The following is a 72089-nucleotide window of genomic DNA, read 5'->3' on the forward strand; positions in this document are numbered from 1 at the left end:
AGGCCCTTTGCCCGAACGGCGACTTCGTCGCCATGGAATCCAGTTGGCAAAGGGTCTGAAAACCAGACTATACCAAATTGCGTTTGTTTACAAGCAGAGCGCCACTACATCAAAATATTGAAAGGTTTGAATTAAAATTGTGAATTTTGAATTTTTAAAAGTTTGAATTTTAATTGAAACTCAGACCATACATATCAAGCTCTACGTTGTTCACCATTTATAATTCCCATTATCCTGCCTTATTTCTTACTGCAATATCGTCTGGGCTTGTCAGAAGACTAAACTCAACTCACTGCTTCTCCTTCAGAAAAAAGCTGTTCGTATTTGCACGAACTTGGATTACAGGTCTCATGCAAACCCGTTGTTTTTTCAAATGCCTACACTCTCCATTTACGACATTCATTACCTCCAAAGTGCTGTCTTTATGTATAAATTCCATTCCCAAAAACTCCCCACCAACCTGTAAACATGTTTTGTTTTAATTCGGCTATTCATAGTTAATCAACCAGAGCCTCGATAAATGTGCACCTAGAAAATCCAAAAACTGCCCTTGCCCATCGATCCATACGACATGCCGGTCCTGACATCTGGAATTCTCTTTCTCATGAAGTGCGATGGTGCCAATTATAAAATGGGTTCAAGAATGTAGCCAATTGGAAGCACTGAAATGAGTCACATGTGCGTGCATTAATTTCTCACTAACATGCATGGCCTGACGTCATAATGTTTACACTAGCAGCGTGCACTCAATCAGTTGTTACAAGTGCGTCGCGCGCTACTATACGCACTGTCAATCCTGTAAACCACTTCTAGTTCGGGCTGCCGGCAGGCCTTTCTTGTGTGCATAACATGTGTGGTGTACGTATACTCTTATACGTACAGTATGTGCGGGATTTCCGAGTGCGACGTGCGTAAATTTTTGGGACGAACATCTTCGGACATCTTGACTCTTGAGCGAGTGCTACATGTAGCTGACTGGTATTGACCCACAAAGATACGTGAAAAATGCTGTTAGTTTTCGACCCATTTTATAAAACAAATGATGCACAGGATTATTTCGTGGCGTTAGTGGAGATGCCTCCACTAACGCACTCTATCCTGTGCATCATTTGTATATCAAAGCATACTTTTAGAAGACTAGTAAAGAATACCCTTCTTTGCAAATATGTTTAAACTATACCATTTGCATGGTTCTTGCCTGCTGTCTTGCCCCAGGTTCACAGGTTTATTTTGTCATAAAAATGTACACTACGTACATAATAGCAGCGAGTCTTTCTATGTTAGTTGTTACCAGAATTGTCAATCTTGTATACCTTTAACTACCATGATGTAGAGTATCCCTCTCCTTATCTCTTCCTCTCACTTTTCTTTTTCTCTCCTTATCTCTCATCTTTATCTATGAACAAATTGAACGCGCATATTACATTTTTTAAAATGATGTTTATGTACATAATATGTGTACGTTATCCATACTGGACGTCCCAGTCAAGCTTTTCAAAGCTTATGACGATCCAGACAAAATGTGTAATATGTTTCATGTACAAACTATGTGCATATTTGTGAATAATGTACAGTGTATGTATATATGCATTTTGTGAATAAATCAAATCAAATCAAATCAAAATCAAATCAAAAGCGCGACCAAGCCCAGCAGTGTAAACTAACAAAATTGCGCGGCTCGGCCGTGGCTCGGCCTAGCCCCGTGCTGTAAACGGGGTCCTAGTGTTCGCCTCTTGGGCTGTGTGACTTTTGGGTGCTGGTCTCATAGGATGACCCCAGATCCACTGGTTCTCCTTTTCTGCATACCATTTTTTGATTACCTAATTTGGAAGACAGTTTTACATTGATTTTATGAAGTTATGTGTGTACTTTTTTTGTTCATTTGTTTTAAAATATGCTCTACATAGCATTCTACAGTGATGGAAAGTGTGAACCACAATACAGCGACTAACGGCAGCCGGCAGAAAGTTGGCGTCGCTCTCTTTGGCATCGGCCGAGCGGGCCTCATTCACGCCAGGAATCTGGTAAGAAATCCCAGGGTGGAGCTCAGGTGGATTGTGGAGGAGAACGTGGACCTCGCGAATGGCTACATCGAGGAGCTGTATCTCTCTGACACCCGCGTCGCGACCAGCAGTGGGGTCGAGGCGGTTTGGAATGATGAGAAGTGAGTTTGATTGGAGTGATGTGGTGTCAAATCCGATGTGTTTTCATCCAATCAGTCCGAGAACCCTCAAACTGAAGACTGTTTTAATTTTTACAACACCAAAAATGATGCTAGATAAACTGCTAGGTATTTATGAGCAATGCTGCACGCTTGCACTGATCCGGCGGTCTAGACCAGTGAAATTCACCATCAGACCAGTTACTTTTCCAAGAATGGATAAGTAAAAAAAAAAAAATAGAAAAAGTGGGTACCTGGTACTGGTCTGACAAATAGGTCAGAACAGTGGAAAAAATGGGTTGTAATGAGCATCTCTGTTATAAGTATATAAAGTACATTTGTGAATGCACTGTCAAATTTGTTCATGTCAGATGAGGGGATGCTCTCCTGTTGTGACCTAATTCGCAGGGTGGGGTGGGGGGGGGGGAGGGTTGGGGGACCAGAGTGAGAGCCACTTTTTTACATTTTCCTCTTCTTCAAAAGGCAATGGCCTCGAGGTCCCTAGGGAATCCAGAGCTCCAAAGGTGTGGAGAATTTTTCATAAAACTTTTCCTCCCAAATCAGAAATGCATTGATTATTACATGCATCTATGCACTGTTGGAGGGAGTGTACTTTCAAGTTTGTTTTGGGCAGATCTGGCCCCCGCGGGGCTGGGACCTAACACTCTGGAGTTTGCCTGGAACGATACAGTGATAAAATTGCTGCAAAATCACCCGGGAATTTACTGGGGAGTTTGCCCACATAGCTGAGTGGTTTTTGTCGAGCCCACCGGTGGTGCAGGGAGACTATGGGATCGCCTGTGGTGTCTGTCCGTCCGTCGTCCGTCTGTAATGCTACAAAAACTTGAATAACTCTCTAAGAGAACTTCAATTTCAATCAAGCTTGGAGGGAAGAGTGGTTATACAAAGTTACACATTTTACTAAACATGAAGTACACCTCCTGGTCAAAGGTCACAGGCAGAGTCAATGAATTTTAGGGCCCAATGTTAAGATTTTACGGTGCATTTCGATTATGGCTCTTAACTTTTGATGTATACAGTGTATATGTCTATTTGTGACCAAACTTGGATGGTAGAAGGTCACCATAATGTCAAAGGTCACTGGCAGGGGTCAACAAACTTTTAGGGCTCAATGGTTAAGATTTTACGGCGTGTTTCAATTATGGCTCATAACTGTTGATCCCTATGTCTGTTTGTGACCAAACTTGGCTGGTAAATGTCCCTTGGGAAGTTGAAGGTCACCACAAGGTCAGAGGTCATAGGTGGGGTCAATGAACTTCTTGGAGTTAGAAAATATTAATTTCTTGAACGCGAATGGGCGAGACGCATTTTGGCACTTGATTTGTTCATACTGCATACTACTGCGGGATACAGCGGTACAAAATTTGCTATAAAAGCATGAAAGGGGTATTAGGTTTGATATAGTTCCAAATTCAGTGGGTTTGTGGGTCTCTATGACCTGTGATTGGTGATTAAATATCAAAACCATTTCTTGTCCCATATTATGTATGACATAGTGCTTGAGTAATACTGATTTTGCTTACTTGTAAAGTGTAATTATTTGATGTATCATACCCATACCCTTGCTGGACATAGGGGCCTACATAAAATGGAGGTCCCGTGTATGAGAGAGTGACAACTTATGCACGTAAAAGATCCCGCTTCATTCATTCATCGCAAAGAGCAGGGTGTTTAACCCGGTGAAGTGGTCCCACCTCACATTCAACTAACCCCATGGAAGACCAGCTTTTAATAACATAGCTTGATATGGGCTATCCAGCCATCTTCTTAGATGGAAATGAACAAACAAACAAGCAAACAAACCTGTATATCATAGAAGTTTTGACAAACTATAATTCTATATCTCCCTCTATAATTCTCACTCCAGTTTCAGATCGGGGGGGGGGGGGGGGGGGGATGGTTTAAGGTGGTTTTTTATTTTTGTTTTTGTTTTTGTTTTTGTTTTGTTTTTGTTTTTTTGCTTGTGAGCAGATTTGGGGAGAGAAAGGGCAGCCAAAAATTGGAAGACTTTTCTTGTTTTGTTTTGTTTTTTGCTTGTCATGACCCATCATCATTTTGTCAACCCCACCCCACTTTAAGCCAAAAAGCTAGATATGCCCCACCCCTTGCCTGCATTCATGGGGGCATTTCATGAAGGAACTTGTCGGATAAAATGTCCGACAAGTCAATTATATGCGACAAGTTCAGAGAAATCAGCCAATCAGACTAAAGAATTTCTCAAAACTTGTCGGATAAAAGAGACTTGTCAGATATTTTATCCGACAAGTTCCTTCGTGAAATGCCCCCCATGTCTCTGTCTGTCTTATCATCTTCTCACAAGGACTGCAGCCATTGTAGTGTGCGTCCCAACGTTTCTCCACGAGAGTCTGATTCTTGCTGGACTCAAGGCGGGTGAGTTGTCATGCTTCCTCTCCCCTTTATATGTACCATACTATACAGAAAACAATCAGATCAAGGACCAAAAACAAATAAGGGGCTGGTGCAGACGGGCCCCCGGTGAAGCCCTACTTTACAGTGCTCAATCAATGGTGTTGTGCAGTCTGCTTGGCAGTAGACACGTATACATGACTACACGACAGCTAGTGTGGAGATTCATTAATTTGTTGTAAGACATGCTTGTCATTGAAGCGTTGCAGTGATTGCACATGTTGTTCTCTGTTTGCTTCTGTGTGTGGATATGTGCATCTTTTTTCTTTTTCTTCTTCTTCTTTGGGGGGGGGGTGGGGGTAGACATCAACAATAACAACTACAGAGCTCTGTATGATGATTAGGGGGCAAGATAAAGCTCACTCAGATTTAAACGGAAAAATGCAGTTTGAATAATGACTTCACATAATTGTCAAGTGTCACAAGGGTGGAGCTGATGGATATTTTTAGCAGTTTTATTACAGTGTTTTGTGTATTTATTGGCTTGCTTCTTTTTCCTAACCCATTGAGGACGAGCACCGAGTATACTCGGGCAAGTGTCTAAGGGAAATGCTTTTGGTAGCATTTAAGCAGTCCATTCTCAAAGGGTTAAATTATCATTTGATATTCTGATAGCCTCATAACCACGAGCTGTCCCACTCAGCCCAGCATGTGGATTTACATGTCTATTACAATTTGTTCCCATGTAGGTAAGGCAGTTTTCTGTGAGAAGCCAATCTCTTCCTCACTCACTCAGACCAAGCAATGCTACCTCAAGGCCAAGGAAGTCGGGAAACCTTTGTATTGCGCCCTCAACAGGTAATTTGTAATCAGTGTACGACCAGTCCTACAAATCCTCTCATTAATGTAATGAAGATGGTAATGGAGGTTTCAGGAAATGTTACTTACAAAAGTAATAAATGTTTCTTTTAAAGGGGCATAGTCCCGGTAGTGTAGAGGGCGCTGTTGATGATACTGCCGATCAGCGTTAGCATTGATACGAAGATTACTGAAGTTGAGCTGTCATCAAGAGTAAAGTGAGTCGGTGTTCCTAAGTAACGTTGCCTTCGTTGTCTTCTCTGTGCATCGCGCAGTCTGTAGTAATGCCAGGGTGCGTGCATATGTGCTTGTTATTATGACATCACAAAAGAAGTTTGCTAAAGCTGTCATCCCCCTCAGCCGAATCATGAGCCGAACTGTGATCCGACCACTGACTACAGTAAATCGGACTTCTTAGGACTCGGGGAAGTGGGCCAAAGTGTGAGCGCCAAAGAGGAGTCGATAGCGTAGGTCTCATTAGGAAACTTGCGCCGTGCGCCCACGTACGCATTTGACTAAAACACGAGGACCATGCACCTTTAATAGAATTTATATCTGTTTGCTTTGATTGTAAATAAGTGACAAATTGTCCCAGCGTAAACCTCCCCCCCCCAAAAAAAAAAAAAAAAAAAAAACCCACAGTGATTATGCGCAATTTGTCAGTAAGTTGCAATAAAAGACCCCCCCAAACCCCCCCCAAAAAAACAAACAAACAAACAAACAAACAAACAAACAAACAAACAAACAAACAAGCAAACAAACAGTGCCAGCACCATTTTTTTTTTTTTGGGGGGGGGGGGGGGGGGGGCTCATGCAGGCTCATATAAGTATGTATGCAGTGGTGCATTATAATCACTAGTTATATTGAAGGACTTTTGCAAGAGTTCCAGTAACAAAGTAAGTTGTTGCTCTTCCCCTCCCTCATATTTCAGAGGTCAGAGGTTTGTAGGTCTACCTGTATTAAAGTCTGGCTCATATCAGGGGCTACAAGTTAGGGGCCGTACTGAAAAAAACAAAATGAGATCCATCCCCTACCCACATCCTTCTTAGGTGTATGTATGCATACAAAACACACACAAACTCACTGGCATTCACACATTTTCAGACGCACATTCCTACAATCGTACACACACACACACAGACTTGAAGATGTGTTGGGCTAATCCCTACGAAAACGAGAGTGGAAAGTGGGCTGGGCTGAGTGCATTCTTTAAACCCTTTTGTCAAAGAACCAACAAAGAATAATGTAACACACAGAAGAGAGAGAGAAAGAGAGAGGCACACACACTATAATACACTGAGGTGTGCGCACACATACACACAGAGTAGTGTAGAGCAAGTCCAAGTGTTAACTTACATCTCTACCTCACAAACACAGTTTGTGCTGCCCCAGATCTACAATGTATTTACCTCTTCCCAGGAAGGTGTATCCTTGCTCTTTCCCTTTTTGTATATCTGTCAATGCGTACACAGGAAGATTACATAATAGCAATATTTCCTTACATCGTTTCACGCGTGCCACTTTACCCTGTGCCATGATTGAATTATTCCTTTTAAGATCTGAGTTAATCACTGACCTGATAATATGAGTCTTTTCTATTGCTACCCTTTTGAACACCCATATATTGTTAGTGGGGTTACAATACCTTGTATCGTGACCTTGTATCTACAAAGTGTCAAATGTTCAGGGGAGCAAAAAACATGGCAGCCAAAGCACTATATCAAATGGGATAGCCTTTCCTTTGGCATGCCATAGCGGCTTCATTTTTAGGGTAAGACAGCTTGGATTTGGAAAGGACATCACTAAACTGATTATCTGATCATTCATCCGACAAAGTCATTTTCACTAAAATTTAAGATACAAGGTCTTGTCAGCCCAGCGATGACATGCTCTCTCTATATCTCTCTATATATCACTATATCTCTCTCATTCTCTTTTTGTCTTCTGCCCCATCCCTCGATGTCATGGCAACACTCTCCCCCCCCCCCCCAAGCCCCATCCTCCCTGTCTATCCCGTATCGATTGTCTCCCAGTAAAATCATTTACTCTCCGTCCATCCATATGTCTATTTAAACTGCCCGTCTGTCTCCTTCCGCTGCGACCACAGGCGATTTGACCCGGCCATCCGGAAGCTGAGGAGCCGAGTCCTGAAGGGTGAACTGGGGCAGGTGCAGTGCATCAAGACCACCTCCAGAGACGCCCCCTTCCCACCCGCCCAATACCTCAAAATTTCAGGTTTGCACCCTTTTTTCCGTCCAATACCTCAAAATTTCAGGTTTGCATCCTTTTTTTACAGCCTCATTGCGCCTTCTGGCAGTGTTGAACAAGATTGCGTTTTTCCATTTTGTGTACAAAAGTAGGTATTACTGTAAAACCAGAAGTGTTCCCATGCAAGTCAATCTAGCGAGAACCAAGATTTGTGAAATGCATGCAAAAGTTTTTGTCAGCACTGTATACATTGAATGTAAGTGGCAATTCGTAAAAAATTAATGCCACGATAAAGGCTGTCTGCTCCAATTAGCAAAATTTTCATGTAGCAAATATTTGTGGTTTTATAGTAATCTGTCTGATTCGTGCTCATCGAAGTACTTTACGCCCCTGCCATGAAGTTCAATTTGGTGGATGGTGTATTAATAAGAATCCTTTGAGTTTCCAAATGAAACTTGGCACATAATGTATGTGTGAGTAGATGGAGCAGTGTCTACTAGCTTTTCCTATCCTATCAATCTTGCAAACATGTCATTTCAATTTCTTGCCAATCATGTGACACTTCTGTGTCACATTGTAAAGATGTAGTATAGACCTATTGACAAGAAAAATGTAAGAAAACAGAGACATACCATGCAGCATTTCTACTTCTTTTTTAATGATTTCTACTTATTATATAATTTTCTAGTTATTCTTCAATAATTTTCATCTATCAATATTTCATGCGCAAAAACCAAACGAGGAATACTCTACAGGATATGGGAAAGTTAAGGATCTTAAATCTTCGTTCGCAAAGCAAAGCCATACTACTATACTATGGGAAAGTTACATGACAAAAATGAAGTTGGATATTTTTTTTTCCATTTCCTAGCCAAAACTGACTGTCAAATCTGTAGTAAAATATGGCTGTGATCCTGCCGATAGCAATCAGGGGACCGTTTCATGAAACTTTTTGTCAGTGATTTACACTGACAACTGTTTAAAGCTACTGAAATCCTTGCGTCTGATTGGCTGATAGCAAATTTGTCGGTGAAAACCTCCGACGAACTCGTTGATGAAACGCCCCCCAGGTTTGTGGTGGGTGTGAAGAAGATTGATGTAATGGGGTGCTCCACAGACCTCTGTCTGTTCTCTTGTTTTCTTTGATATGACCGTCTTCATGCTTTCGTGCGCTCACTTTGATACGACCGTAGGCGGTTTCTTCCACGACTGCGCCGTGCACGACATCGACCTCATCTGTTGGATTGTAGGGGAGCGCCCCGACACCGTCTTCGCGCAGGGCCACGCCTTCCACGACTGCATCCGGGAGATGGACGATGTGGACCAGGCCAACATCACGCTGAAATTCCCGAGCGGTATCATGGCAACCATCGACATCAACAGGGAAGCGGTGTACGGCTATGACCAGAGACTGGAGGTGAGACGGTGTCCAGATTTGCAAACAAATTTTTGTGATACTGTAAAACCAGATGTATTCACGGCACTTTTTTTTTTTTTTAACAGTTTCAGCATTTAAAAATATTTTCCTTAGACAGTAATGTTGGTCACAATCATATCATGGTATGTAAATTGATATGGTATGATGTCATTTGCTAACAAGTCCCCTCAGATAAATAGCTGTGCTCTGATTAACAATATTAACATAATTGCATTAACATTTCATGATTACCACCTTCAGCATAGACTTGTTCTGACCCTTACACTGTCCAATCATGCAAAATATACACAATTTTGTATTTCATAATAATCATTCTATTCTTATAAAACTTTCTCGATTCTATTCAGTGCATTAACTCATGTTAATAACATTTCATGAGTGATGTTTATTTGACATTAATCTGGAATTACCATTATAAGATTCAAATTTCCCCAAATGACTAAAAAAGAAAAAAAAAAAGAAAGAGGAGGAGATTTTGTTCCAAGGTCAGGGAAATAAATTTATCGATAAAATAAAGAAATCTTTCTCCAATTTATATCTGTTTTATTCTTGTCTACATTGTCTTGACCATTCCTGTTTACTTTGCTACTCTTTATCACACGTACACTGTATGTTTAATGTTTTGGGCATATTGTTTTTTTCTTCTTCTTCTTTTCATTTAAAATGCCAAATGATTAGAGCCAGGTAAACCTATATTTACCACTGACACATCATTCTGCTCAACAATTCTATCCACTGTACATAGGTCATTTAGGCACGCTATTCCTCACTTTAAAGCGTGGAAGTTGAGCCCAACATTCATGCATTCCTGAGAGAAGAAGGTAAGGAGTGTTTCTCTCTTAAGGAAAAACAAAACAAAAACAAAACCAACAACAGCAACCTCCCACACCCACCCACCCCCCCAAAAAAAACAAACAAACACACAAACAAATAAAAAAACAGAAACAATTCCAAAGTCCCCCAAACATAGGTAGTGTCATTCGCTGGTTGTCTCCCCAGCAGGTGTGCGGTCGGGTACATCTGCATCTGCAAAGACCTCACCGTTTGTGTCATTTGTTTGTTTGTTTGTTTGTTTTGAGAGATGGTCACTGCATTGCTGCACACTCCATCCATTTGAAACGTGCTAATGTGTGAATGTTCAGCATTTAGTGTTTTGTTTTGTTTTGTTTTCAGACAAGGATACTCCCAACTTGACTCTTTTTCTTCATGATTGACTCTTTCAAGTATCTCATTGTCAATGTAGTATACATCAGAATTCTGAATATTGAAAAATCACCTTAAAATTGTGCAGTGGGAAATTTTCACAACATGACAATTAGCAGAAAAATCTAAAAATCACACATTCATAAATCAAATATTTCTTTTATATCACAGAATTCTATCAATTGGTACAAACTTGACACTGATGCATGCTGGCAGTATGAACTTTGAACAAAGTTTGGTCTAACCATCTCCTATGTACCCTTCATGTGCCTACTGTAAAATGAGGAATGTTCGCATGCATTTTAATTTCGCGAATTTCACGAGCGCCAAGATTCGCGAAATTAAGATGCATGTGAAAGTTTTTGTCTGCACTGTGCATTCAATGCCAATGACAATTTGCGAAAATTTCACGCCACGGAAGAAGGCCATCAGCTCTGATTCGCGAAATTTTCATGCCACGAATATGTTATGTTTTACAGTAATGTGGAGGTACGGTATAACTACCACTTATTAACTCTTAATGTGCCAGGCCCAAAACCCCTAACGTGCCAGAGGTTTTTACCTAACGCCAGAACGTTTCGATGCTGCACTGACAATGAAATTTAAAACCGCCATATCTCTGAAACTATTGACTGTTTTGAATTGAGTTCTACACAACATATATCAAGAAATGTTTGTTCTTTCATGTCATGTAGTCATTTTGGCATAATATCTATCTGAACCTGAAATATTGCAGAAATAATTGATACATCAGAAAAATTATTAGCAATTTCTGTGTAGTATGGAAAAAAAAAGAGTCAGTCATGTTTTTTCTTCAATAGAACGCTCCCTTGACTCTGTGAGAAAGTTTTAGAGCAACATCTCCTCTTTCAAATGATAACAAAATTGCGTTCTAGAATTGTATGGTTCCAAAGATACTAGCTGTTTATTTTGTCTCAGCAATTTCTCTTTCTGCCTCAGTAATTCATTCCCAAATTTGAGTCCTTTAGTCCCAGATCCTGTATTTGAAACTAAAGTGATTGTCCCGGGCCCTGGAAGAGTGTCTTTTGTCCACTTGAGAAGGAAGAGCCTACTAATCCTTCTTTTGTCTAAGCGGACCACGGGCGCCGGTACTCTATTGAAATTAGCAGGTCTTTGTCCGCGCGCAATTCCTATGCTAGCGTGGGGACGATTAGTGACGTTCACCAAAACAAAAGGATGAGAGACTTGACCGACGACCCTCTTTGAGGGACAAAATCAAAAGAGCTTCCCGCAGGACAGCATCCAAGCGGAACAATGCGACTGGAACCGCATAGACAATACACGCAGAATCAATAGCATACACACGTGTGGTTTACCAATGAGACTTTTGATCCATACACATCTCGCAGAGGGTGCGCTCGCTGCGGATTTTCCCGACACGAAAAAAATACATCTAGCTGAAAAATCGTGTAATTACTCAAAATTTTCTAATGTAAGCATGCTCACATTTTTAGTGGAAACGATGGCTATGCTAATCAGCTACCACTACATATCATTGGCAGTTTCTTGGTGTAACACATTACGGTACCAGAAGAACTTAAATGATCAATGTTTTTCTCGCTCTTCTTAGTCGCCGATCGGCGACCATGGCACGTCAGGACTAAGGTCGCCGTTCGGCGACCATGGCACGTTAAGAGTTAAACTATTCTTAGTGGCATTCAAGTAATTCTACCCCTAACCAAGAGATTAAACTAACCCAAAGCGATAAATCCTAACAGATGAAGGTCTCAGTGTTTAGATGCAGACAGCCTACTGTACAGTATGGCCCCCCCCCCCCTCAAAAAAAAATTACAATCGGATTTTCGCACCGATAACTTCCGATGTGATTTAACGAAACCATCTTAATGCTACTTCAGAGTCTGAAAATACAACATCTTAGCTGTATTATGCAGAAAACCCCATTCAATTTGGTTGAGTGGTCACAGAGATGTCTATCATTGTAATGCATGTCATCTTCCAAGTTAGGCACTTGGATGCTCTTGGAGCTGCATAATGTGTGAATACAGTAGACAGAATTTGGAGGGAAGGGATTCCCGACATACTCTACAAAACTCCTCATTTCTCTTTGACCACTGGAGCAAATCGGATGGGGTTTACTGTAGGGTGTGGGTAATAAGTTATAGTTTCAAACCCTGAAATTGTACTTGGATTGATTCACTATTTTTAAAGTTATCATTGCGGAGGGTCCCGTTGTAATCTTTTTTTGACATATGGTAGTGTACCAATGGAACAGTCCCCTGTGAAAACTGCAGACAGGCTATTATAGTGTAGCAATGGAACAGTCCCCTGTAAAAACTGCAGACAGCCTACTATACAATAGTAGTTAAGCAATGGAACAGTCCCCTGTGAAAACTGCAGACAGCCTACTATAGTTTAGCAATGGAACAGTCCCCTGTGAAAACTGCAGTGATGCAATAAGGATTAATAGGATGACATCTTCAATATTTACAGTATACAGATAAAGGACCGCTTTTTGGGGGCATTGTTGATATTATTGGCCCACCTTATAGGGATCTCAACTCCATGCTACGACCTTAGGAGCTTGCTGCGGGGGTCACAGCATGGAGTTAAAATCCCAAGGAGCAATGATATTGACAATTCCCCAAATAAAAGCAGTCTAAATCTGTTTTATGATATACTGAATATATTGTACATAGCCAATCATGGTTGTGCTAGCCAGTTCACTCATCAGGCAGTGCCATAGACAAGGGTCGCGTTGTGCGCTATGGAAGTCGAGCGTTTTCAGTACATGTACACATGTATGAGTGTATACTGCACAGGTACATTGTCGCACCATAAAGAGGGCAGTTTTAATAGTGCTGTGTGGTGGTTTAATGTTGGGCAGTTTGGAACTATGAGGCTGCAGGTAATCATTGAATCTGTGTAAAAAAAATCAGAATCAAGAATTTATCGATGAGAAAAGACTCAGGAACCATCTCTACCAGTCAGCGAAGATCATGCTGTTGGGCATTTTGATGAATAAACAAGACATGGAAGAGGTTGAATCATATGGACCTTGGTCTTCAGACTCTTGTTTCCATCCTCGTATCATTGTAGTTGGGTGCGTTTGAGCGCTCTCCTAAAGTTAGTTGTACCGCACCGTACCCATGCCAGAGGAACGCTCAAACGCTCCTTAATTGTACCCTACCATACTGAACTGAGCCAAAAGAGAACCTGCTCCAAAAGGGTACCAAGCGTTCCAAAAGTTTGCATGTGAAGAAAGCACATAATATGCATGTATGTCATAATGCAAAGAGTTCATTCTCTTTGTTCGGGACATCTGTAAGGAGTTTGAGTGCACCAGGTGAATGACCCTCCTGCTACGAAATGCGTGACCCCCTCTAAAAATAACTCGCGAGGTACGTTTTCTCCACAAAGCGCTCAAACGCTCCAAATCTGGCACAGTTCAGTACGGTATACTTCAGTTCAGTTTGCTGTGGTTCGCTTAAGAGCACTCAAATGCACCCATTGATTTGATGTGATGTCACAAATATATATTTTTATTACCTCCGCCAAGGGAGGAGGTTATGTTTTCGTTACTGTTGGTTTGTTTGTTAGTTCGTTAGTTAGTTCGTTCGTTTGTCCGTGTGCAAAATAACTCAAAAAGTAGTTAACGGATTGGGATGAAACTGACAGGAAGGGTTGAGAATGACACAAGTAACAAACGATTAACTTTTGGTAGTGATCCGATAACTTTTTTGGAAATTATGAAGGATTTTTGATATTTTGGCAGGTAGGGTCAATGAACTTGGGAGTTCAGGCTGCGCGTATTTGAGGTTTGCATGCGCGCACTAAGGCGCATGCTCTAGTTTCTGCTAGGGCGAGGCGCACTGTGCAGCTGAGGGTTTATGACGTAACAAAGGCTTCTATTTTGGGAAATCGGGTGGCTTTCAGCACACAATGCTATAAGTACGTATGGGTGGAAATCACTGATCTCTGTGGAAGAACAAGATCAGTGCGGGTGGAAATGAGCTGCATGCTTGGCGGAGGTCTGCGCTCTCAGAGTGCTTCTCTAGTTCACTTTGTGACATGTAGTAAATGTTTTAGCTGCATATATCCAAGGCACTTCTTTTTTTTTGGGGGGGGGGAGGTCGGAGAAAATCAAACATCTGTGCCTCTAAACACAAAAACAACAGAAAAGGGGCTACACTACATGCTTGAATTCTTGTGGAAAGTATGGGTCTCTTGTGAAAGTGGAACAGCATAGAACTTCAATGGAAAGGTAGTTGTATAAGCACAGTAATTACTGAACTTGTGAACCTCCAACGCAAGCAGGAAAACACACTGATAATGCCATCACATGTCATGGCTGGTGTTCATGTCCTCAAGAGTGAACTGAACCATATCATTCGTAGCCAGATTAGGAGCGTTCAAACATTTTATGGAGTCGCAAATTATTTTTGGACTCGAGTCAGAGGGGTCACAAGTTTTGAAGTAATGAGGTCATTCACATTACACGCTTTGTTTTATACACAGTACTGCAATACAAATGTTACATACAAAGAGAATCACACCTTTGTATTTTGACATGGTATGTTACACTTTTCTCATGTCAACAACTTCTGGTATGGTAGGCTTTTAGACTAGTCTGGGCTTGAGCACTCTCACTCACTTTATGGCGAGGGATGGTACAGGGAATAATTTTCTGGGTGTTGTATCTCAATTTGCTACATGTAGTTTTGCTCTACTGCTGCACAAAATATCTTATGTGTAGCAGTTTTCTTCCATAAATACAAAAGTGTACAGGATGCCATTTGTAATTATTCATGAGCTGAAATAACTAATCGAATTGAGTGGGAAAATTATTTCCTACAGTACGGTATGGTACCTTTGGAGTACAGATCACCGGGAAGTGGTCCTCTTGTAGCAGGGTAGGGCCTACACTTTAGGAGTGTTTGACTTCATGCTCCTTTGACGTATGTATAATGTGCCATGCCTTTTTAAAAGAGAGTACTCAAAGGCGCTAATAACATTAACTGCAGGGGAGACCTTTTTTTTTTTCAATTTATGGGTGAAACGGCAAACATTGCTATATGGTAATCTACAGTTCTCTCAGTTATCTTGTGCTTTGGTAATCTAGAGTAACAGTAGTTATTATGAAAGCTTTAGGGCAATGTTGATGCATAGTATGTTTGCTTAATTTGAACCCTGTAGGTGTGGTGTATGTTTTGTAAACATCGAGACTCTTTAATACTCCATCTGACCTCAAAGCTGTTTATTTCTCTTTAATATGTCCACCATCACTTTGACCAGTATGCAATGTCTGTTGTAAACACACATTTATTACTGTGTATGTATCCGGTAGATTGAAGTGTCTGCATATACAGTCAGCAGTGAATACAGTGCACTCTTGTTGTAACAAAATTCTGGTTACAACGAAGTAAAAATTCAGGCCCACAACAATATGAGCCCTATATTATTTTATCGTTTATTTTTTTAGTTATTGCCATTCCGGAGGTCTTCGTTTTAATGGGAGTCCACTGTACATACCACTGTAATGCATCCATTGACTGGGATGCATGGAAACAGTTTGGCTTCATTCCAATCTCTTGACATAGCCAAACCCCAGACGAGACAGCTTGGTGTGCATTTAGGATTTAGGTTTAATCAAACCTGAGGCAAACACATCATTTGATAACAGTACACCAGGGCTGAGTGTGTAGGCCTACTGTCAGAAATGCCAGCTCATCCATGGTCCTCAAAATCTACACAATTTAAGTGTGCAAGCCGAAAAGCCAATAGTTCATATCGTCGGGTGCCCGTGCATTGGCCGCTAACGCAATACAAATTGTATTGCGGTAGCGGCCAATGCACGGGCACCCGACGATATACCCTATTGAAGAGTACAAGTCAAATACTAGTACTTTTAACAGTATGTCTAGACGTGTTTGTCAAAAACATTTCAATTTGTTTACCAGGGGAAAACAATAGCTTGTATTTTCTTTTTTCACCACCAAGCCATTAATTTATTTAATTTTTACGTGTCCATGTGAATTTTTATATTTCTCTTTGACAATTTTGTATAAAGCTTTCACTTATATCTCTCCAACTTAATGCTTCTTCAACAGTTGCTCCCCCCCCCCCTGCATTTTGAGAAATACCTATACAAATATGAAATTGATAAGCCCCACCACCACCACATTTTGGATTCTTTAAGAAAAAAAAAATGGGAAAAAAGAAATCAGAAAAAAGAAATCAGGGGAAAAAAATTACAACACCTGTACTTGCCAAAGTTTTGTCCATAGTTCCTTCCTGTGTAAGGGGAGGGTTGGGATTTATTACAGGGAACCTTGCAACAAGCTGCTTGGGATGATTGAAATTTCCTTGTTATATCAGCGATGAAAACAAAAGAATAATGAAGGAATGAGACCTGCTGAATTACCTCAGTATAACAAGGTATCTCACCAGATCCAAACTCGTTATGATGAGATTCCAGTGCACATAAATAGATGAAATATTTTATTGTATTTGGGGATACATGTGTACTTGGCTGAAGTCAAGCTGGCAATGTACAATGCACTCCCATTTATAATGTACACGGTATAATAAGATTCCGGTTAAAACAAAGTAAAAATTCAGGATGCAACATTATCCGCTCTTTGTTTTTTGCTGTTTATTTGTTCGATTATAGCGAAATTTCAATATAACAAAAGAAAATTGCCAGTCCTGAGGACTTCGTTGTAAGAGGAGTTCAATTTATTTCAAAGTTTATCTTCTCTTCCCATTGGCAAGCCATACTCTTTGATTATTCTTTAGGCCTCATTCAGGCCTAGCACAAAGAAAAGTTAATGTCCCACAAGGCAGCTGTCATCTTTGATTTTCATTACTGGATGCATCCAGTAGAGATGAAGTGTTTATGTTTTGATTAGTATAAATGTGTAATGGTTATTTTGGTTAGGTTTTTTTTTAATGTCTTTTTTTCTCTATGATTCAGGCATCCCACACCGCTGTTTTTTGTATGGGATGCAAATGAAATGTTCATGCACAATGTTAACCCATTGAGGACAGGCCGATTTTGCTACAACATGCATTTCCCGTAGACACCTGCGCGAGTATACTCGGGACTCGTCCTCAGTGGGTTAAAATGTTGTGCAGTGAGCCACCCTGATTGTAAAACAGGACTTTGTATGGAGAATGTGGAAGGGCTGAATAGAGGGCTGCCATCTCAGACAGAATTGAGATGTGTTACATTCTCTCTCTACTCTGTGTCCCCCCTGAACAGGTGCTAGGGTCAAAGGGCATGCTGCAGACGGTCAACCAGGTGGACTCGCCGGTTGCCTTGCACAACGAGAAAGGCGAGAACATGGATGCGATCCAACCGTCCTTCCCAGAACGCTACAGCAGGTCCTACGTACTGGAGATGGAACACTTCCTCGACCTGGTTGAAGGTATGGAACCCTAAATTAATCCCATGAGGGCAATTACCCCCCAGTTAAATGCTGGTTAGTAATAAGGTTAGACACAGATTAGGTCTAATGTTAGGTTTAGTGTTATAGTTTGGGTTAGGGTTAGGATTAGGTTCAGGGTTGGGATTAGGATTAGGGTTAGGGTCAGGCGAAGGGACCGGAGTAATTGCCCAGGGGGTAAGTGCCCTAGACCCAAATTACTTCTCGCGTGTCTACAGTGGTTAGATTTTTGACGAATGACCCCATTTGCGAAAATCAGGCATATGGTTGCGGAGATTTAGCACATACTTATGACCAGCACAACAAAAATGGCAGTTTGCAATGATTTTTGTATTTACAGTACGCTGTATATTGGTTTTGGAAGAAGTATTGCTTAGAGAATGGTTTTTCTTTTTTATACTCAGATAACATCCTTTTGGACAATGATAAACCATTCTAGATAAAAACAAATGAAGAACAATATATGGAAATAAAAGAAAAATAAATGATGAAACAAAAAGTAAAAGTGTATAGTAATTGGGAAACAAAAACAAGAAAATTATCTAACAAAAGGGACTCAAGTTAGTGGATAAATAATTTTTTTTTAATAGTGTTGATAGTGGTGGTAAATAGCATAAGTGTTGGTGTCATCAGTAGATTTTAGTACCCAAATATAATTTTCATTCTTCATTGCTTTTGAGCATGCTGATTCATGTTTGATTCATAAGTCATATTTGATATTTTGCAAGTGGCTTTTATGTAGTTTGGTTGGAAGGGTGAAAAGAGAGAGACAATGGTGTTGATGAAATAATAGGGCTGGTAGGTTGAAGAACTAAGTCAAAGACCTCTGTACTTCAGCTATGAGTTTCTGATGGCAATAGGACTTTGTTGGAAGGGTAGTCAAAAGAAGGGTTGTGTGGATGCAATGAAAGGGATGAAATGTCATAATTAAACTCAATGGTTTCATGAGCTTAAGCTAGTGATTGTCATTTTCCACCCATAATAGAATCAAATACAGGTATAATTGTACACAGCTGGGTTGAACTGCTAGAGTGCTTTCAGATATTCTTGAAATGCAGTTGGGGGGTGAGATGCAGTAAGATGCAAATGGGTTGTCTTCTTCTTCTTGTAGAGTCACTACGCAGAATGGACTGTTATAATCTTCCAATCCAATGTTGGATGCACTGCCTGGCACAGGGCATTACAAAGCTGTCAGATCTTCTTGTGCGCAAGGCTCTGGTAAACGTGGACAGGCAAGGAGATGATGCATAGTCTGCTCCTGATATTCTCCACACAGGCAGGTTGTGTCATCATTCTCACTATACCCCCACTTTGCTAGGTTAGATTTGCAGCAGCCGACAGCACTTCTTAGACGATTGCACCATGTCCAGGAAGGCCATGCCTCACTGGAGCCTGATGATGCAAATGAGTAGTAACACATTTTTTTTTTTTTTAAATCAAGTACTCATCTTTATTAATATTACCCTTTTCCCACTTGTATTACAGGCAAAACAAAGGAGATTGAAGTCACTATGGAAGACACGCTATGCACATCCTGGATTGCTGATCTCTGCGAGAGCTCTATGCATGAAGGAAAACTCATGAAATTCACTGAGCCTGTCTGCTAATTCAGCTTCATCTCCCAAAGAGGAGATTTTTTATATGTACTGTGTAAGCCGTTATTTTCGCGAGGTTTAATTCTCGAGAATTTAGAGAATAACTGTTAGACTGCGAATTTAACAATACCCGAAAATGTCGTCCATGCGCGAGTGTGATAGTGCACTTACGACAGCTTCATGTCAATTCGCGAAAATAGCATCATGCAAAGATGTCCATGACCTCATAATTTGCGAAAATAACTGTACGTGAAAATAATGACTTATACAGTATATGATCAGATGGAGCCCTATTTTGAAGAGGGTTGATGTACAAGTGTATATTAACCTTTTAACAAGGTGATTTTGTAGGTCCCAAGTCTGTATATTTCTTTTTGTTTTTTGCCTTCTCATATAGTGAGAAATATAATACATTTGTATAACAAGGTGGTTCTCAAGGTGGTTTTTAAAGGTCCTTGTGATAACAAGTTTCCCCTCTGTGTGATTGCATGTGGGTGATTTAAACCTTTGTTGATTATAATGCTCCATCTTGAGTCATACAGAAGCTTTGATATTATATATTTTTCCATTGCCTCAGGTGTATATAATCTTTCCAAATCTAATGCAGTTGTAACCTATTTCTTTCACTTGAGAAAATTGTGCAAAGCTACTCAGTGGCACAGCAATGCATCATGGGAGTCAATTCTAATCATTTGATGATCCTCTTGATGTAATCTCATGCTCAGTATAAAGTTACAACAAATTTCTGTGTATCAGATTGATTGGAATCAGTTTAACATTATATAAACGAAGTATAACTAAGTTTGAATGAAAAACACTCTGGTAATGAAATTCTTGAAAGTGAAACTTTCTGGTGGTTTTAGAGCAGGAGGCTGCAAACCAATCTGTAACTTCTTTCCTTGTACACGTACAATGTATCACTTTGAAACTTCTTAATGAGTTTAGTTACCTTCAGAAGATGTTTCAGCAGAAACGTTGCCATAAAAGATGCTATTTGTCACTTTTTCATCGACGAGAATGAAATGTGGAAGTAGGCAAAAGGTTTTATGTACTGATGTGTCAACAGAGTTTCAAAGTCTTCCTGATTCGGTAGGAATGTTCCTGAAATCGTCAGTGTCTCTTCTTATCTCGAGAAGAGAGTAGGAAAATCTCTGTTATTCGGGAATAATTTGACCCTGCTGAAATGTGTGAAATGCACAAATGTCATCCTTATTGCTCATTAGAATCTCAGGGATTTTGCTTTGTGAATATTGGCAATCCCATGTCTAGTCAGAACGAATGAAGTTGTAGCAAAAGGTGTGAGAGACATTCATGCCTCTCACACTATGGAGATATGTGCATGTGATAAACCCGGTACATTACAGAGAAAAGTGTTTTTAATATACATATATAATTTTGTGTGTGTGAGTTCCATTTCATAAAAGAGCAAACATAGAACATCTCTGCATTTAGTTTCAAACTAAGCATGAAAGTGCATACAACTTTATGCTCTCTAGGTGTATGTTGCTGGAGTCTAGCGTGTATGTTGCAGGCTTATGGTTATCTGGTGGAGGTTTTCTGGGATGTACTGGACAAGTACAGTTGTACATGTACATGTACATGCAAAATATTGGGGTCTATGATCTCACTACACTATGTTGTGCACAAGTGATGATGTTATGTTGGCATAATTTTTTATAGTAGGATAGATTGCAAATAAAACATGTATATTAATATTTTTGTATTAATATCTATATATTTGCACTAATATAATGCATCTGTAGATCTGATTCATCTACTGTATTTGTAACACAATAGTCATGATTACAGTATTTTTTCCATGAGGGCATTGGGGAGCAGAGGTTTTCGTTCTTACAGACTAGAAGATGCTGTTTTTGATGTGCTTTTTCTGGACAATTTTGGGAGGGGCATGCACCCTGCAGTGAAATGTTACTGTAAAAAGGATGTGAAATAAGAGGAACTGCATGCTGAGTGAGAATCTGAGGAGTAAAAGCCACAGTGCTCACTGCTCTCTAGTAAGTAAGGTGCACGCATGCACTCCATCTACAAGGCAGAATTTGACTGTACCGTATGTCCCAAACAAATTACAACGGGACCCTCCGCAATGACAACTTGTTATGTTTGTGGGTTCACTTCAGCCGAATAAAGACAATTCAAAGTCATGATTTGAAGCCAATCACAAGAGTACAAATGTATGTCTGTACTCCTTTATTAATTCAGTTGCAGTCCATCGTGTCTACAACACATATGGATACATGTATGTATCAGTATACTGTACTGGCTATCATATACGTGTAGTCTGTGTCTTCAGACCTTGTATGACTAGTCTAACAACTCAGTCTCCTATATAACATTCCTCCCCCTTTAGATGATAATACACAGGGATTTTTTTTTTTCGGACTGAAAAATTCCCAAAACAACATTTAATACTCGTTACATTTCCCTCATTGCTTTGGTGACAACAAATATACAAAACATGTCTTCTAAACCACTTCTCCTTGCTTATAACCAATGGCTTTACTTAAACCATACTTTCTGATTATCAATCAATTTTCTTAGACAGTGTACTTCAGTGTACTCATAACCTATGATAAAATATCTTACAATATTTGAGTTTTTTTTTTTCTACTCATGAAGCTTGAGTTAACATACTCCTCATAATGCATACAAAGTGTATCCTGATGTGCAAACACAAAATCATTATACAAATGATATATGTTTTATTATTTTTTTTTCATCATACCATTAGTACTTGAAATCACTGACATAAAACATAACTTTCACCTGTTCCTGGCTAAACTGAGACTGACTTCTCACCAGTGTGAATAATTGGATACAACATTAACTTTGTATCTTCTTTAACCTCATAACCATTAATCCTTCACTTCCTTTCAACTTTTACCCCATGTAACACATCAAACGTTACACAACTCTTTGTACAACTCTTTTTACAGCAAAACTTAGCGTTTTCACTTGTACATAACATATTCATCAAATCTTTTGGGTGTTTTTGTGTTTCTGTTGGAAGTGCGTCTCTCTGGGATGTGTGTGTCATTGCTGGCATGTCTGTATCTGTGGGTGAGGGGATTTCCTCCACGCTCATGTCTGAGGGTGCTGCACTTGCTGGATCTTCGTCAACCCGCTCTCCATCGGTGCCTGGCGCTTCTATCGGCAACCCGACTGGCGGTTCCTCAGGTGGTTGAAATGCCTCAGTAGGCTGTGGGATCGCACGTTCCTCTGTGGTGCACTTCCTGATCTAGTCGACGTGGCGGCGGACCACTCTCCCATCATCAAGCTCAACGTTACACATGACGGGATTGATGATTTCGGCGACTTTTCCGTACAGCCATGTTGGGCCGGCATAGAAATTCTTTACTATCACGTGGTCACCAATACGGAAGATTCTCTTCTTCCTCCCTCGATCCCGTGTCTGCTTCATCAACGCTTGCTTTCGCCTCACCGACTTGTTGAGATCTGGCCGCATATTGTCAAGTCTCGTGCGGACTTTCCTCTTGAACATCAGCTCACTGGGCGACTTCCCCGTGGTTTCCTGAGGTGTAACACGATATCTCAGCAAGATCCTTTGCAGCTTCTTCTCCAGGTCAGGATCTGTTCCTTTCCTCATTCCTGCTTTGACAGTCTGCACAGTTCTCTCAGCTAATCCATTACTGGACGGGTGTTTCGGGGGTGTTTGGATGTGGCAAATACCATTGTTTGTCATGAATGTGGCAAAGTCTTCCGACACAAATTGTGTACCGTTGTCGGTAACCACCGTCCCCGGAATGCCATGTGTGGCAAACACTCTTCTCAAGGCAGTCACTGTGGCTGTAGCTGTTGCTCGTTTAACCCGAACAGCTTCGATCCACTTGCTGTGAGCATCGACAATGATCAGGACATTTTCATCTCCGATGGTGGCATAATCACAGTGAATACGACTCCGTGGCTTGTCAGGACATTTCCATGGGTGGATAGGCGATGCAGCAGGGCTGTGTTGACTCTGCTGGCAACTTGGACAACTCTTCACTTGCTGTTCCAGTTGGCTGTCTATTCCTGGCCACCATACATAGGATCTAGCCAGAGCTTTCATCTTTACGATGCCTGGATGGGTGCTTTGCAGCTCTTTGAGAATCCTTTCTTTCATGTCAGCATTGTTGGGGATGACCACTCGTGGTCCCCACAGGATGACGTCGTCTTCTACTGTCAACTCATCCTTCTTGTAGGAGAATGCCTTGACTTCTTCAGGCAGATTCCTTGTGTTTGGCCACCCTTCCTGGATGTATCTCTTCACCTGCGTAAGAACTTTCTCTTTTCTGGTGGCGCTCTTCACTTCCTGAGCATTAACTGGGTTCGTTTCGATGTCAGTCAACAGGTTGATGCGTGCCCTTCGAGTTTCATCCAGCTTCGCCAGATCTGGATGATCCCATGAACTTCCCTCTTCTGGGATAGGCAGGCGTGACAACGCATCAGCGTTTTGGTGATGTTTTCCGTCGCGATGAACAATGTCGTAGCTGTATGCTGATAGGATCATATGCCATCTTGCCACTCGTGCGGACGCCATCGGACTTGCGGGCTTGTGCTCCCCAAAAAGTCCTATCAAGGGCTTATGGCCTGTGACAATTGTGAAGTGTCGGCCATGCAGCTGTTTGTTGAACCTCTTCAGCCCGAAAATGATTGGCAGGCCTTCTTTCTCATATTGAGCATAATTCATCTCACTTGGCTTCAATGTGCGAGATGCAAAGGCAACTGATGGGCGTTCCTCGCCATCTGCATCCACTTGGTTTATTACCGCACCGAGCCCATACGGGCTTGCGTCCGTCTGTAGCAACAGCGGCTTTGACGTGTCATAGTGTGTCAAGACACAGTTCCTCTCCAATAGATGCTTGGATCTTTTGAAGGCAGCTTCTTCCTTTTCCCCCACTTGAACTTCGGGTCGGGCTTGCTGCTTCGTTTCCCATTGGCGTTTGACCTGTAGTCAACCTTCTGCAGCTCAGTCAACGGCGCGATCTCCTGGGACAGATTGGGGATAAACTTTCGGTAATATCCGACCAATCCCAGATAGGCCTGAAGTTGACTCTGGTTTACCGGCTGTTCTGCTTGGCGTATGGCATCTACCTTGTCTTGTAGGGGTCGAAGGCCGTTCTTGTCCAGGTAATGACCTAGATACTCTACTGAATCTTTCATCAGTGCACACTTTTCCTTCTTCAAGCGCAATCCATTGCTCTGTAGCCTGGATAGAACTGCTTCCAGGTGTTTCAGGTGGTCTTCATCAGTCTTTCCGCTGATGATTATGTCATCCAAGTAGGGCTTGCACATTGGGATATCTGCTAAGAGGCTTTCCATTGTCCTCTGGAACAAGGCTGGAGCACTTGCTATCCCGAAGGACAGTCTTGTGTGCTCAAATAGACCTCTGTGAGTGTTGATTGTCGTATACTTGCGAGCCTCAGCGTCTAACTCTATCTGATGATAGGCGTGACTTAGATCTAGCTTAGAGAACTTTCCTCCACCTTCAAGTGCCTGTAGAAGATCTTCCAGTGTTGGCAGGGGATACTGCCCTACCTTCAACATCTTGTTTGCTGTCATACTCCCATCTGGTTTGGGTACTGCGATGATTGGGCAGGCGACATCTGCAGTCTTCACAGGCGCGATGATGCCTTCCTCCAACAATTCATCGATTGCGGCATTTATCTGCTTCTTGGCAGCATAGGAAACAGAGGCTGCTTTGTAGAAACTCCCTTTCTCCCCACCTTCCTGTGGGTGAACTTTTGCTTGTTATCCTTGCAGCTTTCCAAGCTTTGTACAATCAAATGTCTCTTTGTGTTTGTCAAGGATGCCCTGTAGGCTGCTCTGTACATTGTGAGGTCTGTACAGGTATATTCATACCATACGAAAAATATTTCTTTCAAGAAGAAAGTTTATGCATTTAAGTTTAAAATTGATTGAGAACAGAAAGAGGTTGTCAATGAATATAATTAAACTTACTTTGAATGCTTTTTATTTACAATCAAAAAAAAAATCAGAGGACTCAAACGGAAACAAACAAAAGAAGAGTCACGCACAGGCTTCTTGTTAGGAATTTCTTAAACAACGATTAGACCTTTTTGAAGGCTTATTATAGTTGCGCCTATTTTGTTATAAGTGACGGAATGTTCAGCTTAAAACAACTTGAAACTTAACAAACTTTACTATGCAACTCTTTAAACAAATGATATTACTGAGAAAGAACATTACAAACTCCGTGGTTGCTGGGCGATCTGGGTAAGGCAGAAATATCGGTATTTATCAGGGGCGGATCTAGCTTTTTTTCCAAGGGGGGGGGGGGTTGAGGGGCTGAGCTGGGTATTGCGAGGGAGCGTAGCGACCAAGCCCGAGCGAGCGAAGCGAGCGAGGGGGGGAGGGTGTGGGAGGGGGTGTCCCCCCCCCCCCTCCCACAGTAGGGAGATTTTTCATTTTTAGGGTTGCCAGCTTGCGATTTTAAGCATACTTGCATGCTCTATTTTTTATCTTTTTTGCCGACCCTGGCTCCGTGGTCCCTGGGTTTGTGATGTCCCAATGGCGACAAGCTTGAAAATTTTGACATTCTACAGTCCCAAAAAGGGGTTTGTAGCTACAGTATATCTTTCACTTTGGAAATTAATGGGGCGGCGCATCGGGCGCAACTGCTGGCAATTACTGGCAGCAACATTAGGAGAATGGCATAACGATTCAATGCGAGCGAGCAAAGCGAGCGAGCTTGAGAATTTTGACATTTTACAGTCCAAAAACTCCCGTTTGTAGCTATATCTTTCGCTTTGGAAATCAAGGGGGGCATCGGGCGCAACTGCTGGCAATTACTGGCAGTAACGTTAGGAGAGTGGCATAACGATTCAATGCGAGCGAGCGAAGCGAGCAAGCTTGAAAATTTTGACATGTTACAGTCCCAAAACTCCCGTTTGTAACTATACCTTTCGCTTTGGAAATTAAGGGGGGCATCGGGCACAACTGCTGGCAATTACTGGCAGCAACATTAGGAGAGTGGCATAACGATTCAATGCGAGCGAGCGAAGCGAGCGAGCTTGAAAATTTTGACATTTTACAGTCCCAAAAACTCCCGTTTGTAGCTATATTTTATCTTTCGCTTTGGAAATTAAGGGGTGGGGGCATCGGGCGCAACTACTGGCAATTACTGTCAGCAACATTAGGAGAATGGCATAACGATTCAATGCGAGCGAGCTTGAAAATTTTGACATTCTAGAGTCCAACAACTGCCGTCGTAGCTATGTTTTTCGCTTTAGAAATTAAGGGGGAGGCGCACCGGGCTCAACTGCTGGATGCGAGCGAGCGAAGCGAGCGAGCTTGAAAATTTTGACATTTTACATTTAAGATGGCGGCCTTCATTGAAGTCCTGTAATTTTTGTGTCTGTAATTGAGCTCAACTTTACTTGGTTTATCTGCCCTAAACAACAAATTGAAAACTGTACCTTCATCAGGAATAACACCAAGACAGGCAGGGACTATGTTGGATCTCTAATTCTTTCCCATTTGGAGTTATTCTGGATTGGAACTTGAGGCAAGTGTACAGCAATGATTAAAGGAAATTTCTGTGCTGGTCCCATATACTGATCTTCATGTAAGGATTTCAAGCCACCTTCTCTCTGGAAGCCAGCTTATCGCCTTTCCACTGAAGTTTTTGTTCCTGCCCTAGTTATAAATCCTGCCATTCACATCTAGCACAATGGCAACTCAGCTGAACACCAGGCAAACAGCTGCCATTGCAAGCCAAGTGACGACAGACCTTGTCAAGAATCAGGAATTTGCCAGCCTGCTGGAGTCCATTGTCTGCAACGCCATCGAAAAGAAACTTGGTGAAATCTACACAAAAGTGGAAACCATTCAAGGCGAAGTCTTTGACCTGAAACAAAATCTGGAGAAAAAAGACAAAGAAGTGAAAGTCCTGGAGGATAAGATAGCCAAGCTAGAACAAAACAACACACGCTTGGAAAACTCTCTGAACAATCAGGAGCAGTATTCCAGGAGGTCATGTATCCGCATCTTCGGCCTGCAAGAGAGAAAAGGGGAGAATACTGACACGTTAGCTGCTGACATCATCAGGTCAAAGCTGGGTGTGTCATTGGATCCGATGAAGGACATCGATCGCTCTCATCGCACAGGATCGGTGCGAGACGCATCATCACCCTCAACGATGGTCCACCCTTCGGAAGGAGCATCCAACCGGAAAGCTCATCCCCGCCCAATCATCGTCAAGCTGTCCAGCTACAGAAAAAGGAGGGAAATCATTGCCAACCGCAGAAAGCTGAAAGGAACAGGAGTTATGATTGTGGAAGACCTGACCCTGAAAAATCAAAAACTTCTCTCGATGGCTCGCAGTGCAGAAAACGTCAAATCGGCCTGGTCTTCAGACGGACGCATAATAGCTCTTGTCGCTGCATCTGGGGGGAAAAACATAACAAAGCTGATCACCTGCGAAGAGGACCTGAAGAAATTGCGTTAGGGTATTTTCACAGAAATGTAACAGTGATTTTTCTTTTCTTTTTTCTGATATGCCTCCTGCTATTGATTTTCCTGGTAAACTTTAATATATGATCAATCCAGTGCTCCTACCCAGCTTATCATTGTCATTCTGAGATCACAATTTGGTTGTTAGTTTGTAATGTTTGTTTAAAATAACAGTTTTTTAATGTGTCAATATTTTGTTTTTAGTGTACTTTCTCTTCATTCTATTTCTAACCTCTGTTCTATTGGAAACTCAGTTAGTCATGATACATGCATGTTCATCTATGCACAATTACACTGTATGAAATTTTGCCTTAAAAAATGTCGAAAGTTTTACTGTCAGTACCCAAAAAGTGTAAAAAGTCTTATTCTCAATAACCCCCAATCACCTCAAAATGGATAATGCCAATGCAATGAGTAGTAATGATTTGTTAAATACTTACCTTGATGTTTCTGAATTTAATCTAAAGTATGGGGATGTATATTCAAACTCATTTTCCTTAGTTCATTTTAATTGCAGAAGTTTACCGTGCAATTTTGAAAATATGAATGTCTGTCTCAGTAGTATTAGTCATAGATTTAAAGTTATATAGGAGTAACAGAAACATGGTTGAATTCATCCTCATCAATAGATATGTATTCCCTTGATAGTTATAATTTTTTTTTTGTAATAATAGGAAAAATAAGAGGTGGTGGAACAGGTGTGTATACACATGAGTCGTTGAAATGTTTTGTAAGAGATGATTTAACAGCTTTTTCTGAGTCATATGAAAGCATTTTTGTAGAAATCCCTAGTAATGTTCACTGTAAAAAAACTGTTATAGGTGTTATACCGCCCACCATGTCAAAATATTGATGCTTTTATTACAGATTTTACAATTCTATTGGATAAGATCGACTTAAAATTATGCAATTGTTTTATTTTGGGTGATTTCAATGTCGATTTAACAAAACTGAATGTTAATTATAAGGTTAATTTATTTTTAGATTTGTTGTTAAGTTTTCATATGCAACCAGTTATCAATAGTCCTACACGTATCACCCAAACATCTGCTTCTTTGTTAGATAATATCCTTACAAATGTAACTATCCCTATACAGTCAGGCATTCTTGTAAATGACATCAGTGATCATTTACCGATTTTTGCTATTCTATCAGACCCTACTTATATCAAGAATGTGTTGCCATGTAAAAATCAGAGACGTTTGATTAATGAATCTAATTTACGGATGTTTTTTATGAAGATGATTAATATACGGTGGGAAAATGTTTTTGTTGAAGATGATGTAAATGATAATTACGGTATCTTTTTGCAAATATTTCAAGAAAATTATGAAGAATGTTTTCCAAAGAAATAATTTTGTCCAAAGAATAGAAATAAAAAACCATGGTTAACAAAGGATTTATTAAAGCTTTGTCATAAAAAATCACAATTGTATAAGAAATATCTTTTGAATCCCACTTTGTATCGAAAGGAAATGTATAGAAAATGTCGGAATTATGTAACTATGAAGATACGACAAGCTAAAAGAGATTATTTTAATAGGAAATGTGATAAAGTAAAAGGTAATATGAAGAGTATTTGGAAATTGATTAATAATATTTTGTATAAAAGTCAGAAAAATACTGTTATTGAGTCTCTTCATTTCGGTAATGAAAAAGTTACCAATAGTCAAGATATTGTGAACACATTCAATGAATATTTTGTTAATATTGGTTCAAAATTGCAAGATTTAAAAAATGATGTATATGAGAATAAGTCTTTTCAAGATTATTTGAAAATGCCAAATAGTAATACTCTTTTTTTGAAGCCTATAACAAATGATGAAATAATAACTATAGTTAATAACATGAAGAACAACATCAGCTCTGGTATTGATGATATTGATATCAAGGTGGTAAAATGTGTTATTTCATTGATTTGTGTTCCGTTATGTATTATTTTTAATGAATGTTTGCGTACTGGTACTTTCCCTGAAAAAAATGAAAATTGCACGAGTCACACCAATACATAAAAAAGGACAATTAACTGATGTGAATAATTATCGTCCAATATCAGTATTGCCTATATTTTCGAAAATATTAGAAAAATGTATTTATAATAGGTTAATAGAATTTTTGAATAAACATAATATACTTATTAGTAATCAATATGGTTTTAGGCAGAGATATTCAACAGAAACGGCAATATTACAACTGATTATAAGATAAATCAGGCTATAGATGATAAAGAATGTGCTTTAACGGTATTTATTGATTTAACCAAAGCATTTGATGTTATAGACCATTTCATTTTGTTACAAAAATGATGTTATTATGGTGTGAGGGGCACTCCATTAAAATTATTTACAAGTTATCTCTCAATTCGTAAGCAATTAACTAATATTAATGGTGTTCATTCTAATCTTAAAGAAATAAAATGTGGAGTACCACAAGGGTCTATTCTTGGGCCTCTTCTTTTTTTATTGTATATAAATGATTTGCCGTATTCAACATATGATGTAGATTACATATTATTTGCAGATGACACAAGTGTATTTTGTAAAGGCACAGACCCAAAGACATTATTTCATAATATGAATGTTCAACTTGATTGTATAAGAAATTGGTTGTCGGTAAACAAATTGATTTTGAATGTTGATAAGACCAATTATATATTATTTGGAACAAGAACTAAAATTGACAGTAATTTGAAATTGATGTATAGAGATGAGGAAATTAAACGAGTATATGATATAAAATTTTTGGGTGTTTTTATTGATGATAAATTGTCCTGGAATTCTCATGTGAATCATATATGTTCAACTATATCGAAAAGTATTGGTGTTCTGTACAAATTACAATTTCTTCCACAGAATATTTTAAAGATGCTGTATTATTCGTTTGTTTCAGTTCACATAAAATATTGTAGTATTGTTTGGGGTTTTACTACAAAGAAAAATATTGATCGTATTCATAAATTACAGAAACGCAGTATTCGTTTGATAACCAACTCTTCATATTTAGCTCCCAGTAAGCCATTATTTCTTAAGATGAAAATTTTACCTGTTCAAGAATTTATTTCTTTGGAAAGTATGATTTTTATGTTTAAAGTTTCCAACAATGTTTTTTCTGAAGTATTTCACAACCATTTCACTTTGAATTGTTCTATACACAATTATAATACCAGGAATGCAAAAAATATTCACACACCATTAAACCGGATTTCAAAAGTCAATCCTCCATTTTTTACCATGGCCCTATTCTTTGGAATACTCTTCCTCCAACACTCAAGAGTAGCAAGATCTTACGTCAATTTAAAAGGCTTTATAAAAAACATATTTTTGATGAAATGTATCTGAAACTGTAAGTATAAGTATGCATTGTTTCCACCTCTGTCTCTTTTCTTCTCTTTTCATTGTATCTTTGACATTTGTTTTATCAAATGAATTTGTATGATAATTGTTTAGTTGAAATGTATTGATAATTGTTTGTAGGGGATCGTTTCCAACAAGCCTCTTGTGTGCTTTCTATGATCCCTCCATTCAAAATGTATAAATGTTCTAAGGCAATTGTATTTTGATATTTGTAGATGTTATGTTTTGATATGGAAATAAATGAATGAATGAATGAATGAAAAGCTGCCGTTTGTAGCCATATTTTTTCCCTTTTATTCATATATATACATATTTATTTTATTTTCTTTGTTTATTAATTTAATTTTATTATTATTATTTTTTTTTGGGGGGGGGGCTTTTGGGGGGGGGGGGGCAAAAATGCGTTTTGCCCCCCACTTTTTGGATGGGGGGGGGGGCGGCTGCCCCCCCCCCCCCCCCCCCACTTCCGGCACCTATGGTTTAAAACACAGTTATATCCAGAGTTATCATGTGTTTGGTTATCAATTACCAGATGAGTTGAATATTATTATATCTTCACACAGTATTTGCACTTGAATTGTTTTCTCTCTAGTGTGCGTTCTTTCTTTTTGGTCTAACTCTAACAACATGAGATTCAAATGAAAAGTAACTGGGAAAGATATTTTGTACGTGATAAAAAGGTAGATTTAAGACAGTGTAACATATGTTGAATTGTATAGTACCACAACTCTTAAATTAAAGTAAACTCTGCGATGTTGATTATACTGGAGTCCAGGCCAATGAAGTAGAAATGAAAATTAAGTAGAACTAAATGTTGCTTATTCAGCCAATGAAGGTTGTGCATAAAATTTGAGGCTCAAATAAACAAACTTTTCACAGGTGCCACTTGTTATGCTACAATCATACAATTTATTTCGATCTTCGATCTTCACATAAAATCAAGTAAACTATATGCAAGGATTCTACTGTGAAAAAATTGTGGTCTGATGTGAACTCATTAGGTAAGAATTATCATCAGTATACTTGCGACAGTTGTGTACGTTTTTATGGGATCTCTTTGTGTCATTGAATGACACTTACTCAATGTTGTTGGTACACTGTTGGTCATAAAGGTGGAATATTTTTGTTAGTTTCAATCCTTCCACTTAAATCATTGTAATTTGAATACTTTCAGAGCATTAAAGATGATATTTGGACAAAATGTTATTTAATAGTTTTTTTGGGGACGTGAATTTCCATGATTAATCACAAAGTTGATGAGCCGGTTGATGAGCAAGGGTCCCGGAACATACGCTTGTCGATAGGCGATAGCGCTAGGCCGGCGTGTATGTAATGTGCAATACGTACACTGCATCAATACCAAAGACGCTTAACTAATAAGACACGAAAGTGCGCGCTAATCCTGTACAAAACAAATGGACAGCGCGCGGTCCTCATGCGTATTACGCACGTCACCTGAGACGCGCTGTCTTGACACTTGATAAACAACAGCAGCGGCTTCAGGGACAGCGCGTCTCAGGTTTGAAAGTTTGAAAGTTGAAAGTTTGAAAGTTTATTTACTCACAACACCAAAAACTCTGGGTATCGGAGTCCAATGAAAAACATATAGCACATTATAATATCAATAAATAATAATTGCAAATAACTCTGAAAAGTGTACAAAACAACTATAACAAACAAAATAAGAATGAGATGCGATTGATGAAAAGAAAAAAATTTACAGAAATATACAATATATACACGATATATGGTGAAAAAAAAAACAAAGAAAGGGAAATATGACGAGAGAGAGAGAGAGGAGAGAGAAAGAAGGGATATATGGAGGTGAAGAGGGAGAGTGAGAAGGACACAAGACTGGTGAATTAACAAAAGATATACGAGTGACTTTTGATTCAGGAAAAAAAAAGAAACAGAAAAAAATAAAAAGACATACGGAAATGAATTCATACGCTAAGTGAACAAGAATGAAGGAAATATGGACGAGAAGAAGAAGAAGTAGAGAGGGGAAGAAAAAAGGAGGAGAGAATGAAAAGACAAATAAGTTACATATCAATTGTAAAGAAGGCACAGCCTGTAAAAAAAGGCATGTAGTATTTGCAAAAAGGATAAAAAATACTAATAATCTAAACATGTGTCATTGTCACAGAATTTGCCCGATTTCCATCCTTTTATATGGAAATAAACGGAACAAAGAAATTTTCATAACCTCTGAGAACTGTTGGCAGGCTGTAACTCATACAAGACGAAATGGAGGAAACAATGTGCATTCAGTTAACTCAAATATTTTAATTGTCTATAACTGTGAATCTTGGTTTTACAGCAAATTATAAAAAGAGAAAAAACGAACATAAATTATTCCTGCTCAGTGGCTTTCTGGCTCTTAGGACTTGATTATGTTTAACTCAAATTGGATTCATTTCACCTCGAATGGCTGTCACGGGTGTACGTTGCGTGACGATGGCTTATGACGACGTATGGCGACGTATGACGATGACAATGCAGGTCGATGACGATGTCGGTCGACGACGGGGCCCCGTTACGCTGGTGCTGGTATGGACTGTCGCGTGGTCTGTCGTAGCAACTCTTCGCGATTGCCGTTCGCGTGGTCGCTCTCCCGACGGACGTCTTGGCGGTGTCTCCTCAGCATCCAGGAATGAAGTCCGGTCGACAGTCTATGCTCCCTTACTGCCTCGGAGCTGGTCGACAGTCTACGACGCCTTTATGCACCTGCCTCTTGCAGTGTCAGTGGGCCCTTGACCCTTCGGGAAACCCGGAAACCCTTCAAATATTAAAATATTCAGATCACTTACAGCCAGAGCACTTGAGCACATTCATATTACATTCACATCCTGACTGGTTGGACTGACGTTCAAATTACCTCATTATACAAATATATTCAGGCTCATGTAACCATAAACAAATAACCATTGTAACAATATCACATATTAACTGGAACATTTATCACAAGTCACTCTCACTTCGGATATCCGTTACACAAACGAATTATGCCAATTGAATACATAAACATTTCAGAATTAATGCACTTACCACTATCTGTGGGTATCTCTAGTTTATACTGACTGGGGTGGCGGCCCCTGTCACCGTTACCGAGTGGCCATTCTCATACAATGTGTCACGGAGACAGCACCACAGCGTGATGTCCCCTTCAAGGCCTGATGTCATACTGCCGCTCCTTGCCACACATAGCACTACCGTGGCTCTACCGAGAGCGGTCTGGAATGTCTTCTATTGACATGTTAAACAGTTTGCATCAATTTACATGCTTAAGTACTTATTTACAAATTCCATGTAAATTGACCTCAGTGGAGGAGAGCGTCTGTCACTCCACTCGTGACAGTCATTATATAATTACAAAACTTGGATAAATTGGAAAGGACTATTTTCTTTTGACAATTAAATAATTGATCCATCTTCATAGTGTTGGGGTATTTCCAGTAATATCTTTTTAAGTATTTCTTTCGTTGTTCATTAAAGAGTCTACACTGAAAAAGGTAGTGAAATTCATCACCAATTTTCTCTTCATTACAATGGGTACAAAATCTTTCGTTTCTTGGAATCTGATGATCAGGTGATGGGCGTCTTTGCCTGAGACGCGCTGTCTTTGAAGATGTTGTTGTTTATCAAGCGTCTTTGATTGTGAGATCATGTTGTTGCCAATTTTTTACCTCCACGAAATAATCCTTATTACTTTAAAATCCCGTTCTTCAAAATAATACCCTTAATCGAAAAAAAGCTACGACTATAATTTTTAAATCTTTTTAAGATAATAAAAATACCATTGTCTTTGGAAATGAATGATGTTTCTAGGTCAAAGAGATTTTCCGCAGTGACTGCTAGCGTGCGGAGTCTTCATACGCCCTGTACTATTGTTGTGTGAGCGCAAGGAGCACTGGATGGCAACGAAGCGGTAGGCTCACCCCTCGTGCTAACACGCTAGCAAACGAGCAACCGAGGAGCAGCCAAAATCAAGTGCGTACTCGCGTAAAAGTTCAGAAGTTCGCGTAATACGCGCTGTAGAAAAGTATACTTAGTACGCAAAGTCCGCCATTTTTAAGTGGAACATTGGCGGCCCCCATGAAATCACTGACTCCATTGTAGAGTCCGCCCTCTAGTGGTGGGGAGGAGAAAAATCTCTTTGTTCTAGGTGTACTGAGTTTGTACTTGGCTCTCTTTTGTATCGTCATGTAGGGCAGCCATTTTGTGTCCATTGTTATCGCGCGCCTTCGTATCTTGTTATCTCTACTATCTTTGATCAATACAATACGAGCGCGCACTGCATGCATCCGATCAAAGAGATTATACCTATAAGCCGGGTTCACACGTACAAATTAGCGGGATGACGATCGCGATGCTCATCCCGAGTTTTTTTGCGAGCGTCCACACGTACCAAATTAGCGGGATAGCGATCGCGATCGGTATCCCGCTAATTTGGCGAGCGTCCACACGTACCGAATTATCCCGCTAATTGCCGATAGAGATAGCAGCAAAGCCTGCAAACTGGGTCACACAGTGCCCTTCTCTATCACTGCCTGCGCGCACTTACCTTTGTCCATTGTCTTAAATTACGCGTCAGTGGTGTGGTTCGCGCGCTGTTATTGTTCTCCAAAGAGGTGAAGGACCTCCTCGCAGAGGCCTCGCTGTTGTGATGTGCGCATTGCATGATGGGATGTAAAAACTTGAGATTCTAATCCCGACCGTTCACACGTACCAGCGCGGGGCCAATTATCCCGCTAATTGGCGAACTAGCGCAAGATTTCTTGGGATTAGCATCGCGATGCTTATCCCGCTAATTTTCGGGTTTTTTCTGTCCACACGTGCAAAAAACTCGGGATGACGATCGCGATGCAAATCTCGAGATTTGTATCCCGCTAATTGATGTACGTGTGAACCCGGCTATAGAGTAAGTAGTCGCCATACGCGTGCGTGCAAATAGTGCGTCCAAAATTGAAGAGGGAGCGCACACTCAGCTCCTGGCACTGGATCTAAGTCTACGTTCAAGTCATATCTTCTCATATCATATCTGGAATGATATGTTATTCTTCGTTACATATTTTCATTTTCAGAATCACAATGTGGTTAATTGTTTAAATATTAATTTCTACGATGATATCATATCATTTGAACCATTTGGTACAGTCCAGACCTTCTTGTTGTTCGCAAAATAAATAGTGGAAACTTGGGTGTAGACTAGACAGTACTTGAGCATTATGACGTTTGTTTCGCGTACATTCCCAGTCATGCCATAATATCAAACAACATCAGCACCGCTATGACGCTTAAATATGACCATTGTGACGTCACAATAAAACAACGCACGGTCACTGCGCCGAATATTCAATTCGAGCGCATAAAACAGTGCGCTGCCATCTAACTGATTAATAATTGTACAGGATCCGTGCAATGGCGGCTCCCACAACGCCAGTGCCGTATATAAAGAGAGTCTGGCCAACTCGGTTTTCGGCATATGAGATTTGAAGCCTGTGATTGGTCAAAAGCTGGTCCCATGATCTACAGGCGCCATGTCGTTACCAAAGTCAATTACGCGGGCGCGAGCATAGCTCACACGCAGTGCCCATTGTTCATTTCGCGCAGCTACGCGCTAATGTTGCTTGCCTTTAGGACGTCCCCAATATTGGTCACGGTGCAGTGGGTATAATAATTGTCATTGCCGTTGTCTACTTTATCGAAGTAGAAGGTATACACGAAAGATATTTTGATATTATTATCTTACCGCGATAAACTAGGGAGGTGACTCCCTGGATAAACTGAAGATTCGTCATGCCTTCCTGCGCAGCATGGCGTTGCATGAAAGTTACTCGACCCGGGTTCAGAAGAGGAGGAAGAAAATGCAGATGATGTCAATAATACGTCATTCACACAGAGTGATATTGGTTCACCACTTCATATGTCTTCACCCAGTAGAAAAGTTGTAAGACCTAGGAAATCTAACTTCCGATCCATTAAGATCCTCAATGTCAACTGCCAAAGTATTCGCGCCAAAAAACAGTCTTTCCATCTCCTGACGCAAATACATGATCCAGAAGTTGTCATTGGTACTGAATCATGGTTATCGTCATCAGTCAATAATAATGAGGTATTCCCAACTGATCAGTATCATATTGAGAGAAAAGATAGACCTAATGACCCTCATGGTGGAGTATTTATTGCTACTAAGAGAGAACTTCTAGCTGCAAGAGAAATTGAACTTGAAACAGATTGTGAAATTCTCTGGTGTAAATTAAATATGGCGGGATCTAAGACTCTACATATAGCTGCGTACTACAGGCCTCATGAAAATGACGAGGAGAGTCTTGCAGAGCTTCAACGATCCCTTTGTAAATTGAATCGCGATCATATGGTAGTCATAGGAGGTGATTTTAACCTACCTGGATGGGATTGGGAAACAAGACAGGTGAAAGCATGTCATCACCCAGCGCTTCATCATGCTTTTGGTTCTATGCTTGATGACCATGGGTTAACGCAGGTAGTTATGGAAACAACCAGGAAAGAAAACGTCCTTGATCTATTCCTAGTAAATAATCCAACGTTAGTCACTGATGTCTCAGTTGTACCAGGCATTTCAGATCATGATTGCCCAATTCTCACGATTGCTGGTTGTCCAACTCGCCAGAAGCTAGTAAGAAGGAAAATTAACATCTACAGCAAAGCGGATTGGGAGAAATTTGCTGATTTCATGCAAGGTGTAGGCAAGGAAATTGAAGATAAGCTTGACTTTTGCTCAGTGAATGAGGCTTGGGTTATGTTCAAGAATGGAATAGAGAAGGGAATGACAGAGTTTGTTCCACATAAGATGACATCCAAAAAGAATGACATACCTTGGATTTCAAACAAGATTAAAAGGTTGATCAAAAGGAGAGATAGGTTGAACAAAAAAAGTCGGAACATGAAATTGAGAAACCATGGGGTAGTCCCTTTTCAATTGGAGGAAGAGTTGAAAGCAGTTAAGAAATCACTGCAACAGGAGCTAAGGAGGGCTTATTGGAATTATGTGGAATCTCTTTTTTCTATCGATGAAGATACCACAGAATTTGAGTGTATGAAGAGATTTTGGGGCTTCATCAAACACAACAGAACTGATAATACAGGAATAAGAGAACTGAAAAGTGATGGTATTATGACGATCACTGATCCAATTGCAAAAGCTGAAGTATTGAACCAACAGTTCAAAAGTGTTTTCACCAAGGAAACTCCCATACCGAATGACTTACTACCGGAAACCCCAGACTTTGAAGAAATGGAGGATATTTTGTTTACATCAAAGGGTGTAGAGAAGTTGCTTTGTGGTTTGAAGACATATAAGGCCCCTGGACCGGATGGTATAACTCCACGAGTCTTGAAGCAGCTGGCAAAAATTCTGGCTCCAATTCTTTGCAATATATTCCGGTTGTCATATGAATCAAGTGAAATACCAAATGATTGGCGTGAAGCAAATGTTGTACCAGTCTACAAGAAAGGTAATCGATCTACTCCTGTAAACTACCGCCCCATTTCGCTGACATGTATTTGCTGTAAACTAATGGAGCACGTTTTAGCCAGCAAAATTATGAAGCACGGGGACGAAAATAACATCATTTTTCCCCTGCAATATGGCTTCCGTAAGAACATGTCATGTGAACAACAATTACTTGGTTTCACAAGCGATTTACATAGGAACTTGGATGCAGGACGTCAAACGGATGTTATAGTCATGGATTTTTCAAAAGCTTTTGACAAGGTTGGGCATGAGCGGCTTTTACGTAAACTGGACTACTATGGTATCAGGGGGAAAAATCTGAAATGGATTCAGAGTTTTCTCAATGGAAGAAGTCAGAGGGTTGTTTTGGATGGTATTAAATCTTCTTCAGTAGCGGTAGGATCTGGAGTGCCTCAGGGGTCGGTTCTTGGGCCTTGCCTTGATTGATTGATTTTATTTTCCGTATAAAAACAACAACGGCTGGATGGCCCATATTCAGCGATGCCAACATGGCATCGCTGGTCTTCCATGGGGTCCAGAACATGGAAGTTATACAAATACAATGTGACATTGTGAAATACATAACTCTTGTAAAAATGTACATATTTGAAATACAGTATACATAGATTGAGAGAAAGAAAACAACAACAACATCGAATGGCGAATAGCAAAAGAGAAGGATACAAATGAAAGGGAGTGGAAAAATGATAAATCATAACTTTCAATAACCTGTACTAATTCAAATAATTCTGTAATAACTCTTTTTCATCAGCAAAAAGAAAAAAAATTAAATCAACGGGGCAGTGACCTTAAACATACTTATTTTAGATTTAAATATATGAACACTGGGGGAAATTTTGATATCCATGGGAAGGTCATTATATTCCTTAGCATATTTATACTTAAATGATTTCTTCAAATATTCAGTTCTAGGTTTGGGAAGTCTTAATTTTTGCCCAAAACGGGAGGGGTAGGAATGAATTACAATTTCAAATTCATCTTTTAAATAAGAAGGAGTTAAATTGTTCATTATCTTATACATAAGAGTAAGGGAGTGATGATGCCTTCTTTGGTCAAGGAGTTGCCAATTCAAAGCGTTATGCATTTCAAGAACAGAAACATGAGAATCAGGTGTAATCTTAATATAATTCGGCCGGCCCTATTCTGTAATTTTTGTAGCTTATCTAGGTGTTTCTTAAACGATGACCCATATATAATGTCTCCATAATCAAAGTGAGGAAGAATCAATGACTTATAAATTAATTTCAGAATCGATTCACTTACAGAGTGTCTTAGTCTACCGAGAAAACCTACCATCTTTCCAATACTCATCAACATCTTTTCAATATGATATTTCCAATTTAAATTTTCATCACACCACAGACCTAAGTATTTAAAAACACGTACTTGATTCAGAGGAGTGTTGTGTAGCGAGACTCGTAAAACATTTTGTTTGGACATCATGTGGTTGCTTCCAAATAACATGCATACAGTTTTCTGACAATTTACACTTAACTTATTTTGACACATCCAGTTATACACATTTTCTAAATCCAGATTAAGAGCAAGTTCAATGTTGTATATTGAAGAATGAGAAAAATATAAAACGGTGTCATCGGCATATAATTGCACTTTACATACTTTAATATATTGTACCAAATCATTGATATAGATTATAAAAAGCAGTGGTCCTAAAAGGGACCCTTGAGGGACCCCGCACGTTATATTAGATTCGGAGGAAAGTTTGGAGTTGACCAATGTTTGGCAGACTCTGTCCGTCATATAACTTCTCAGCCAAGCTCCGGGGGTACCATCAATGCCTATTTCCTTAAGCTTCTTCATTAGTATATCACAGTTCACTGTGTCGAAAGCTTTTCTGAGGTCGACAAAAACAGCTCCTGTATATTCATTTCTATCAATTGCATGAAGCCAGTCATCCGTGACTTTCATAAGGGTAGTAATAGTTGAGTGTTGTGGTCTAAAACCAGATTGCACAGACGTCAGAATATTGTTTTTGTGTAGGTAAGCTAGTATCTGTCTTTGAACAACTCGTTCGAGAATTTTTGAAACACATGACAATATTGAAATAGGTCGATAATTTGAGGGATAATCTTTATGCCCGTTTTTATGAATTGGAATGATTTTTGCCCTTTTCCATGGCTTGGGAAACGTACCACTTAACAGAGATAGATTAATCAAATCAGCAATGCTATGTGATATATCAAAAGCGCATAATTTCAGCATATAAACAGATATCTTATCAAAACCAATGGATTTAACCTCTTTCAAATTACGAATGATTTTACAAACTTCACTTTCCGTCACCAAAGTAAATTCAAATAATTTAAGCTTTACTGTGAATAAAAGGTGCATCAGGAATTTGCTCTGCTAAAGTACTTCCCACTGTGGCGAAAAATTCATTAAAATGATCAGCAGTTTCAATAAAATTATCAGAATTCACATGGACTGAGCTATCACATTTCTTATTTGGTATGATAGATTTCAACAAACTCCAAGTAGATCTGGAATTTTTACTATTTTGGGAGAATTTATCAACATAATATTTTTTCTTTACTTTCCGAACTTCCGCTGTAACTTTATTTCGTAACTTTCGATACTCATTCATCATATTTTCATCTTTACATTTATATGCTTTCTTTTTAGCTTTATCTCGTTTCTTCATAAGTCTATAAATATTAGAAGTCATCCAAGGTGAAAAATTATCTTTTACTCTTTTACACCGTTCAGGCATATGTTTTTCAATAACATTTAGAAACAAATTCTGCCATAATTCAACAGCTTCGTCGATAGACTCAGATTCTCTAATCTTTTCCCACGGTTGATTGTGAATATCAATTCTGAAGTCATCAATATTTAAATTTTTCCGACTTCTGAAATTTATAATTCTTGAAGAAAATGAAATATCAGACTTCCAAGTCATAATACTAATCGAATGATCACTCATTCCATTGTGAATTACATCAAAACTCTTCACTTTAAAGGGATTGTTAGTTACAATGTGATCAACCAAAGTAGCAGAAAGATTAGTTATCCGGGTCGGTTCAGTGCAATTTATCTGTGTCAACGCGTACGTAGTATTAAGATCAATATACCTTTTGGTGACACCAGATAAAGGCTGGGACAGTAAATCACAGTTTATATCTCCTACCAGGACTGTATCACAACCTAAACTGTCTACATAACTAAGGAAATTTTCATATAAATCAAAGACACCGATATTACAAGAGGGGGGTCGGTACCAAGTAGTGAACACCATTGCCTTTGAACGCTTCAAATAAACCTTTACTGCAAGCACTTCTAACTCATTCAAACTTTCATGTATGAGGTTCTCAAAATGAATCGACTTATGAACATATATCGCTACTCCTCCACCTTGACGAGTTCTATCTTTTCGCACCAGTGAGTAATTTTCTATATTGAGTTCATGATCGAAAATAAATAAATCAATTTTAGTTTCATTTAGAGCGAGTAAATGTATGTCGTTTGACGTCACAAACGCTCTAACTTCATCTATATGTCTCAAAAGACTATTGACATTTAAATGTGCAATCCTTAGACCGTTACCTCGTACATCTTGATGCAGTTCCCCTGAAGTAGGCAAATTTCTTTGTGTCATATTGACCTCATGTAAATCAACATCTGCAGCAGTTTCACAATCAATATAAAAAGGCATCTGCTTAAATAAACAAATATTACACTGCCAGTCGTTAAAAGTTTCTGTCAAATCATCATAAACTCCTTCAGAAATACCAGAACAAGCAATATGAAGCCACTGCTGGCAGTTAGTACATCTCAATCCTTTTTGATTTTTTTTCACAGGTTTCTTACAACAAACACATGGAAATTTATAAATACTAGACTTCATTTAGCAGGGAAAAAGAAACAAAAATGAAACATTGACTGTGCAGAACACAAAAGCATGAGAAAAAAAATACACAAACAAGTATAATCGCATGTATATCGCGAGTATAGGAACACAATGTTCCGCAGACAGAATATAAAAGTATTCAGAGTATTCAAAGACTCCTCAAAATAACTATGTCATATTCCAACTGGATGTCAATGTATAGACTTCAATATGCATGAGTGTTCTAAAATTATGGATTTAAAACACAAGTCATTCAAAATCTTACATAAATTTTAAAAACACGTGTACTAAGCATGCTAAGTGATCTCTAGTGATCACTATGCATTCATCAGATACGTTGTACGATCTCACAAAAATAATTTAATTTTTAAATTGTTTAAACTTTAAATATGATTGAAATGGTTACCAACAGTAACCAGCCGACCGCATAATGGAGAACAAAAATCTGATCTGTAAAACAACTGTTCAGTTAGTAGGAAAATACGCGTCCGGGGAAGGACGAGTGATGGCGCTCTTCATCTATGAAATTCGTGAGGGTAGGGGTGTGGGGGCGGAAATGCAGTGGAAACCCTTGGCCAGAACATAAAGTGCTACAGTCAAGGGTTAATCCTAGAACAGATAATGCGATGGCTGAAATCACACAATATTTGAGTTATCATAAGCGGAGACATAGCGGCCGAAAATCAGAGGGCAAGCCAAAAGAGCACGATTCGGAGCAGGGTGGGGTAATGTGTCTACAGGTGATGGCGCTATTCTTCGATTACACTCATACATATGGGGACAATACACTACTCGGCGTCTGGCAATCATGAATACCGTGGCCGACGGCGTAATGTACTGTAATCAGGGTGTATCCTATTCAGATATTGCGAGAGGGTGTCAGCTGGAACCATTTGCACCGCAACCAGTAGAGCAAGGCTAGCACACACAATTAGAACACAATTAAAAGCAGAGCGAAAGGGGATTGGGGTATTGTTGCCGACAGGTGATGGCGCTATTTTTCGATGGAATTTGTGAAAGGGGTGGGGCGACGTTGCAGTGAACAGCTTCCGGTAGTCATGGTAACCACGAGCTAGAACGTGGGGGTCCTGCAGGCAGGGGTGTTTCCAATTCAGACGATATGAGTGCTTCACACAACAGTATATAGAGTTAAACACAAAAGACTTTACCGAAAGAAGATTCCCTCAAGTTGGCTCAATTGACAGCAGAATACCAGGCGATTTATCTTGAAGTGAAAGAGGCGCGTATAGACATGGTTCAACAAAAGGCAAGCCACGGCTATCGAACTTGTCCATAGAAGATGTAATTATTCAGTGGAAGTTAGTTGACTCCATCCTTTGTGCCGGAGGGATTATGCGGAGGCAGTTTGTGCAGATCTCTTTCTTTCGTGAACGCAATTCGTTTCTTTGTGTCTTTCAAAATGGCGAGAATTCGGCCATCTTGGGTCCACAGGGCTTCGATATGATTGCTGTACTTGGTTTTGATTTTCCAAAAGAGTTCTGTCCTAGTCTTTGTGAGACTTTCGTGAACGTAGATACCTCCCCCTTGAAGATTTCGCAGCTTTTTGCGATTTCTGTAGATTTCGTTTCGGATACGGTAGTTTGTGAATTTTGCAATCACTCCTCTGGTTTTGTTTTCCTTACTTGGCCCCAATCTGTGACTCCTGTCAATGTCTGTTGAATCGACGACAATATTGAGCTTGTCAGCACACAACTTTATCACAGTTTCGTCTGTGTTTTCATTCACATTCTCATTAATCCCGTGAAATATTAGGCAGTTTCTTCGAGAATACTGGTCCGACTCGTCCTGCTGGTCGAGTAGAGACTCAATGTGTTTCTCGAGAGAAGCTATACGAGTATCTCTCGTCTGCATCTCAAAATCAATATATTCCCGCAAACTTTCAGTCACCTTTTCTGTAATGATTGGCGTCACTTCATCAATTAAAGTTTGTTTTATGGCACTCACCAGTTTGCAAGCAACAGCATTACTTTCCAAAACTTTGTCGATTTCTGTGCGGATGGTATTGTGCAGCTCCTCGGCTTGAAGCTTTGAGTTCCGAGTGTTTGCCATTGTGGGAACAAAATCCAAAATCCAAAATCCAAAATGTCCTCAAAATATCTCAGAAACGTTAGTTTGCGGGTATAAATTGGTAAGTCATCCTGTCAACATAACTAACACCACAGACACCACAGAACCATGGAAGAATACAGATTTCACATGCACTCTGGTGACAAGGAATGAATGACAAGTTACGTTTGAGCGGAGCTCTTCAAAAAACACGTCCGATCATGACGCTGCCTCTATAATCATATCCTTGCCTCTTTCTACTTTACATCAATGACTTGCCTGATGGTCTCGCGTCAAAGGTTCGCCTATTTGCCGATGATGCAATTTCTTACATGACCATCGACAGTCAACATCATACGCAAAATCTTCAAGAGGACCTAAACAAAATTGGTGACTGGGCGAAAAAATGGATAATGGATTTGAACACAGATAAGTGTAAGGTTTTGACAATATCCAGGAAAAGAAGTAAGGTGCAACACGTGTATCATCTAAATAACGCCCCTCTTGAATCTGTTGAATCCGTGAAGTACTTGGGTGTAACCATCACTTCTGATTTGAAGTGGACCCAACACATTAACAATACTGTCAATAAAGCCAATAACGTGCTTGCATTTCTAAAACGCAATCTTCGCATAAAATCTGATGTTAAAGCCACAGCTTACAAAACGTTGGTTCGACCAATTGTTGAGTATGCTTCCACAGTTTGGGACCCATCTACCAAGAACCTAATCCACCAAGTGGAAATGGTCCAGAGAAGAGCTGCGCGATTCACTTTAAATCGCTACCATAACACCTCGAGTGTCACCAAAATGCTACAAGAACTTAATTGGACCACTCTGGAACAGCGCAGAGAAAATGACAGGCTAATTATGATGTACAAAATACACAATAATCTCACTCCTCTTTCAGCACAGGACTATATCATCAAACAGGCTACTCAGTTAACGAGAGCCTCGCAACCACACTCCTACCAGGTACCATATTCGAGAACTGAATCGCATCGCCATTCGTTCTTCCCAAGAACTGTAAGGAACTGGAATTCCCTGTCGTCAGAAATTGTTTCAGCGCCATCTGTGGGATCATTTCGAAACCGTCTAACGGTTGATCAGAGTGGCTAGTATTTTCGTCAAATTTTCTATGTGCTTGTAAATATCTGTAAATAAATTGTATTATAATGTAAATAGCACCAGTCTGCAAGAATCTTCAGTCTATTGAAGGAGGCAGACTTAATCAGAAGAAGAAGAAGAAGAAGAAGAAAGAACCTGGCACAAGTGTAATTGCACACCGCTTTCCGACAGATCTAAAAGGAAGGAAAAAGTGGGAAATCGGAGTGCGACGAGAAAGCAGATCCAAACACAAAAGGAAGGAAAAAGTGGGAAATGAGAGTGCGACCAGAAATCTGGTCATCGAGTAGCAACTCGTTTCTGTTCCAGGTGAGATTCATTTTACAGGTCAAAGGATCAAAGTTAGGAAAATGTTGAAATTCTACTATCTACAGGTGTGATCTATTGTTGAAATATTATTACATAGTTCCTCCATACCTTGGGGATTACCCAATGTATATAAAAAAAAAACAGTATTGGCATGCCACCATCACTCCAAATTGACACGTACGGAAAGGTTTTGGCTATGATGGTCAAAGGTCAAGTGAAATACTAACATGACAGGATTTTCCCTATATTTTTAAAATGACCGCTCAAAGTATTTGAATTGTCATAAAGATAGATTAGTCAAAGTAAAAATGCTCAAATTCCTTAATACTTGCTCAGTCTGCGAGTCTTTAACAATAAAATTCCATCCATTCACACCTAGTTTAAGGAAAGTAAACACTCGACGCATTAAATTTTGTGACAAACACGCCATTTTTTTTTCTACCAGGTATGTGAAACTTTCGTGTAACATTGGAAAGACGTACTCCAGACCTGTTAAGAGAACAATATGGCGGAGGTCTACCAGTCGCCGTTATCTTGTATAGGACATTTTCATTTGTTTTTTTACTTACTACATATCTATTCAATGATCATGGCAGTGTAGTTCTAATTTGGTGCGGATGCCACCGAGGATATCCCTCATAACGTAATCCAGGTACTGTCTTGTGCTTAGTTCAATTTCAGATCTTTCTCTTTAAATTATTTTTAAACAATTTGAGATCATTTTACATACCTTAATACGCACTTATCGATGACGTTGCCATGTTGTACATTGTACATAAGTGTATTCCTTTTGAATTACAAACTAATGTGTACTAGTAGGCATTCATGCCAGTTTCATACATATGGGAGTAAATAGGATGGTAATTGATGGTTATGTACGTGCGAATCATTAACAATTGTGGAATTCGTCTATCGTCTGTGCACAGCTAGAATTGTAAATTTATATATCATTTTGTTATACAACAATCTTGTTACCTGGACAACTTGCTAAATACAATACATTTATAGCATACAGTCTGGTGACAGATAATGACCCCGCCATTGTAACTTCCTTTTTTTTTACAGCAATTTATCATGATATTCCTATAAAGGAATTATGCCTATTATTCATCAAGTTTATGTACCTTTGTGTTTGTGTCTATATGAATGTGTAAGAATGATTGCCATGACAGTTGGCTTTGTTCAACATGGTTGGAATGAAAGAATGTCCCTCCCCCAACCTACCCCCCCCCCCCCCCCCCTTTCTCTCTCTCCCTCTCTAAGAAAAAAAAAGTTAAGCATTGCAGACAGTATGTCCCTTGCGCCTTTGGGACGCCTGCGCGTACACGCTAGTTCCCCAAGCGCACGCGCTAAAACCTTAAGCGCACTGTCCGCTGGGTAACGACATGGCGTCCAATTCATGAGTTGGCCAGACTCTCTTAATATACGGCACTGCACAACGCGAAATGGCAGCTCCCTCGCGCGGCTGCCTCCTCACTGGACTACGCCCTCTTGTGGTATAATCTCTTTGCATCCGATGCAATACCGCGCACCGTCATCAGCGCTACATGCTTGCGCCGCGCACTGCATCATAAATGGGTCTAGATACGTGATGGCGTTTTTCTGTGCGCATAAGTGATGTGCATAGAAAAATTAACACATGTTCACTTGGTAGTGGGGGGGGGGGGGGGCGGTTAAAACCTATTGCCCGAGGCTGAGACTGAGACAGAGGGCTACAGGAACATAATCATTGTATGCGTCTGGACATTATGGTGGCGTTTTCCTATGCACATTATATTTTTTACTTGGCAGCCCAAGGGGGGGGGGGGTGGGTTTAAACCCCCTAAACCCCCCCCCCCCCGTAGATCCGCCACTGTTTATGAGGAAAAGGATGATTGATCTTCACAAAAGAAGAAAATACAATGTAATTTGTAATTTGATGTGGATGGCTTCCCTCATCCATCTAGCAGTCAGGCCCAGGCGCAGAAAACTGCGCCTCCCACCAGGCGCAGAAAACTGCTACTTTGGGGTTATCCGCCCGAGCGCCGAGCAAGTGTGCCCGCTACAATCGATTTTCGTAGTTTCTGCGAACAGTCGGTTACACTGATACCGTCTGTGTGCCAGGCGCTCGTTACTGATTCCTACATCTCTCTCCCTCTCACCCCTCCCCCCCCCCCCCCCCCCCATCCTCCCAGCCTGTTCCACTGATGTGCAGTGCACTACTGTATGCAAGACAGTCAAAGTGACAGGTCTTGAACGTCCATAAAATAAAAAACACGATAGTATACCATGTATATTGCACTGTATCACCATCTATCGAAATACGGCATTCGTCATAACGCATATCACAGAGCCACACGCTCTCACAAACAGACGCCATTCACAAAATATGTAGCTCTCACCACATTGACCATACTTAGCTCATTCGGTAATCATGTAGAAATGCACACCATGCACACCTACCATTTCCTTCCTTAATTTGTCAGTGAAAACTTCTTGTGGCTATCAGAAATGTCAAGATGGACCATATCTGACGGTTTCGTGAAATTTCATAGTCAATTACAGAAGAAAAGTGGCTAATTTCGACTCAAAAGTACGCCGATCGACGGCTGCGTCAGCGTAGCATGATGGATGATCGATTAAGTGGAAGAGCGATATAACGATGATAATCGATCGTTATAGTCTGTGATACAGCCGCTTGTTTGGTGTTTAACCACAATGATTACGTCGGCTCGACAGTAAAATGTGGAAGAAAGAAAGTGATCTTGATGCGTCTGTTTTTTTATCGTTTTAGTTAATTTTCTCCTGCGTGTGACTTTATATCTGTCAACATGTTTTTGCTGACTAATACAGTATTAATGATGGACGGATAATATGTGTACAAAACAGTAAAAGATATATGAAAAAATGGGAATTATCCATCATGAATATTGCACAATAAAATGGATTTTTACTACAAAACAAAAGCAAATACTGGGGTTGCATTTTTGTATACATAATCAAAAAGATGAAATGGAAAAATAAATACTATCATAAAGACAATTACTTTCTACTAACAGTTATAAGTTGAACTTATCAATTTAAAAACATATTACCATTTCAATTTCAATATTCTGTTTCTTTTTAGCTAAATGAGCACTTTATGAAAAGTCCACAATATCAATACATGATTGTATAACATACCATACACTTTTTGTAATACTATTCTCATTAATTTATTAAATTAGGCCTATAAATTATGTAGATTACTAGAAACAAATCCCCTTTGAATTCAACTTCCTTCTCATCTTCTTTTCTCTCTTTCTTTCTCCCTCCTAACATTAGCCTAACCTTTTTCTTCCACTTTTCATTCAACCTCATTCTATTCCCTTCAAAACTATTCAAATTAAATTATTATTATCAACTTTTGTCATGACTTCGACTCAGGTGAGCTAACAATAAGAACAAAATGTGAAAATGAAAGTAGGGGCTACACGTATTGCACGAGTCAAGTTTGATATTGTTAGTAAGCGGCTAATTAGAGACTACCACTCCCAGAATCGATTATAATCGTTGACATCGTTCTCTGCGAAATCGGTGCACTACTTACGTCGGAGACTATCTTCGCGACCGACGTACATTTATTTTCAACTCCGATTTCTCATTTTTCTTACCTTTTCGGCTTTCTAATTCCATGAAAACTCTCTGATATGGTTCAATTTAGCATCTCCAATAGCTGCAAAAAATTTGATTGACAAACGGCGAAGGGAACGGTAGGTGTGCATTTCTACATGATTATCGCTCATTCATGCTACTAAGAATGAAAAGTAGGAGTAATTGTGATTACCTTGCTGTTAAGCTGTTATGCTGCCTTTAATTGCAAAATCATCTGCAAATAACTCTAACTCTGGTAAAACTATGGGATCTCTGGTATAACTCTGTCTCTCTAGAATCTCATCTAAAACTGCAGTGTAACAGCCTAGTTCATACCCATCGCATAGCCCCTGCCTCTGTTCTTTGCCCATGGTCAGTTCAACACCAGGGAGGTATAGGCCCCACAGAACGTTCTTTGTTTTAAACTGCTGCCCTATGTTTACATAACACCGATAAGAACCCAACCTGCCGGAGAGAGTACCAGGCAGAAGAGAGAGGGGGAAAGAGATGATGTGTTAAGACATGGGAGGTGGCTGTGCTGGGGGAGAGAAAGGGAAAGAGTGCCCCTACCAGCTGTTTAAGATAACAATTCTGTTATACTATTCAATTGCCTGTTGCGCAAGGCTAATAAGACAGCAAACCGTTGGTCATTCAAAAAACATTTACCTAATTATGTATTCCGACCAGAATTACTCCAGATGTCAAGGTTTTTTCCCCCTAGAAAGGATTCCTATGCAAGATTAGGTATTTGGCTTACTACAGATGAAAAATCAGAAAAGTGTCAGGGTTCAAATTTTGCTACAAAATTAGTATCGATTTGGTGTCTTCATCACCAAAATTTTCCCCATGCCTTTTGCACTATGAGCAGTGCCGTATATTAAAGCCCAAACAAAGTTCTGGTACGCCTGCAAAAGTTATCAAATTTCGCTCCCAAATGTGAACGTATGCTTAGGAAATGTGCAGGATAACGATGTTATACAAGATATTCGATGGGTAACGACGAAAATGCGAAATATTAACCAAAAACGTTAAAGGGAAGGTCCTGTTTTGGTTGATGATGGCACGTCGGGATGAAATTTTTTGGCAAGATAATGAGAAACTACTTATGAAATATGAAAGAGCATTGAAATTTATGGGGAATTCAAAGTTTGTTTGACAAAAATTGGTCTAGAAATGGCTGAGAAATGCAAAAATACGTCGTCCGATAAAAGTGTGGGACCCACACTTTCCCCCGTGATATGACCTTACCTCCCTCTACCGTTTGAATTTGACTACATGGGCTTGGGGCTTTTTCAACCGTTATCTTCCGCACACGCGAGCGATATGGAACGCCATTAAGGAAACAATACAAAATTCATTTCACTCCAGCCAATATTCATTTCACTTTTAACAAATACATTTCACTCACAAACATTGATTTTACTTTTTATAAAAATACATTTCACTTTTCACAATAATACATTTCACTTTTAAATTAAAATTCATTTCACTTTTCACAAAAATACATTTCACTTTTGCATTAAACTTCATCTCACTTTTCACAAAAATACATTTCACTTTTGAATTAAAATTCATTTCACTTTTCACAAAAATACATTTCACTTTTACATAAAGATTCATTTCACTTTTCATAAAAATACATTTCACTTTTAGATACAAATTCATTTCACTCTTCACAAAAATACATTTCACTTTGGCGTACCATATCACTGAGACGAAACCATTTCACTGCGCTAAAACCATTTCACTCTGATAAAACCATTTCACTCTGATAAAACCATTTCACTCTGATACAAAAAAAATACGTTCCTCTTTTTTCCCGGCCAAAAGGTGGCGCCAGTCTGAGAGGAGTCACAGTGCCATGGCACTTTGTTAGCACTGAGCTGAGGTGAGTAGCCGGCCAGCTGGCCGGCTGGCTATGCATGCAGTACCTAGATTTACTGAGTAGCCAGTCAGTCGGCAAGCCCGAAAAAACCCGTCTAGAATATCCAAGTCCTCGCACGCGAGTTGACCCCGCAAGTCATAGAGAGCGCGATTGGAGAATCGTTTTGAAATGCTCATATCTTGGTCACTGAATTACGTTTTCACATGATTTTTCTTTTATTTGATAGGTAAAGGTTAAAACTTGGATGCTATCTTGTTGATTTTTCCAAGAACGACATGAAAGATTATCAACTTCGTGGCTAACTAATTGCAGATGTTCCGGAAATAATGGATACAAATATTCTTCTAAAATCCTCCTAAAAGTCTTCTTTTTCATCGTGGGCACCAACAAAAGTTATATCATGTAAAAGGAAATTCATTCAGCTTTAAGATGATACCTAAAAGTGTAATGTGATGATTTGTAGATGGGTCAGCAGCCAGCTGATATCATAGGGATGTCATTCCTTTTTTTCTCGGCACGAAATCGCGAAGTACTGTACTGTCCCACATATAGAAATTGATGTGTGTCCTCGATGCCTTTGTACGTGTGTGTTACTGTATGAGCGACCCCAGCGTAAATACACGTGGTCAGTTTCGAGCGTCTAGCTGTGATATACTGTACTTGTGTCTGTCATTAGACATTACGTACTAATAGTCTACAGCCTCTTGCTGGGCCTCCCTCTCTCTCTCTCTCTCTCTCTCCCTCTCTTTTTTTGATTACATGTCTTGTTCTTGTTATTCATAATACAATGTATGTTTGTTTTGTTTGCTTTTGTCCACCCTTCTGATTTCGTCAACAGGAAGTGCCTGATTCTCAGTTTCATTCTGCCATCAATCATTCACATCACTCTCTCTCAATTCAAAGCATCCTAAGCATCCACTCAAATACATTACTGTATAACCACTACTTATACCGTTCACTCCGCTAAAGTGAACACAGTTACATTATATCGAAATTCCGCTTACATTATCCACTTTTTTTTTTACATGCTTGGTTATAACAACATTTTGATATAACAAAAGAAAGCTGTTAATCCCAAGGACTTCACTACATTACTTCACTCTATTACTATAGGCCTACCTAACTAGGCAGAGAAATTTACATACATTATTGCACTTGCCATTCTCATCAATTAATAAAATACCTTTTTTTTCATTAATAACAACAGAGAAAGGAGCACAATCCACAAGTTTTTTTTCTTTATAAATGTATATACATCTCCATATATATATATATATATATATATATATTTATTTATTTATTTATTTATTACATGTAAGTATTGAAAGAACTACATTGCAGTTAAGTTTCAAGGTATCCACCAATCTTCATGACAATGTATCACACACATAACAAAAAAAAAAATAATACCTAAAGTAAGAGCTGCATAAGCAGTCTACAGTTTTATCTACTTTTTAGCAGTATAGTCAAATGCAGTTTTAGATCATTTTATTTTTTTTTATTTATATCTCTCATTTATTTATTCATCCATTTATTAATTATTTTTAATTTATTTTTTGGTGGTGGTATTGGACTCGGTCTCCAGCCAAGTGGCATGTAAGAGACCTGCGAAAGGTACAACTGTCAGCGGTCTTGTGAGTACATGTAGGAACGCGAGTAGGATCAGTCTGTCTTGACTACAACAGTGATGTACAGTGAACATTTCAAAAAAAAATCTTCTGGTGAAGCTCAGTAATAAGACAAGAGCAAATGAAAGTACCAAGTAGTTTGAACAATTGCAGAGCTACATTGTATTGAGCAGATCTGTACAAATAAAATGCCGGCAAATTTTTACACTGGCAATAAACAAACTATACTGATACCGATGTTGCACAAACATGAAACAGTTGTGAATATGGCTTGAATGTTATGTAAGTGAATAAAATCAAGCAAGAATACCACAAATGTTTTGAGGCAATACTCTGTAAATTACATGCCATCTACACTTTTGGCAAGGTTTCACTCAAATGATACATGTACAGAGATAACTTCATTAATAGTTCAAACTGCATGAATGTTTGAGGGTGTACAAATGCCCTTGAGTACTCTGAAGGCAGGTACACATACGTGTATCTACTATAGTATTCACATCACCAAGGTTTCACACACATGAATAGAGGGTGACAGTAAACTGGCAGCTGCAAGAGCAATTTGAAGGTGTACATGTATACATATGAAGTGTACTTACTGGAAACAAAATGAAACATGTACAAAATATATAAACTTCATCGACAGTCCAAACAGCAGAGAATGTTTTGAAGGTGTACATATGCCCTTAAATACTTTGAAGGCAAGTACAGACAGATTAGATTTGGCCTTATAGCATCTTGCAAAACATCTATGTGAAGAAATCTTTCATTCCCAACTTTAGCATTGACTGTATATAATCTTATCTGAAATGTCAAAAGGCAAACTAATCATCCCAACATCTCTGTCAACTGAATACACATGTATCAGTACATGTACACAAGCAGTATCATACACATTTAAAATATCTGTGTGTCACTCTCTCCATGGTTATGACTGAGTGAATGATACAAATGTGTATTCGAACTCCTTACCAGTAACAACACTCAACAACCCTGGGGTAGACTACAGGCCCACATGAAACCCCCCAGGTGTTATAAAAATCTGCTCATCTTACCTTTCACAAGGTCCACAATTTTTCTTTATAGGTATCTAATAAGAGCATGCCCGTTCAATGCGAACATGTTCAAAATTTTGGTTGATTTGGGGGAAGTACTAATGTAATGTATCATCTATCTAACTGTTGTGTCAAAATCTTCATCTTCCTTATCCCTTCTTGACCGTTCAATTCCTTTTGGTGACATACCTTGTGTATCTTCCTGATCGAACAGAATTCTTACATCTTTGAAACCTCTTCTGAAATGGGTCACAACCAAAATATTAGCAATAAAACATGCATACATGTACTAACTAAACCTCTTATAGTGCTTCAGTGATGATGTACAAATTAAATTCATACCTTCAGCAACAAGACATGCCCCTGTCGAGTAATGGATGTACGTCCAGATACTACTTCATACTGTACAATGTACTTGCTTCCATAACATTTATCAAGAATATCATGAAGGATAATATTTAGTTTAATCAGGGCTCATAATTCTGCCATCTGTACAAACTCCAAAGTAATTTAAATGCACATAATTTAACATATACTATCTTGCATAGTTCCACACATTGATGTATCTGTAATGGTCGAACTTCACATTTACTACAACAACCGTGCTTTTCAAAGAATATACATGTACATCCTCTTTACTAAAAATGTTACCGTAAAGATGAATGAAGTTGATATACAGTAACATACTGTAATATGTTACAATTGTATATCAACTTCATTCTTCCTATTGTATCATATCACATATTTAGCACCTTTCTGAGGTAGGTTATCATGATCACATACTGCTCTAGGTTTTTCAATGAAATGAAAAAGTTGACAGGTGTACTAATCAGTTGTTTCTATTCTTGTGAGGAAGTCACTCAGCGCTTGCAAAACAGCTGTGCTCTCCTTGATAAAAATCTGTCAGAGATTGAATGGTACGTGTGCATCCAAGAAAACAAAATACACTATAGAACTGACAGTGTAGATCTTCCTGTTATGTCATGCAGATTTTCCTGGAGGCCACAGAGAAGAGAATCACCTTAAATATGCATGTTCCATCGGTGTGATGTCAGGTACTGGGGATACCTACATATACAATGTGACACAAATAGAGAAAATTAATCATAGATGATATTATAAACCATTATTCACAATAACATGTCCGAAAACATTATGTTGGAGTAAACCCCAATTCGAGCAGAGAGAAACTACAGACATGCACTGTACTATGGTAAACATATGAAGAGTCTGTTCGCAAAAACCGATAAGTCCATTTTTGAAGATTTTCAAGTACGGTCTCTGTCATAAAGTACAAAATAACACCTTTTAAGAATGAGATATTGGTCACTACATATAAAAGGGCATTTTTGAAGTTATGGTCAAAAGAAGCAAAAATTTTCTTAGTAGTATTCTCTTTATTTTTCCTGACCTTTAATCGCAAATATCTCCATTTGGCAAATATGGACTTATCGGTTTTTGCGAACAAACTCTTCATATTATTCTGAGAATAATTGCATTCATTCAGACATCCTCGTAAACTTTATTGTTACAAATTGTAGATGCGGAAGACTAATAATACATCTCTATATTTACTGACAACCTGTATACCAACTTGAAAAATTCAAATAGCCTGGTACTCTATTAGTGTTAACATTGCAGCCGGGTCAACTCTTAAACATGTCATGAAAATTATGTTTACATCAAATACTAGAATCGCTCTTGTGCCTTCTTTCTCCATGCGAAAGAAAAAAACTAATAATAATAATAATATTGAATCTATACTGTTCTTGTTTGTATTAAGTGATGAGTAGGTGCCTAAATCATACAATAATTAACTACTAAGAGATGAAGACTAAGACCCTGTTTATTATAGACAGCATACACATTGTACACTGTACAATTTTTGTGAATAAGTTGTAAATTCAAATTTACAAATTGCCATCGCCACATACAATTGTAGGCCTACCGCCACCGGCCTACACTGACTCACTGTACCAACACACGATATCACGAAGTTCCAATTGAGCGAATGAACAACGCTAATTTCAATATATGGGACTGACCCTGCACCTCCGCAGAGATCGTTAACAACGGTGCATTTACGGTCCGAAAAAGTCCCCTTCCGCACTAGATGCGATCACGTGACCTTCCGGAGGACTAGAATACATTATTTGGCCTCTAAAAATGCAATCTTCAGGCCTAATTTTTCACAAGTTATGCTTCTAGGGCACCGTCGATCTTGGTATCTGCGTAAAGCACGAAGTATTGCCGACCTGATGAACAAAAAGTCACATCAATCACCTTTTTAGATGGGTCAGCAGCCAGCTATAAACACGGGAATGTTTTGAAAGAGGAAAAATACTATGTCAACTTCGAGATACTATTTAAACGCAAAAAAAAATACTCATTTTGAACCGGAAAAAATAGCATGTCGATCACAAGAAGTCAGACATCAAACTTACCCCACAACATCGCTGTTGAAAAGCGTTGTAAAACACACGTTAATTATTCAGCAAGTCAGGCGTAGATTCAATTCTCGATGTAGTATGCATGTAACGGCACGAGCGTGCATGTGAGTGAGGCCGAGGCGAGGACCGTCGACTGCTAGCTCGCCTCGCGTCGCTTCCGCGCCAGCGTAGCGCGCTAAATCTAGGTACTGCATAGCCAGCCGGCCAGCTGGCCGGCCACTCACCTCAGCTCAGTGCTAAGTGCCATGGCACTGTGACTCCTCTCAGACTGGCGCCACCTTTTGGCCGGGAAAAAAGAGGAACGTATTTTTTTTTATCGGAGTGAAATGGTTTTATCAGAGTGAAATGGTTTTAGCGCAGTGAAATGGTTTCGTCTGAGTGATATGGTACGCCAAAGTGAAATGTATTTTTGTGAAGAGTGAAATGAATTTGTATCTAAAAGTGAAATGTATTTTTGTGGAAAGTGAAATGAATCTTCATGTAAAAGTGAAATGTATTTTTGTGAAAAGTGAAATGAATCTTTATGTAAAAGTGAAATGTATTTTTGTGAAAAGTGAAATGAATTTTAATTCAAAAGTAAAATGTATTTTTGTGAAAAGTGAGATGAAGTTTAATTCAAAAGTGAAATGTATTTTTGTGAAAAGTGAAATGAATTTTAATTTAAAAGTGAAATGTATTATTGTGAAAAGTGAATGTATTTTTATAAAAAGTAAAATCAATGTTTGTGAGTGAAATGTATTTGTTAAAAGTGAAATGTATTTGTTAAAAGTGAAATGAATATTGGCTGGAGTGAAATGAATTTTGTATTGTTTCCTTAATGGCGTTCCATAGAGCGATGTGTACCGCAAGGCTTGGTCTGGGAGGTTGACCTTTTCACCTCCGTGAATTTGGGAGAGAGACGGCGCGGCGAGAGAATATTGCGTAATCATGGGGGTTCATGGCACATTTGCAGACCTGTATGCACGTCGTGTGTGCGTGGAGTTCTGTGATCGCACTGCGCTATCAGCCGTCGCGTCGTTCCGTTTGTTTACTTGAGGGCACATACAATTGTAGTCTCTTTTCCTCGGTGTGATGCTGCGTATAGAGCTCTACGGATTCCGACTCGAGAGCAACTGAAACGATTAGGTTTTGCAAGACGAGGTATACATACGTCTCCGACCCAGAAATCTCGCAAAAGAATATAGAATATTTCGAAATGAGGCGTAGGGGACAACGAAGGGATCGCGATTATTGAAACTGGACAAGATGCACTGTAAAAACATCGGTGTTAGATTTAACACCACGGGTGTTAAATCTAACACCGATCAAACTTCAATAAAGGACCACACCCACAGGTGTTAAAAATGCACTGTGATGGTGTTGAAAAGTGTTCACCTGACACTTCGTGGTGTTAATTTGACACTGTACCTGGTGTTATTTTGACACTGTACTGGTGTTAATTCAAAAATGACACCACATGGTGTTGATTTGATATTTGTTGGTGTTAATATCAATGGTTTAACACCCGTCCAGCTTCAATAAGAGACCACACCAGCTGGTGTTACTTTGGTGTAAATTTATTTTCACATTTTTTCAAAAATCTAGTATTTTAATGTAAAATTCTTGATCGTCTTGTTTAAATTAAAAATCAACAAGAAGTGCAGTTACTAAGAAACTCTTCAAAAAACAGTTTAAAATTTGGAAATGACACCCAGAGGTGTTAATTTAACACCATAAATGAGCACCGAAAATTTAACACCAGCTCGGTGTTCACTATTCAACACCGGACTTTTTGCAGTGTGCCTTCATCCCGTAGAAATGAACCGACGCGACACCTGGATCTACCGACCCCAGCTCGCGATGTCCTGAGTGAAAAAGTGAGTATACAGGCATTGAGAGTAGAAGTTAGTCAGTCCGACCCATCTTTATCCGTAAGTGCATGATGTGAGAGCTTGAAGTTTATCTCGTGAAGAATATCCTGTGCCTGCTAGAAAAGATGTATGTAGGATGACCCACAAAAGACTTGATTACTTTATTTTTTCACCTTGATTTACTAAGGTTTTATGCGTGTAAAAAGTTCAGAAAAATAGATTTCTGAATAATGAAATTCGCAAGGGGTAATCGGCCAAACGAGAATGAAGTAGGGTCCCTTAGTGCCGAGTGTTCGTTGATCTGAAAATGAAATAAATTTCCTTATTCTGAAGCGTCCATAGTATTCTCAAGATTATGTGTATCGATCCGAAAACGAAATAAGGCTCGTTATTCCAAAAAGGAGATTCGTTAGTCAAAAATGAAGGAATATTCGTTATTAATTCTAAAAGTGAATAATATGTGCCCAAAGAGAATGGGGGTAAGGGGTGATCATAATTTCTGTCGAGTATAGTTTACATGAGATTTGGAAGGGGATGATCTACACTGTATACTACTAGGTAGTATCAGAAACAGGGGAACACAATGGCGCGGCAGCATTACACCCTCGTCGTGTCATTTTCTTTTCCCTACCTTTGAGTAGCCCCTATTTATAATAACCGTTTCTACATCATATTACATAGCTCATCCTTATGATGTAATTAATCTGTCATATCATAATCATAAAAATGAAGTATACAATACACGTACCTGCAACATAACAACTAACGCTGGCCGTTTGGCGGAGGTTCAGTGGTCCGATGCATCATGATAATGTGCGTGTGTTTGCGTATCTTTTTCATTCAATTTTCTCTGCGTAGTATCCTATATACTTTTTTATATGTATTTTGATTTGTATTTTGATTTGTTTGCTTTTGTTTTCAAAGCTCTTCAATTACTGTTTGTTATTATTAAATTGACTGAGACTCTACATGTATATGCCGTAGAACACTGTAGGTTGTTCATTGACTGTGTCAGTTTTGTCCATCTATGTAGATCGATCGTACATATTGTAGTGTACATAGATCCATCATGATGAATTGCTGTTTGCTTTGATGTGCCCTTTTCTTTGAAGTGCTGAATGATTATGAAAGTTATAATGAATGGAAATATGAAATAGATTTTGTAATTTGACAAGCTATAAGATGATTTGCAGGTTGCATAATTCCATTTCCATTTCATAATTTCTTATCACAGTCAGTGAGAACAGCTTGATGTCAGGTTCTAAAACTTTTTAGGATGCTATGATTATGTTCCCCGGATGAATCCCTTCTGAGAAAAAAAAAATCTTCAGATGTATTTTTTTTTCTCTAAAGGGATTCATCCTTGGAACAATGCGTGTATAATTTTTCATACATTGTCGATTATGAATGCAACCAATGTCTTTTCCTTTTACACTTTCAGTAGGCTATGGATACTCTACATCTCAAATGACACTTTAGTGGTTTCTCGGGACCTCTGAAAATGAAATCAGACCACCAAACTTCTGAACAGTTTATATTTTGACGGTTCCATCGGAGAACTGTGTCGAAAAAAAAAAATGTTTCCTTTCATTGGTAGGCCACGATACATTTCTTTTTCCGGGGCATCAAAATTCGAATTGAACGTTTTTGTAAGCGATCCGAACAGGACACCAAAAATAAATGAATAAATAAAACTCAAGTTTGTCTCGGAATTAACTTGTGAAAACTCAATTGATTCCATTAACAGGGAACGCGGGGTATTGCGATGAATCATGGTAGTCAATGAGATACGTTGTATGACCCGACGTTACTCTTTCAATATACGTTTACGCGTGAAAAAAGAATGAATCTCTAATTCCACTCTATCAATTTTGTTTAATAGATCTCAGGAGCAAACCGAGAAAAGACAGGAATGCGCATTGGAAGCCAGTCAACAAAGGTAATGTTATTCTAATAAATATATCAACAAACGTGACCTGTTCTTTTTCGCATTGTGTGTGTGTGCATGTGTATTGTGTTTTTGTTTTATTTTGTTTTGTGTTTTTTTTTAGAATGTGAAAACACGTAAGGCCTATATCGACCTATATAACGCTTATTTTTATTCCGCGAATTTCTTATTAGTCAGAATGGAAGGCATTGTGTGAATATCATTTTACTCTGGTACATAAACTACGGGATGTGCAATTGAATCGTATATTAGTTGAAGAAAATCTCTACTCATGGAACCATGGTAATGATAAAATTATATATGAAAATGTTTCTGTTTCGTTCTTTATTACACAGGCAGATGTGTTCAACAAAATAACAAAACCAAAAGCACTAAAAAAATTGGAGAGGTTCGGACATGCCGATTTTCTATTCCCGGCCACGAAGTATCGCCAGAGACAAGTCGCTTTATCCATCTGTCTTTCTCCCGAAAAGTTTCTTCCTCCACCTCTCCGAAGTTCGGCTGAGCCCCTTCACAGCCTGAACGTTCCTGGCGAAAATCATGCCCAGCCCGAGGCCTGTCATTCCATCTGGCCCGCTGCTACCACTGCCCACCTGTCTAAAGAGTTGAACATTGGGGAACGACGTTGATGGCATCACAGCGAGTATCCACGGTGGTTGTTCAAACTGTGTGAACAGTTCCTTTGGTAATCTACTCTGCTGTGGAATCGGCAGTAGACTATATCATGGTGTACTATTAGGCCGTATTTTTTTTTTTAATACAGTGTACTGTACATTGTTCTAAGTTTTGCACACAATTATATCCCCACAAACACAAGAGCCACTATTAGGGTTCGCGCGTATGCCAAAAAGCGGGATACAAATCTCGAGATTTACATGACCATCGTAATCTCGAGATTTTTGCAAATGTGCACACAAAATCCCACTAATTTGCGCGATCAGCATCGCGACGGTACCCCCAACAAATCTTGCACTTGATTTCTGAAATAGTGCGCTGATTTGCTCCCGGTGACCGCGTAAACGGCTGACCGAAAATACTTTACTCATCTCCAGATTTTATATTCCATCATTCAAGCGAGCATCACAATAATGGGTAAATGATAACATCACACCGCAGCTGCGTAAATATTGTCGGTACTTGCAAACGCGTGAAGAGGGGGAAAAATCTCGAGATTTGGAGTTCAATCGTCATCCTGGGTCGTCATCCCGCTATGTTGTTATACGTGTGGATCTGGCTAATGTCGCGTAGATATTCTACATACTGGAAAGATAGTAAACACAATATCAAGACATGCATGATCATGAATGCGAACGATCCGGGTGAACAAGCGCATGTTGTATCATTGTACTGATAGGGTATTATGAAGGAAACTAGCAGCACCCGTGGAAATCCACGGGTCTGAGGGGTTTAATTTTTTTTTCTCATAATACGATTTTGCACATTTTTATTGAAGAAATAAAAAGAAAAGTCTTCTCATTCTTTCGTTAATTGTGCTGTCTTCTAAATGACCACCCTTCCCAGAAATTTTATAATACATTTTTGTAGTATATGCCAGGCGATCCGGTCCATTGGTAGGGATCATTCCCGCCACTACTTGCTTTTATTATAGAACTTGAGTTTCGAGGGGTTATTTGCACCCGTTGAAGTCCAACAGTTGTCTTGTTGCCCCTCACCCCCCCCCCCCTCACGCACACACACATTTCCACCTCCGCAGGGCAAAAAACAAAAACATTCAGGGAAAAATTACCAAAAACGCAAATGAGATTCCCCGAAAGTTCTGCCCACAGGTTGTTCCCGTCGAAACGGGAAGATATTAACTTTGATTACCCCCTGCTCTTGCATCCACGCGGGCACCCGCGGGAATCCACGGCTGGTCTCAAGGCCTCGGTTTGTTTTGTGGGTTTTTTTTTCATGTTTCTTTTCCCCACGTTATGAGAGAAAAATAAGATATTTTCGTCTTCATAATTTTGCTCCCTCCTTTTTGTTTTTAATCACCAAAACTTGGCTTGATATATCATATTAATATAGAACTACATCTGCTTCAGATTGTACATTATCATAATTAATATTAGGCCTACAATTATTGCTCCTATTATTGTTATTATTATATCATTATCATTATCCTTATTATTATTATTATTATTATTATTATTATCATCATCATCATTGTTATTACTGTGAGTATTTGGGGAGGGGGAGATCATAGTCATCAGGTTTAATAGGCACCCGTGTGAGTAGGTTCTCACGACCTCGTATTTATTTTCTTTAATATTTTTCCCATGTTTTGGAAGAAATAAGAATATATACATCACTGCATTCGTCTTCATTTGCTCCCTCTTTTTTTTGTCACCAAAACTTGGTTTGATAGACCATAGAACCACACATTCTATTTCCACTTGCAATTTTAAAAATAGGCGGTCGGCAAAGCGAGGTTTTCCTCTACGTCCGCTCATCTTATGAATATGTATGATTACAGCAGCTCTGCAGTAAACGAATGGACACAGCTGCGCGTGTAATCTGATATGTAAGGGTACGATCGGCAAATATATTTAGCCGCGTCCTAAACAGTCTGCGTACAATGACACCGGACTTGAGAGCAAACGGCGAGCAAACTAAATGACGTACCTGAGCTGCATATAGTATTCTGCAGTTGTGCAAAATACAATTACATAACCAACGTTCGTTGTTTTCATTTGGGGACGCCAATTATGCCGAACTGTACGTAAATGCCCTTGTAGAGTGTGTATAGAGTTCTGCGAGGTACATTGTGTGTGTGCGTGCGCGTCCGCCGGAAGATGTCAGAGATTTCGCTGCACCATCATCTTTAGTATCCCCCAGTGTCTCTGCAAGCTAAAAGATGGAAGATCGAGAAAGCAGGAGGCCAGCGCAGGTTCCGTGAATATTGAAACGCTCGGCTCTTTCGTCACGCACAAAAATGCATTATGCATGTAGCTAATTAATTTTTCTTTTTCGTCCTCGACGTCGACACGGAGGCGGAGAGGGGACGAAACCCGCGCCATTCGATGTAGGATACTCTCCTGCGGCCGACGGCACCGGTCGCAACTGCCCGGAGCCGACGGCTCGGGAGGAGATAGAGAAACCAGCAACGCCGAAATAAAACAGAAAATACATAAGGCCGCGACAACAACAACAACTTCGAGTATTATAGTATAGGACTAGCAGCACCCGTGGAAATCCACGGGTCTGAGGGGTTTTATTTTTTTTTCTCATAATACGATTTTGCACATTTTTATTGAAGAAATAAAAAGAAAAGTCTTCTCATTCTTTCGTTAATTGTGCTGTCTTCTAAATGACCACCCTTCCCAGAAATTTTATAATACATTTTTGTAGTATATGCCAGGCGATCCGGTCCATTGGTAGGGATCATTCCCGCCACTACTTGCTTTTATTATAGAACTTGAGTTTCGAGGGGTTATTTGCACCCGTTGAAGTCCAACAGTTGTCTTGTTGCCCCTCACCCCCCCCCCCCTCACGCACACACACATTTCCACCTCCGCAGGGCAAAAAACAAAAACATTCAGGGAAAAATTACCAAAAACGCAAATGAGATTCCCCGAAAGTTCTGCCCACAGGTTGTTCCCGTCGAAACGGGAAGATATTAACTTTGATTACCCCCTGCTCTTGCATCCACGCGGGCACCCGCGGGAATCCACGGCTGGTCTCAAGGCCTCGGTTTGTTTTGTGGGTTTTTTTTTTCATGTTTCTTTTCCCCACGTTATGAGAGAAAAATAAGATATTTTCGTCTTCATAATTTTGCTCCCTCCTTTTTGTTTTTAATCACCAAAACTTGGCTTGATATATCATATTAATATAGAACTACATCTGCTTCAGATTGTACATTATCATAATTAATATTAGGCCTACAATTATTGCTCCTATTATTGTTATTATTATATCATTATTATCATTATCCTTATTATTATTATTATTATTATTATTATTATCATCATCATCATTGTTATTACTGTGAGTATTTGGGGAGGGGGAGATCATAGTCATCAGGTTTAATAGGCACCCGTGTGAGTAGGTTCTCACGACCTCGTATTTATTTTCTTTAATATTTTTCCCATGTTTTGGAAGAAATAAGAATATATACATCACTGCATTCGTCTTCATTTGCTCCCTCTTTTTTTTATCACCAAAACTTGGTTTGATAGACCATAGAACCACACATTCTATTTCCACTTGCAATTTTAAAAATAGGCGGTCGGCAAAGCGAGGTTTTCCTCTACGTCCGCTCATCTTATGAATATGTATGATTACAGCAGCTCTGCAGTAAACGAATGGACACAGCTGCGCGTGTAATCTGATATGTAAGGGTACGATCGGCAAATATATTTAGCCGCGTCCTAAACAGTCTGCGTACAATGACACCGGACTTGAGAGCAAACGGCGAGCAAACTAAATGACGTACCTGAGCTGCATATAGTATTCTGCAGTTGTGCAAAATACAATTACATAACCAACGTTCGTTGTTTTCATTTGGGGACGCCAATTATGCCGAACTGTACGTAAATGCCCTTGTAGAGTGTGTATAGAGTTCTGCGAGGTACATTGTGTGTGTGCGTGCGCGTCCGCCGGAAGATGTCAGAGATTTCGCTGCACCATCATCTTTAGTATCCCCCAGTGTCTCTGCAAGCTAAAAGATGGAAGATCGAGAAAGCAGGAGGCCAGCGCAGGTTCCGTGAATATTGAAACGCTCGGCTCTTTCGTCACGCACAAAAATGCATTATGCATGTAGCTAATTAATTTTTCTTTTTCGTCCTCGACGTCGACACGGAGGCGGAGAGGGGACGAAACCCGCGCCATTCGATGTAGGATACTCTCCTGCGGCCGACGGCACCGGTCGCAACTGCCCGGAGCCGACGGCTCGGGAGGAGATAGAGAAACCAGCAACGCCGAAATAAAACAGAAAATACATAAGGCCGCGACAACAACAACAACTTCGAGTATTATAGTATAGGACTAGCAGCACCCGTGGAAATCCACGGGTCTGAGGGGTTTTATTTTTTTTTCTCATAATACGATTTTGCACATTTTTATTGAAGAAATAAAAAGAAAAGTCTTCTCATTCTTTCGTTAATTGTGCTGTCTTCTAAATGACCACCCTTCCCAGAAATTTTATAATACATTTTTGTAGTATATGCCAGGCGATCCGGTCCATTGGTAGGGATCATTCCCGCCACTACTTGCTTTTATTATAGAACTTGAGTTTCGAGGGGTTATTTGCACCCGTTGAAGTCCAACAGTTGTCTTGTTGCCCCTCACCCCTCCCCCCCCCCCTCACGCACACACACATTTCCACCTCCGCAGGGCAAAAAACAAAAACATTCAGGGAAAAAATACCAAAAACGCAAATGAGATTCCCCGAAAGTTCTGCCCACAGGAAGATATTAACACTATGACTTTGATTACCCCCTGCTCTTGCATCCACGCGGGCACCCGCGGGAATCCACGGCTGGTCTCAAGGCCTCGGTTTGTTATGTGTGTTTTTTTTTTTCATGTTTCTTTTCCCCACGTTATGAGAGAAAAATAAGATATTTTCGTCTTCATAATTTTGCTCCCTCCTTGTTGTTTTTAATCACCAAAACTTGGCTTGATATATCATATTAATATAGAACTACATCTGCTTCAGATTGTACATTATCATAATTAATATTAGGCCTACAATTATTGCTCCTATTATTGTTATTATTATATCATTATTATCATTATCCTTATTATTACTATTATTATTATTATTATTAATTTTATCATCATTGTTATTATTTGGGGAGGGGGAGATCATAGTCATCAGGTTTAATAGGCACCCGTGGGAGTAGGTTCTCACGACCTCGTATTTTTTTTCTTTAATATTTTTTTCATGTTATGGAAGAAAGAAGAATATATACATCACTGCATTCGTCTTCATTTGCTCCCTCTTTTTTTTTTTTGTCACCAAAACTTGGTTTGATAGACCATAGAACCACACATTCTATTTCCACTTGCAATTTTAAAAATAGGCGGTCGGTAAAGCGAGGTTTTCCTCTACGTCCGCTCATCTTATGAATATGTATGATTACAGCAGCTCTGCAGTAAACGAATGGACACAGCTGCGCGTGTAATCTGATATGTAAGAGTACGATCGGCAAATATATTTAGCCGTGTCCTAAACAGTTGGCGTACAATGACACCGGACTTGAGAGCAAACGGCGAGCAAACTAAATGACGTACCTGAGCTGCATGTAGTATTCTGCAGTTGTGCAAAATACAATTACATAACCAACGTTCGTTGTTTTCATTTGGGGACGCCAATAATGGCGAACTGTACGTAAATGCCCTTGTAGTCCATATCACGCACACACAGATTCGTGTAACCATCGTCAATACATTCAGTACACGTAACAGGCGGAGGCAAAGGTACATCACAGAACTATATACACACAGTGTAGAGTGTGTATAGAGTTCTGCGAGGTCAAAGAGATTAATCTCTTTGTGCGAGGTACATTGTGTGTGTGCGTGCGCGTCCGCCGGAAGATGTCAGAGATTTCGCTGCACCATCATCTTTAGTATCCCCCAGTGTCTCTGCAAGCTAAAAGATGGAAGATCGAGAAAGCAGGAGGCCAGCGCAGGTTCCGTGAATATTGAAACGCTCGGCTCTTTCGTCACGCACAAAAATGCATTATGCATGTAGCTAATTAATTTTTCTTTTTCGTCCTCGACGTCGACACGGAGGCGGAGAGGGGACGAAACCCACGCCATTCGATGTAGGATACTCTCCTGCGGCCGACGGCAACGGTCGCAACTGCCCGGAGCCGACGGCTCGGGAGGAGATAGAGAAACCAGCAACGCCGAAATAAAACAGGACATACATAAGGCCGCGACAACAACAACAACTTCGAGTATTATAGTATAGGACTAGCAGCACCCGTGGAAATCCACGGGTCTGAGGGGTTTTATTTTTTTTTTCTCATAATACGATTTTGCACATTTTTATTGAAGAAATAAAAAGAAAAGTCTTCTCATTCTTTCGTTAATTGTGCTGTCTTCTAAATGACCACCCTTCCCAGAAATTTTATAATACATTTTTGTAGTATATGCCTGGCGATCCGGTCCATTGGTAGGGATCATTCCCGCCACTACTTGCTCTTATTATAGAACTTGAGTTTCGAGGGGTTATTTGCACCCGTTGAAGTCCAACAGTTGTCTTGTTGCCCCTCACCCCTCCCCCCCCCCCCTCACGCACACACACATTTCCACCTCCGCAGGGCAAAAAACAAAAACATTCAGGGAAAAATTACCAAAAACGCATATGAGATTCCCCGAAAGTTCTGCCCACAGGTTGTTCCCGTTGAAACGGGTAGATATTAACACTATGACTTTGATTACCCCCTGCTCTTGCATCCACGCGGGCACCCGCGGGAATCCACGGCTGGTCTCAAGGCCTCGGTTTGTTATGTGTGTTTTTTTTTTCATGTTTCTTTTCCCCACGTTATGAGAGAAAAATAAGATATTTTCGTCTTCATAATTTTGCTCCCTCCTTGTTGTTTTTAATCACCAAAACTTGGCTTGATATATCATATTAATATAGAACTACATCTGCTTCAGATTGTACATTATCATAATTAATATTAGGCCTACAATTATTGCTCCTATTATTGTTATTATTATATCATTATTATAATTATCCTTATCATTATTATTATTATTATTATTATTAATTTTATCATCATTGTTATTATTTGGGGAGGGGGAGATCATAGTCATCAGGTTTAATAGGCACCCGTGGGAGTAGGTTCTCACGACCTCGTATTTTTTTTCTTTAATATTTTTTTCATGTTATGGAAGAAAGAAGAATATATACATCACTGCATTCGTCTTCATTTGCTCCCTCTTTTTTTTTTTTGTCACCAAAACTTGGTTTGATAGACCATAGAACCACACATTCTATTTCCACTTGCAATTTTAAAAATAGGCGGTCGGTAAAGCGAGGTTTTCCTCTACGTCCGCTCATCTTATGAATATGTATGATTACAGCAGCTCTGCAGTAAACGAATGGACACAGCTGCGCGTGTAATCTGATATGTAAGGGTACGATCGGCAAATATATTTAGCCGCGTCCTAAACAGTTGGCGTACAATGACACCGGACTTGAGAGCAAACGGCGAGCAAACTAAATGACGTACCTGAGCTGCATATAGTATTCTGCAGTTGTGCAAAATACAATTACATAACCAACGTTCGTTGTTTTCATTTGGGGACGCCAATAATGGCGAACTGTACGTAAATGCCCTTGTAGTCCATATCACGCACACACAGATTCGTGTAACCATCGTCAATACATTCAGTACACGTAACAGGCGGAGGCAAAGGTACATCACAGAACTATATACACACAGTGTAGAGTGTGTATAGAGTTCTGCGAGGTCAAAGAGATTAATCTCTTTGTGCGAGGTACATTGTGTGTGTGCGTGCGCGTCCGCCGGAAGATGTCAGAGATTTCGCTGCACCATCATCTTTAGTATCCCCCAGTGTCTCTGCAAGCTAAAAGATGGAAGATCGAGAAAGCAGGAGGCCAGCGCAGGTTCCGTGAATATTGAAACGCTCGGCTCTTTCGTCACGCACAAAAATGCATTATGCATGTAGCTAATTAATTTTTCTTTTTCGTCCTCGACGTCGACACGGAGGCGGAGAGGGGACGAAACCCACGCCATTCGATGTAGGATACTCTCCTGCGGCCGACGGCAACGGTCGCAACTGCCCGGAGCCGACGGCTCGGGAGGAGATAGAGAAACCAGCAACGCCGAAATAAAACAGGACATACATAAGGCCGCGACAACAACAACAACTTCGAGTATTATAGTATAGGACTAGCAGCACCCGTGGAAATCCACGGGTCTGAGGGGTTTTTATTTTTTTTTTCTCATAATACGATTTTGCACATTTTTATTGAAGAAATAAAAAGAAAAGTCTTCTCATTCTTTCGTTAATTGTGCTGTCTTCTAAATGACCACCCTTCCCAGAAATTTTATAATACATTTTTGTAGTATATGCCAGGCGATCCGGTCCATTGGTAGGGATCATTCCCGCCACTACTTGCTCTTATTATAGAACTTGAGTTTCGAGGGGTTATTTGCACCCGTTGAAGTCCAACAGTTGTCTTGTTGCCCCTCACCCCTCCCCCCCCCCCCTCACGCACACACACATTTCCACCTCCGCAGGGCAAAAAACAAAAACATTCAGGGAAAAATTACCAAAAACGCATATGAGATTCCCCGAAAGTTCTGCCCACAGGTTGTTCCCGTTGAAACGGGTAGATATTAACACTATGACTTTGATTACCCCCTGCTCTTGCATCCACGCGGGCACCCGCGGGAATCCACGGCTGGTCTCAAGGCCTCGGTTTGTTATGTGTGTTTTTTTTTTCATGTTTCTTTTCCCCACGTTATGAGAGAAAAATAAGATATTTTCGTCTTCATAATTTTGCTCCCTCCTTGTTGTTTTTAATCACCAAAACTTGGCTTGATATATCATATTAATATAGAACTACATCTGCTTCAGATTGTACATTATCATAATTAATATTAGGCCTACAATTATTGCTCCTATTATTGTTATTATTATATCATTATTATAATTATCCTTATCATTATTATTATTATTATTATTATTAATTTTATCATCATTGTTATTATTTGGGGAGGGGGAGATCATAGTCATCAGGTTTAATAGGCACCCGTGGGAGTAGGTTCTCACGACCTCGTATTTTTTTTCTTTAATATTTTTTTCATGTTATGGAAGAAAGAAGAATATATACATCACTGCATTCGTCTTCATTTGCTCCCTCTTTTTTTTTTTGTCACCAAAACTTGGTTTGATAGACCATAGAACCACACATTCTATTTCCACTTGCAATTTTAAAAATAGGCGGTCGGTAAAGCGAGGTTTTCCTCTACGTCCGCTCATCTTATGAATATGTATGATTACAGCAGCTCTGCAGTAAACGAATGGACACAGCTGCGCGTGTAATCTGATATGTAAGGGTACGATCGGCAAATATATTTAGCCGCGTCCTAAACAGTTGGCGTACAATGACACCGGACTTGAGAGCAAACGGCGAGCAAACTAAATGACGTACCTGAGCTGCATATAGTATTCTGCAGTTGTGCAAAATACAATTACATAACCAACGTTCGTTGTTTTCATTTGGGGACGCCAATAATGGCGAACTGTACGTAAATGCCCTTGTAGTCCATATCACGCACACACAGATTCGTGTAACCATCGTCAATACATTCAGTACACGTAACAGGCGGAGGCAAAGGTACATCACAGAACTATATACACACAGTGTAGAGTGTGTATAGAGTTCTGCGAGGTCAAAGAGATTAATCTCTTTGTGCGAGGTACATTGTGTGTGTGCGTGCGCGTCCGCCGGAAGATGTCAGAGATTTCGCTGCACCATCATCTTTAGTATCCCCCAGTGTCTCTGCAAGCTAAAAGATGGAAGATCGAGAAAGCAGGAGGCCAGCGCAGGTTCCGTGAATATTGAAACGCTCGGCTCTTTCGTCACGCACAAAAATGCATTATGCATGTAGCTAATTAATTTTTCTTTTTCGTCCTCGACGTCGACACGGAGGCGGAGAGGGGACGAAACCCACGCCATTCGATGTAGGATACTCTCCTGCGGCCGACGGCAACGGTCGCAACTGCCCGGAGCCGACGGCTCGGGAGGAGATAGAGAAACCAGCAACGCCGAAATAAAACAGGACATACATAAGGCCGCGACAACAACAACAACTTCGAGTATTATAGTATAGGACTAGCAGCACCCGTGGAAATCCACGGGTCTGAGGGGTTTTATTTTTTTTTCTCATAATACGATTTTGCACATTTTTATTGAAGAAATAAAAAGAAAAGTCTTCTCATTCTTTCGTTAATTGTGCTGTCTTCTAAATGACCACCCTTCCCAGAAATTTTATAATACATTTTTGTAGTATATGCCAGGCGATCCGGTCCATTGGTAGGGATCATTCCCGCCACTACTTGCTCTTATTATAGAACTTGAGTTTCGAGGGGTTATTTGCACCCGTTGAAGTCCAACAGTTGTCTTGTTGCCCCTCACCCCTCCCCCCCCCCCCCCCTCACGCACACACACATTTCCACCTCCGCAGGGCAAAAAACAAAAACATTCAGGGAAAAATTACCAAAAACGCATATGAGATTCCCCGAAAGTTCTGCCCACAGGTTGTTCCCGTTGAAACGGGTAGATATTAACACTATGACTTTGATTACCCCCTGCTCTTGCATCCACGCGGGCACCCGCGGGAATCCACGGCTGGTCTCAAGGCCTCGGTTTGTTATGTGTGTTTTTTTTTTCATGTTTCTTTTCCCCACGTTATGAGAGAAAAATAAGATATTTTCGTCTTCATAATTTTGCTCCCTCCTTGTTGTTTTTAATCACCAAAACTTGGCTTGATATATCATATTAATATAGAACTACATCTGCTTCAGATTGTACATTATCATAATTAATATTAGGCCTACAATTATTGCTCCTATTATTGTTATTATTATATCATTATTATAATTATCCTTATCATTATTATTATTATTATTATTATTAATTTTATCATCATTGTTATTATTTGG

At 39.7% G+C, this 72089-nt stretch overlaps 1 protein-coding gene across 1 annotated transcript; it reads left to right on the forward strand.

The window, feature by feature from the left end:
• Nucleotides 1-1919: 1919 nt before the first annotated feature.
• LOC139744002 (myo-inositol 2-dehydrogenase-like) lies at nt 1920-19554 on the forward strand. Its single transcript, XM_071654469.1, has 7 exons — nt 1920-2164; nt 4503-4573; nt 5299-5407; nt 7516-7643; nt 8810-9033; nt 17501-17666; nt 19170-19554. The coding sequence occupies exons 1-7, from the start codon at nt 1920-1922 to the stop codon at nt 19289-19291; spliced, it is 1065 nt and encodes a 354-aa protein (XP_071510570.1). The 3' UTR covers nt 19292-19554.
• The last annotated feature ends 52535 nt before the right edge of the window (nt 19555-72089 follow it).

The sequence above is a fragment of the Diadema antillarum genome, unplaced genomic scaffold, assembly GCF_040938485.1.
Source record: "Diadema antillarum isolate AM-2024a unplaced genomic scaffold, OU_Dant_1.0 seq00001128_RagTag, whole genome shotgun sequence".
Lineage (NCBI taxonomy): Eukaryota > Metazoa > Echinodermata > Echinoidea > Diadematoida > Diadematidae > Diadema > Diadema antillarum.

Excerpts from the sequence above, each read along its gene's own strand:
- LOC139744002 (XM_071654469.1), top strand. The coding sequence starts at position 1,920 with ATGGAAAGTGTGAACCACAATACAGCGACTAACGGCAGCCGGCAGAAA. Across the intron at positions 2,165-4,502 it reads GCGGTTTGGAATGATGAGAA|GACTGCAGCCATTGTAGTGT; the intron begins GTGAGTTTGATT and ends TCTTCTCACAAG. Across the intron at positions 7,644-8,809 it reads CCAATACCTCAAAATTTCAG|GCGGTTTCTTCCACGACTGC; the intron begins GTTTGCACCCTT and ends ATACGACCGTAG.